Raw genomic sequence first — 72,089 nt, forward strand, 5'->3', positions numbered from 1 at the left:
GAAACGGAAATCGGACTTTTTCTCTCGTGTTTCGCAAATGGCGTGACGGAAGTAGTACTTCCGCCATCGAATTAAAACTTTTGCGGCTAGTAAAGACTTCATAAAATGAAGGCGTTAAATTACCGCTTTCAGTTAAGTAGTTCATGGAAACGGCTACCTAAGTTGGAAAAAACAATTTTCGCTTTTTACCTGTAAATGTATATTTACTGCTTTAAAGAAATATTATTATAGGGACATTCTTACACAAATTGACTAAGTCCCACGGTAAGCTCAAGAAGGCATGTGATGTGGGTATCAGACAACGATATATTTTAATATAATAATATGTTTTTGATACAAATACTTAATATATACTTGGAAAACATCCATGACTCAGGAATGGAATATCTGTGCTCATCACACAAATAAATGCCCTTACCGGGATCCGAACCCAGGACCATCGGCTTCACAGGCAGTGTCACTACCCACTAGGCCAGACCGATCGTGAAATAAAAATATATATAGGTACTTTAACAAAACTTGCTGGTTAAAATCACTTAGTTTTTATTGTGGTAATGAAAATATTCATTACAATATGGATTTTTAGAAGCCAAGCATTGGCAAGTTGGGCTATCTCCATCACTGGCACTCGTTGTTATATTCTTGCGAAGGAAATGAGGATAGCCGAGCATCGAAAAATTCATTTCACAGTTATTGATCTCACTAGTCAAACCGCCTACACATTTTAGGCCCATGAAATATTGAAATAACAATTTGATTCTATGTACATATTTTCTCTTTGGGGGAGGCCTATGTCCAGCAGTGGACGTCCTCTCGCTGATATGGTGATGAAGATATAATTTTTTTAAATTTTTGATTTATTCTTTTGGCCTCAAAGTAAAAATTATGTTTTAGACTTTCACATGGTGCTAGGTTCTTTTTATTGCTTCCAACATATTCATAAACGTTGTCAAATATAACACATCGTCGATATTCGTGGGTCCCTATCCGTCATTTTGCCATTTCTGTTTGCTAGAAAGAGACAGAATTGAACAGGGCTGAACTTACCTTAACACTGAGTTGGTGTTACAGTCCGTTAATATCTCGAAGCATGGCCACCGAGCCGGAAGTAGCGCCGGAACCGGCAGGTGTGTTCTGATTAAACGCCGAACTGGGCAGCAATTGTTCAAGTATACATAAGCGATCTTAGGCCATGTAACCTATAGGTATTAAGGAAAACTCTGCGTAGAGGGCGTCACTAGGGCAATCACATCGCCTACCGTGAAACATGACAATCGAAAGTTCGGTTTCTGCCTCTCTATCACTCTTGTCTATTCGATCGATAGAGAGGCAGATAAAGAAATTTCGATGTTCACGTTTCGCGGTAGGCCACGTGTAAATAAACCGCCTTGATGTATCAATGTCATAGTGAAAACATGTCAAAAACCTCTTTAAGGCCTAGTGTGTAAAGTTATTATATGGCTTACTAAACAAATTAGTGCTGCACTCTGGCGGCAATACATTTATTTTATGCTTCTGAGACTGAAATAGTGCCTATTTTGCTAAAAGTTCCATAAGACCATCCTCGTTCGGTCATCTCCCCTTTCCCCCTTGTCACCTCTATAGTACTGTAAATAAAAATAAATTAAACTCATATACGTAGTAACTATTTAGTAAACTGTTCTCATATTAAATAAAATTTATCATGAGTATGAGTATGAATAAGAGTTTACATTTATGGCAAATGTTGACTCCATAGCTTGCTATGTCTTACCATGCGACAAAAACTCCGATGCCTGGATATGACCTATAACGGCTTAACGTAACTACGTAGAATACCGTATATTTATATCCGATAGCTGAAGATCCCTAAATCTGGATCAGATGAAACCGGTTCGCTGCATTCGGTAATTAGCACCATGCTTGATTATGCTTGTTAGTCCAGTCCGAATTCCGATCATTATCTGCTTATCTGCTCCTCCTAATTTGGACGTACTTCATTACCATCCACATATCGGTCAAAAGACGTCTACTCCTGGCTGTCCGTAATCATCAATATCATCAAGTGCTTGACAATAATTAAAAAATAAAGATTCGGGGGACAAATATGTCCAATTTCTTTGTCAAATCTCAGTGCGTCTCACTCTCTCATAAAGCAAAATGTGAGACGCTATACACATTCGACAAATAAATTGGATAGTACCACCCCGACGAACAGTAGAAAAAGTTTTTTTTTCACATAAATAGCTTGGGCAGGGTACAACTCGGATCTGGGTATGTCCTTAAATTGGACCCGGGTATGTCCTTAAATGGACCCGGGTATGTCCTTAAGCTACATCCAAAAGAGAGGTATGGGTTGTGAATGTAATCTCGTTTTGTGTGGTAGGGCACAGCACAGCGGATGTCATTCCAGATCTAGAGCAGAGCCCAACTGGGGAAGTACCTTACAAAATAACACTAGACCCTACTCAGAGGGCATGATTCGGATTATGAAATAGACATCTAATAGATATCTTTTAGACATCACCAAGATACGATAACGATATGTTTAAGATCTAACCTGTCAAATTTGACATTTGCGCGATTCTGGAGATACTCTTGAACGATTTCTACAGGATATGACTTAGAGATCCAATTCACATCTAATAGATATCTTACTCTATCTAACGTAAAAGTGACATTGGTTGCCCGAATTGCGCTGCAAAAGAGAACTAGTTGATATCTAAACTATAACGTATCTAGAATGGATCTAGTACGTGATGTCGTCTCTTGTGAATATCTTCAAGTTCGAATACGGCAGATAGTGTTGTGTTCCTGCCGATGAGTAAGCGTGCCAGAGTTCAGTGAGGGTGCAGAGTGTTAAGGTCGGCAACGCGCATGTAGCACCTCTGGAGGTGCAGGCGTCCATAGGCTACGGCAGCTTTTAGCATCAGGCGGTCGTATGCTTGTTTGCAACCGACGTAGTATTAAAAAAAACTGAGTTCGCCATACAATTATTTATTATAACCTTTTTTAGGTGGGTTTAACCTGTCACTGATTTGAAATTTTTTATCAAACATTGTAGTAATTGTGGGGCGTAATACCTACAATCTATCAAAAAGTGCCCACCAAAAAACCTTACAGGTGGCGAGGTGGTGGCAGGTTACCTGTAAGGTTTTTTGGTGGGCACTTTTTGATGATGTCGAACCAAGAAAAGTCTGCAGCGGATTTGATAGCCTGAATGCAAGTGTTATTATAAACGTCCTAACTTTTATGAAAATATCTCGGTCCGACTCTGCCTACATGGGATCGTATTCTATCACCTCCACTCCACCTTCCATACTATAAACTTATAAAGTACTATAATCAGACCGTAAAAAGTTTGCAGCTATTTTGATAGCCCACGCAGTGCAAGTGTCATTTTAAACGTCAAGCTTCTATGAAATTATGACGTATGCATAACACTTACACTGCGTGGGCTATCAAATCCGCTGCAGACTTTTATTGGTGCGACTATACTGTAAAGTACTACGGCTTACAAACTTAATATTAGCGTGTAATAAACTTTGAATTACCTACGATATTTAAAACCTTCATGTACGGTTGACGTTTCAAACTCGTAATGACATTGATTTGTCAATTGGCATTGGCTAACGTCACCGTCAATCGCCACGTCGACTTTCATCCAAGTTTTGAGATTTAATTTACAGTAATTTGTTCGGAATGTATTGTTACTAAATTTTTAATATTTTGTACAGTATCTGTGAGTGTATACGGAGCGTTTTCAGTTTAATTTTAGATAGATCGTGTTATAAACAAAGGTAGGTGACTAGCAAAGATTAATTGTTTGTTAGGTATTCATTGTTTTAGTTCTTGCAATCAAACATTGTTTATTACTGGTTTATAATTTAAACTTATAGGCAAATGCAATAGCATTTGCCCATAAGTTCTCAATAGAGACTCATGGTTTTAGCAGTGAGCGATAAAAGGCTGTTACGATGAATTTGACTTCAACACCACAATTTTTGCTGTAAATGAACTGACGGGCTTAGTGTACTTTTAAAGATGTGTTGTCAGATATTTGTGCAAGATTCAGGTATCCTCATTCAGGACAAACCTGGGAATTGCCTTTTGTAAGTACCTACTTTCAGACTAGATTCGTAACTGGCGGTGATACTTTGCCATTTACAGCAAAATTATGGATAATTCTTCGTATTGCATAACTACGGTTATTGTGCTAAATGCCCGACGCTAAGGTTCCTCTGCCATATTTAATTTATTGCCTTAAGTAGGTACAAACGGTTAAACTATTGCGAACGGCGACGTCAATGTTAACCGTACCAATACCGGTTAACCGCATCGCAATCGCTGCTCCCGAATATGTGCGGTTACCCTGACCGGTATGCCCGTATAGTTCTCCGTAGCCAACTGCACCGATCAGCCGTAAAGCAATGCTATTGGTTAATCGCCTGGCTTTTGAGGGAATATATGAATAGTGCTGTATGGCAAAATATATTAGAAAGTGATGTAGGTGTGATTCAAATTTAGAATACGATTTATACTATGTACACACGTGGTTCATATCAGAATAGTCGTTATTCTGTACTTTATCCGTCGTTTCATGATTTTACCTTGCTTGCTTAAGTTTACTAGTTATGGTTTAGATGTCGCAAAAACTGTGACGCTGTTCCCACAAATATACTCAATTTTACTATGCCATTTTAAAAATCGTTTTCAGGGCAGAATAAATGCAAAAGCGAAATATTGGGGAGGCAATACCTATTGCCAACGGCAACTTTCACGTAACCGTACCGGTTAATCGCATGGCAGTCACTCGAATATGTGCGGTTGTTCGAATCGGTATGCCCGTTTGGTGCTGCAGCGATCAGCCGTAAAGCAAAACTATTGGTAAATCGCTTTGTAGGAAAATATTTGATCATAACAAAATCTATTCGAAAGTCATATGCGGGTGAAATTCAAATTTGGGATACTACTATACTATACTAATATGCCTATGTATACCTATAGGATTAAAATATCTTGAGTTCTTCTTCTATTGGTGCGCTATTTCATCTGTTATTATTGATGTTGACTGTACCACACTTCTTCAATTCATTCTTTAAAGTGGGGCAGGTAGAAGTATCTTACTAGAGTTTTAAGCAGCTAATGATAACAAATGAATTGTAGGTTTTTAATGTCGCAATAATTAACAATTTTCCTCAATTTATATATTTTATATGCGTATGTTATCTGATTTAATTTAAAATTGATGGTAAAATGCTATATTGTCAGGGTGCTGTAATCGCAAACGATACGAACAATCGGCCGGCGATACCTATTGATACGTAATGGTGGCACCACTGGTGCCGATACAACCTTACGTACCGGTTAACCGCGCCACAGTCAATGATCCTGTATATATCCGGATAGGTACCGGTTTAGTTCTATTATTTGCTGCAAAGATCAACTGCCCTGCTATGCTATTAATCACTCGAGCCATGATCTTGTAAATGTTTTGCTTTGGAAAAACAACTTTTCAAATATGGAATGTTTGTAACAAATAAATAATATCGTATAGGTATAGGCAGCAGCAGAAGTTACTAAGCGAGCCGACTGTATTGCGAATGCGAGTTTATTGTTAAGAGAATAAGAGCGTGTCAAGGTAATTTCGAATACCTCGCCCGCTTATCAACTCCTGCTGCTGACTGTACTCTTATACGTAATACTTAACCCAGTTCTACAGAGTAAGGTATACCTTTGCTATTTGAATCTGTTTTAATATCCGACTAAGGAAAACGTGATCCTATACGATCTCAAATTAAGTCATCTTATGGGCTAGCATTGTCCCGGCATTTTGCTACCAGCTTAAATTATGATTAAGAATAAATGTTTCATTTTGTTATTGGCGGGATGAGTTTAGAAGTAGTATGTTTGTTCTATTCTTTCGTGTGTTTTACCATAGTAAAAAAGTACGGGTCGTGGCCGAATCGCGAGGAACTACATTACGAAAATCAATAGGTAGTCGTTATCATTTTTAAAGTTACACATATACATATCACAAACCTGAGATGCTTTCAAAAACTGCAGAGTACGGACGCACTCTTTTACTTATAATGTTACTTAAACAAAAATGGCGCGATAAAGTACAGGATTCTTGTTTTTAAGACTTTAAGGTTTATAATTTTCTCGGATTCGCAAGGTAATAGTTTGAAGTTTTATATACTTGTCCCTAGCTTAACCATGGCGAAGATGACAGAAACCGAGATCCTAGCCAAGATGAAGGTGCTAGAGGACCGTATCAAAGCACCCTCCATATGGGGCCGCGTGCCGTGCGGCGTCCGCTTCGAAGATCTTCAGGACAAATACTATGAGGACGCTGTGAGACTATTGAAGAAACATTACTTGACCGAGGAAGTAAGTTAACTAACTATTTTGGCTCAGCGATCCAAAGAGAATCTTGGCCTCCGTAACGAGAGCATGCCGCCTGTCCCGATCCTGCGTAACTTCCTGCAAGTTACTGACGCGAAGCTGAAGCAGATCCGCCGTCACACACTGTCTTCCCAAGTGAGAATTGAAAGTGAGTGTGAGGATGTAAAAAAATATGATAGAATATATTTTTTTTCATAGCCTATGTTGTGTCCCACTGCTGGGCAAAGGTCTACCCTAACCTTTCTTCCGCCACTCATCACGGTTTGATGCAAGTTCCCGCCAGTCGCTGCGAAAAGCGTCGAGGTCATCCTACCATCTCTTTTTTGGTCTGCCTCTGCCCCGGCTAGTAGCATGTAATGAATATAATAATTCCGCCATACTATTACTACACCCACGTACAGTAGTGGTCTTCGAGCAACGCCGGCTCCCGACATGCCAGAAGGGAGGATCCCAAGCGATATCTTGCCGTACAAATCATTCTGCCATTTTTTGCGGGGGGAAACGTGCACACAGTCGCACGTTTCACTCACTACACAAATACTTACATAGAAAATTACACACGTCAAAGACAAATCTTGCAAACTTTGCTCTCTTTTTGTGTACAGGTGAGTCACTAAATACATCGCCATAGTACAGTTGTTCCTATGCTTTGGCAAAGGGGAAATAGTACGAATGCCATCTCCCTTCCCGGTGTTGCTCTAAGGTATTAGTAGTGACGTGGTGACGCTCCGTATGGGTATGATCCCCACTTTAATTTGCTCCATTCGTGACTTTCTGATCAAGTTATAGTTATTAAGCTAATTTGAACTCACGTTTTTTTTTTTCACTCGCGCAATATGTTTCGGATAGCCTAGTCCTAATTATTAATTAGCTCATTTTAGTATGTCTCACGACAGTTTGAATTCGATTTTATTGATATGTACCTACCTACGCTTTATGGATTACTGGTTCAATTTGTAATCCTTTAAATAAACCGTATTTATTGCAGTAACCGACCCTATTAATCTAATTTTCTTTGAGTTTTTTCCATAAGCATTTCATGCCAGCTCAACACAAGCTTCAAAGGAACAAAGAATTTGCATTTCCCTCTCGTTTCACGAGTACAAAAAGTCTTGCATCTGCTTCAGACATTGAGCACTTAATTAGCAAACTGACAGAGAGGGAAGATGAATTTTTAAATTTTAATTTAGTTAATTAAGATATCTTGCGCGATGGGAAACTGACCGGAAAGCAATCGCGTTGAGCTGCAGTTCACGGGTCTACTGTTAGCGATTTTTCAGTATTAGTTTTTTTAGTAACTTGAATTTTTTTAAGTATATTGCTACCTACGGAAAAATCCAATGGGATACAAAAATGTCTACCCAGAACTCCATCGTGGCGGCTTAATAATTATGTGCTCCAGGATATGGCGGCTAAATAATTATGAGCTCTAAGTTACCTATTTCACTATTGACAATAGCATTCTTAACATAATAATGCTATTTATTTTATGGGCTTAGTTCAAAAGTTAACTGACAGAGAAAGTTCTTTAGCAGTAAGTCCATCTTTTATATATGAGATTTTTTGTGTAATTAAAATAAAATAAATTTATAATTATATAAAAGTTTATATCTCCAACACATGTCCATTTAACATAAGCAGGAACTGCATTTAAATCGTTTCATTTGGACGAAAAATAGGACCAATGAACGTTGACATTTAATGTCCCAGCGCAAAGCAATCAGTGATTTTAGTTTTTGATGATTTCTCAAGATCCGCTGCTAGAGGCCCGCGCCTCAATCAGCACTCAAGAATTCTTTGGGATTCTTTTTTTAATAAACCTCTTTTGGAGTTTATCCAAGAGACATAGCTTTTCAATTCGCTTCCAATTCCCCAAGTTTCGTTTCACCCGGGTAATTAGATTAATTTACCAAAATTGCGTTTTCGTACAATGAGAAAATTTGAAGTCCGGTCATCGTTTCTGTTCTGTGGATACAGTAATATAATACTCGTAATCAGTATCTTGACTTCTTACAAAACTGTAATATAATTTAATATGGCTACGTTTAGTATTTTCAATCTAAAAGTTTCAAAATTAAGGATAATTATAGAGAAAAATCGTGTTAACACAAAAAACAGCGAGATGTTCAGTCTGATTAACTATTTACTAATGCGGTATTTACGGCATGTAATTAAATTTTTCTATATAATAACAGCCGTATTCATAAACAGTTAGAGCATTGATCATCAGTTGCTGATAACCGGATGTCACAAAACGTGATTCATAAACACTTTTTAGCGCTAAACAGTTGATCATCTCTTTATTAAATCCTCGGAAAGTTATGGAGCCGTGGACCCTTCTTTATCTGTTTATTATCCCTAAAATACAAGATGGCGGTCACAAAACAGCTGATTTTGACAAGACAGCATTTCACAAATTAGTGCAAACGTCGATGAGACTTGTATCGTAATTTAGTGATTTGGGTGTTCTTTTTGTTTAAAAAACGTCTAAATTTAATAAATGAGTGGTTTAATATGTGTAAATAAGGAGATAAACCATTACATACCTAGATATAGTGCGCAAATAGCGGGAAACCTAGATATTGTGCCTTTGCTAGGAGTTGTTTGCACGATTGTATGTCGCATTCATCAAGATGCAAGCAATTTATGCGATACGAACTGTTATACCATAAGACTAGACTTCTACGACTGGGGCACCGGCGTCGGATAAAGCACCTCACCAACCTATATACCTATCATAAAAGAATGAAAACTACTCCCGGAACTCCTACAGCGCAAAGAAGTGAGTATACCTACTTTTGTTTCATACTCATTACCTGCCATAAAACGTTGATTTATTATAAGATCACGGTATTCTCAAGCTCTAACTAAAAAGTATTAATTGCGCACATATTACATAGCAACCTGTAAGGGCACAGCAATACTGAAGATACTTAATTGAATAATATGGGCAGGTATATAGGTACCTTTGTTGTGGGACATATCATATTCCAATTTGTAGGTGTATTATCATTATCACTATAAAAAACATAAACTGTGGTTGGCCTACTTTGGTTGGATTTCTAGGCACTGTTAATGCTGCCGCTGCACTGAATGCTGTGTGGTGCTATTTGCTATGAAAGAAGGGTGTACTCGGTTAATTGGTATTAATGCTAGCATACTTGAGTTCTGTGTTGAAGTCCACACTGAGCAGAGTTAATTTTTTACATTGTGATAGATAAATAAAACAAGTTCATGAGTTTTTAACTGAGATTTTTATTATAACATATCAACATATTTCATGTGTTAATTTAGGGAAATCAAACAACCCACTTAAATAAAACAATTTTATTACATTTGACAATCATTAAACTAGTTAATATTTTTTCTTTATTTCAGTACAACCAACTTCATTTGATGGCGGTGTGCAGGCCGGTTAGATGCCAGAAGAGTGTGGCCTCCGGATTGTGTAGCCAGCTCCGGACAAATAGCTGATGATGGAATACTCACAACCTGAAAAGAACACAGTTTCAATTAATATACTCATTGAATCAACCTATATCATCTTTTATTTTAAGCTTAAGTATAACATCCTAATGGATATGGCAATATGGAATAATTTCCATATTGTTGTGGTAACTATATGGAATAATGGATCTCCATCCAGGCAGAGATTCTGTTGTTGTTTGTCAATACCATAGCTATCTCACAGCAAAACTAAAGAATTACATACATGTCTGTTTTGTTCATACATACTTCTACCTAGCGTACCTACAGACACTGTTTCTTACCGGTAATTGTAGTTTGATAAAATGAAATTATACAATAATAACAAAGTTATGAATTGAAACGCTAATATACTTTTAAACAAATAATTAACCTACAATGGTGTGTTATGATTGATAAGTACCTTATGTAAAAATCATATTGATATCTTTGTTGATTTAAAATTATATAACCTACCAACAGCGACACTCCTGTGAATAATGAACATTTCTGCCTCATTATGAATTGTGCAGTTTGCCTTTTAATGCGGCTATTGGCTGAGATGTTTCACTGCAAACATTGTCATTGTCAAGTTGCATATATAAGCGCTTATCTTTAACTCTGCGCCCTAGGCGAACAAAAAAGGTTTTTAAGATAAATCACCACTTCACTGATAAATTGGTTCCATCGTGTGGTTGGTTAAGTATGTTATTCACTAATTCTAATTATAAACAGCTCCTAACTAGCTTAGTTAGCTCTGCTCTTCTAAAAAACACCGATAGTACGTCAAATTAAAAATGAAGAGGCCATAATTTTTTGGGTGTCGAGGTATGTTCATAAAAATACTACAACATTTTACGTTAAGAAATGAATAACCAAATCTTGCTCACCTGATTTATCTTCACCGATCATTTGATATGAATAGTGTCAATATCGTTTGTGTTTCGCCACCAGAACAAAATGTGTTGGAATCCGTGGTATTACGGTGGCGATGGCGCGCAGGCAGAATTCTTGACTTGAGATGTGCAACTGCCCTCTTTCCCTCATTCCACAATATATTGAAACTATAAGCAATAACACATAGTTTTATCAATATTGCTTGCAAATCTTGCAATGAACTTTACTCGTAACATATCTGATTATCAGACTATGATATAGGTGGTTGCTTACCGAGTTTCGTAAAACTTCCGGCCGTGCAATATTATTTATTTGTTTTTGTGATGCAGAGGCTATTTTAATATATAATAACCCAGAAAACTGGTCAAAATTGTGCATCGTATTGTTCAGGATTTTATGATTTACCGCTAGTGCTGCTGTCAAACTTTTTTTTTTAATTAATGTTCAGCCATATTTTTGTCTATGATGTGCCAAGATGCCAACATAACGGGTCTAATCTGCTTATTAGTTAAGAAACCCCTAATAAACGTTTATAAATCATGGTTCTTATCAACGGCTTATTAAGCCTAAACAGTGGATTAGCTAATAAGCTGATCATTCCTCATTTAAGGATTTTTTATGAATACGGCTGTTAGAAGTTAAATTGCCTTAAAAATTATATTGTCATTTAACTTATTAAGTGGGAGGTTACTTACTCGTTCATACAAAAAGAGAAAATGTTTACCCACTTCTAAATATTTTCCATTCTCCACGATTTTTTCGTACGTTATTGATACAAACAAACACAAAACGTACCTATTGTCAGTAGTTAATCTTCCCTCTTAACTTTGGGCCCGATTCGGATTATGAAATAGATATCTATTAGACATCACCAAGATACGATAACGATATGTTTAAGATCTAATCTGTCAAATTTGACATTTGTGCGATTCTGGAGATACTCTTGGACGATTTCCACAGGATATGTCTTAGAGATCTAATTTATATCTAATAGATATCTTACTCTATCTAACGTAAAAATGACATTGGTTGCCCGAATGGCGCGGCAAAAGAGAACTAGTTGATATCTAAACTATAACGTATCTAGAATGGATCTAGTACGTGTCGTCTCTTGTGAATATATTGAAGTTCGAATACGGCAGTTTAGATTTGTTTGGACTAGTCAGACAAAGCACTATTCGTTCTTACAACGTTATCTGCTCAGACCAATGATGTATATTGTCTTAAAGGGCCCTGACACAGCAACACGACAACACTTTGATCTCAATTATCAAGAAGCTTAAGAATTTTTACGGAAAAATAACTTTTCTCAAACATGCAATGAAATATTGATGTTATGTTCCTTATAATAGGCTGCGAAGTATGACGTTTCAGGTGCGGCTAGGACAAAAGGTATTTAATGGAATTTCATACAAATCTTGCAGGCCTAGGCCGGCAAAGTCCTCTTTTTTAATTTTCATTTCACAGATATTTGTGACACAGCATCGTGGCATTCATCCATAAAAAAAACTAGAGGCAGTATTGGCTTTATGGTTCGTAATGACACTGCCGCCACTACGCCTATAAAAAAAAACAAAAAACAATGTTTGCTATAATTTGCAGTTTTATTTGTATAAAATCAACATGAACTTAATAAGTAATACATTATTAACCAAATTTTATAATTTTAAATTATAAATTTAACTACACAAATAAAAACATTTAAAATATTTCATCTAAACGTTAGCGGTAAAAAGGTCTACTCAAACACGCGTAGTTATTTTTTTTTATTGTTATGGAGGTAAAGTTGAAAAAATTTCATTCTGTTTTATTGGATTTATGGTGCGTTGTTGATTTTTTTACTTTAATATGAGTTCCGACGAAAAAATGAAATTAATTGTAATCGTAGGTGTTGGAATTGGCAGCGTAAGCAGAATTGATTTTAAATAACTTGCTGCCTCTGCCGCCAAGTCAAAGACGAAGTATGTATATGGTTGCTTATGGCAATTTTATTATTTGAGAAACTAAGAAAAATGGCTTACAGTTTATTAGAAACAGTTTTGTGGCATATTTTAAATGAATGTAACTACAAATTCATCAACACTGTGGAAATTATACTTATTTACTCCATGCATAAAGCAACGATGTATGTGAAACATGATATCAATATGAAAGACTATGTAAACTTATGTGACGAAAACGACAGCCAGACGGATACAAGGCGAAAAAATCAAAGATACATGAAAATATACGGGTAGTAAAAATACACGACTCGTGTAAAACATACGCGTGATAATGATATAGGTACGTGTTGGTGATATTTTGGGTGTAGTTTACTTTTAGTTTTTTCTATAAATAAAACTTGGGTTTAGTGGATTTTTTATTTTATTTATTTCATTGCATGTTTGAGAAAAACACTATACATACCTCGGCGGGAAATGGGGTTGCCCGCGCTCAGACCTATCCGGCCTCGCTTCGCTCGGCCGTCTATATGTCTTCGGCCGGCAACCCCTTTTGTCCCGGCCTCTGTAGTAATGTACTATTGTTATCGTGTAACCTTCTCTTTTAGCTGACGTACAGATCGGTAAAGATAAGCGAGGACAAAGAGGGCGTGGACGAGTTCGTGCACAACTTGCGGATATGGATGAAGGACAAGATGTCGATCGCGGCGGTGAAGGAGGGCACGGAGAAACTCGTCGGCTGTCTCATCATGCGGATACAGGAAAAAAGTGAGTTAGGGCGGTGTTCCACCTGTCCAATTTCTTTGTCTAATGTCATTGCGTCTCACTATCTTATTAAGCAAAATGTGGGACGTAATACATGCAATAACATATTGGACAGATGGAATACCATCCACCCTTACTGTTGTAAACTTTAACGATTCCTTGGCGTTTAATGTAACGTCTTACAACCAGCAAGGTACTTACTTACAAACTTAGATATTATACTAATTACTGTATTAATTCTCATGGGGATGAGATCCTAAAACCATCGCGCGTATCCCGATTTTTCGTCGTCCCGAACAATGTTTTTTGAATAGAAAACTTTTTTACATTAGGTATAACCGACGTTCCGGGTTTCAGGATTATGAAACTTGTTTCAGCGGGTTGTTTTTGATTCTGTAGAGGTAAAAGGTTATTAACGGTGCCTAATTCCTCCCTTCCAAAAACTAATCCTACCTAAATTCTACTTTTACCAGATTAAACACCACTACATAATAGGTACCATGTTTATTAGGTCTATTAGGTACCATCAAATTTTGATAATTGCCATTGGCAATACATATTACCTATTTGCTCAAATTAATTATTCTAGTTATATTTGGCAACCAACCAAAACCACGTTTTGACGTTTATCGAGGATTTTTGCATTTTATAGTTTATAGGAATTGCTGTATTTGAGAACAAGCGGACTAGTCAGCTTTTTATCCATGTAACGGCAAAGCCAACTGTATCGGAGCGAGCGTTAGCAAACATGAAAACTGCAGGATTCACGTAAACTAATCCCTGGATATAACTAACACCACTACTAGTTCACCTCAGAGTTTGCAATCCGTATCCAGCTTAATTGATGAATTTTTCTCACATTTTTGTGTCCACATAGCAAACTTCCTCAGTCGAATGCTCAACCTGAGGTCAGTATAAGTAAGCAATGAGAATATCGCCCAAGCTGTTATTACAACCACTTGCGATCGCCGGCGAATTGATTACTCGACAAACCAGTAGCAGGGCACTCACGCTTCTCGCATTACGTATGTTTTTTACGGATCTGGATGTCAAAGGTGCTCTGGAACTCGATCCAAATTCGCGCAACCAATAAGGATACAAGGTCTGGCCTCGGAACAGATAAATCAATCGCGATTCGTGCCAGCTGCTTGTTCGCACAATGCGCTGGATTTTGTGCGATGTAGGTCAACCCTTAATCGCTTATTTTCTCGCAACTCTCCCTTTTTATGGTTCCGTAGTCCAACGAGGATTATTATGGTTCATACCGTTGATTTATTGGTCGATCTATCGAAGAAAGTCAGATATAACGAGCTTAATATTTAAGAATCTTTGAAATCAAGGTCAGATAAGTATGGAAGTCAATGGCTTTTTAAAGCTTGCTTATAATGCTAACCATTTTTCAGTTCACAAAAATAATACTTACTTTGCTAAATTCCCATTTCCAATTTGCCATTCGAGAACTCCAGAACAAAAATACTCGACGTAGCTCGGAAAGCCGCCAAGCTAAAGTGAAACTGGGCTGGTCATGTCTGCCGTATGCCAAGAGACATGATCGCCACAGAGCGTTAGCCCAGCTCGAAACGAGGATTTGGCAGACCACGTCAGCGATGGCGAGACGAGTTAGACTCCTTTTTAAAGTAACGGCTAAAGACTGCACAGGATCGGGAACACTGGAAAAAGTGGGGGGAGGCAGTGGGACATTATGGGCTCCCAAGAATAATAATAATAAACTCTGACCGTTTAAATACTTTAAATCATTGGACTATTGGATATTTCCAGGATCTAGGGCAGAACTAGAATGCTATGACTTAGATTAGAAGACATCTAATCCGTTCGATTTTCCGTTGTGGACGAAGCCACATCTGTTCCGAAACCCGATTCTGATTTATCATTTTTTATGGTTTTAGTTCTTGTTTTAATACGACATTGAAGATCGTCATAAGGAAGGTATCTAACGCGCACCAACAAGTGTGAGCGACATGCCTATATCATTACGGCAAGACTTTCGTCGTATTTCAAACGCACCAATCAGTGTGAGTGTGATCAAACCGAGATCAAAACCGTAACACATTATTAATCAGAATCAGAATCATTTATTTGCTAGAACATTACACATATGGTACACTCTGTTATGTCAGTAGATGGGTTACATGAATGCATTTTCTGCCACACATATGGCATGCAAAACTTACGCTAAAATGGATCAGAATCGGTCATCGTGACGATTCACATCGAACTCTTCGAAGACACGGATACTGTTAAGAAGCTTTCGGTAACTGCAACTACCCGATCTGAGGATGCTTTTCCAGAGTTTGGTGTTCAACCCCGTAACTCTCCACTAACAATAACAGTTCTTACTGGATCTGTGGCTTCACATTTCGCTTTAAGTTTTCTAAGATAGACGCCGTCAGATATATAGACGCGATAACGTACTTTGAAATATACTTAAGAAGTACGTAAACATTTTGTTTATATTTTTTAAAGTAAGTATATTACTTCTAATTCGAAATATCGTTGTTTTGGCTTAGCCAAAATGTAATCGGATAAATCCATCATGTGAGCCAAGTTACGTCAAATTCAAAAGTCAATTACGGAATAGTCCCTATGACGGAATTAGCCACATCAACCTATTAACGTACATTAATTTTATTTGGAATTATTTTCGTTTCACCTATTTGACGAAATTTTGATAAGTGATCTCTACGCCACAATAATTACGGTTGTTATCAACTTATCACAAGATTTGCAGTTAAATGAAATATCCAAATGAAATGTGGATACTTTATATACGGAACCCGTCGGAAGCCAGGTTCGTATTTCAAAAGAGGTTTCAATTGGAAATCAGATATACAGGAAGGCGAGGAAAGAAACGTGGCTCAGGCGCTGACCTCCATTCTGCGACAAAAAATATCAGCTTATAAGGTGCTGCTACATCGATTATATCTACAACTAGCGACCAGCCCCGGCTTCGCACGGGTTACGAGCCCCGATGAATTATTTCGTCTAGTTCCACGCAACAATTTTGTTTATTTCAATAAATTTTACACATGAACATAAAATGACCCAGTAATGGTTCCCATAATAGTAATGTCTAATATAGTTTATTTTGATCATATAATAAAATTGCATGAGACTTTTATTGCTGAAAAATGGACTTTTCAAAAACGTTTTCCAAATCATATTGTCCTCTCCTACAGCTCTGCTGCATGCATGGGCTCGAAACCAAATTGTCAGTACATTGGCAGAGCCCTATTGCTTTCCCTAGTAATATCCCTTTTCACATATGTTGTAATCCTACCCGTCAATAAAAAAATAAAAAAAACATGATTTTTTCCTTTCAGTACAAACGGTATTTCTTGTGTTTGGATTTAGTTATTGCAGAGTATTATCAATATTATCATATAAAATTAAATTACATTAGTATAAGCATTAAATATTAGTAATTTTTAAACAAAAACATTATTTTTGAACAAACGCGAGAACCTCAAAAAATGGTCTCACTAGACGAAAACATATGCATCGGGGCTCGTAACACATTATACACCTAAACCTTCCTCAAGAATCACTCTGTTGATTGGTGAAAACCGCATGAAAATCCGTTCAGTCGTTTCCGTATGATATTAACGCGAAGCTGCCAGATGTCTTAAGACGAATAAAGGTTAGATTAGATACGAGTATGCCGCTCTTGTACAATAACGATTTTTTACGTACGTACTTTATCACATTTTCCTTTTTTAGGGTTCCGTACCTCAAAAGGAAAAAACGGAACCCTTATAGGATCACTCGTGCGTCTGTCTGTCCGTCCGTCTGTCACAGCCAATTTGCTCCAAAACTACTGGACCAATTAAGTTGAAATTTGGTACGCATATGTAAGTCTGTGACCCAAAGACGGATATGTAACGTCAACAAATAAATTTTAAACATAGGGGGTACTTTTGGGGGGTAAACCATAAAACTAAAAATCAAAGTTTTGCAAACTATATCGTGTTACATATCAAACGAAAGAGCTCATTGTGAGAATCTCAATTGTATTTTTTTTTAAATTTACGATAAAAATTTTAGAAGTTATTCAAGAAAATAGACAAAAAATGACCATTCCCCCCCCTCTATCTCCGAAACTACTAAGCCTAAAATTCTGAAAAAAATACACAAAATAGTCCTTTACCTAAAGATGACAGGAAAATCTATTAGAAATCTAGAGTAAAGCGTGAGTCGGATTTAAGAACAAAAATGCGGTCTAGGTTTTTTTAGGGACACAGCCGCAATGGTTTAAGTGAAACGTGATGTAGACAGCTATTGCGAAGGCCCTAGGCCGATATCCGCATAAGGCCGAAGATCCGGAGCTTCCCGAAGAGGCGTGCCTTTAGCTTCAAGCGTGAGTCGGACTGAAGATAAAAAATGCGACTAGGCTGTATCTGGCACACAGCCGCAATGGTACTTGTAGTACTGATTGATTGGGTTACTACTTACTAGATATTGTCACGTGTTTTAAAAAGCACTATACAGGATGGCCAAAAAATAAAGTAAGTGAATTCCCGTTGCCGACGTGCAACCTCGAAATAGCGAAGAAAAATTTGGCTGTTTCATACGTTTTGGCTGGTCCGTTTTCTATGGGAGAATACATTTTTTTCGCGATTTTGGGTCCCATAGTAAATGTAGCTCAGTAGGTACGAGTATAATCCCAAACCCTCCCTGGCTACGGGAATGCACGTATTTTAGGCCACCCTGTAGGTATTAACTCTCTTCGGCCTTCGATTTTAAAACACTTGCGGAAGTTGTAGGAAGCGCGACCCGTCGGACGCTCCGAGTTTTCAGCTCTACGCGGAGCTCGGTCTTCAGTCTTCGCATTTAGACACTTGTACTCTTGTTCGGCATTTAATTTCCTATCTAAGCTACTTTGCATATTTGCAGAGATATAAGCCACCACGCCAGAAAACTTCATCTTACATGTGTTGAAAACTTGATCGACTCATTCGGGTTTTTCAAGACGTTTCACTCACGTCATGTTACACGTACAAAAAAAAATTGTCGAAAATTGTGAGATGTACGGAACCCTTGAAACGCGAGTCCGACTCGCACTTGACCAGTTTTTATTTTCACTTAGAGCCGAGTATACGCGAAATCCAGACGGATCGTGATCGGCCGCTTGGGACTAATTTGAGAGTTGTGAGCAATGAGCATCGTTTCCTTGACAATTGCCTCTCTGCGACGTTATATTGTAGGCTGCGTTTAACGTAATATGAGCCTCCTGTACGTTAATTTTGCCCTTCACGAGACAGCGCAGATGGTACATGACGTCACAAACAATGTCTCCACCAATATTGAGAAACTGAGGCAGAAACACCGAGACGAGCCTGTGTTACAGGCTAATATCCCTTTTTCACGCATCTTTAGTGTAGTAAGTAATTTATATTTCAAGACGAATTGCGTCGCTCCGCAGATGTGCCCGACTTAATTCACTTTTCGATTGAAAGAAATTTAATTTCGCACGAATTGTTGGGAAATTATTTTAAATTTATGTAAATTATTCAGCAACTTGGTTTATATTCCGAAGGGCAAAATATATGAATAGGTTGGTATTACCCTCATTATCGGAATTAAAGCCACACATTCTGTTGTATGTGAAATAAAAGTGGGTGTATGTCTTTTCATGCTCCCACTCGAGTTTTCTGCACAAAATGCTTTATTGGGGCGAATGGGACGTCCTTACACGTGTAAGATAGGTACCTCAAAATCGTGACCCAATACGCATTTAGGTTTCCATTGTTATTAATAAATACGCTATTTAAAAATTAATATAGGTATGAATTTTTGGAATGAACTATAAATACGGCGATAACCAATACCGGCTTATTACTTGTTATTTTATTGTTTAGAATGTTAGAGTCTGTCATTTTCTGTATAAAACATTTTGCAGATTTTTGCGGGGGAGGGGCACGTCAAATGTATGGCTATTTGTACGTAACGTAGCCATGTCAGATAAACGTCAGTCCATACAAAAGTTTGTACAATTGCGCAAGGTTTTCGGAAGAGGGGTAACCTCTTAAAGGTGACTCCAATTATTAAATGCTCTAAGTTTAGGCAGTACCTAGGTAAGCGATTTACAATAACTATGTTGTGCTTTTTTACAATATGTTACAGTTTTGTTAAAAAAAATTAAGTTCTAAGAAAACAAATCATTTGTTGTATTAACGCAAAATTAATATAAAATACTCATTTCACATCTTTTTTAATCACACAATTAATCCGTACCTAGTATGTATCCTCGTGCCGCCCAAGAAAAAAAACGCAAGATCAGCTAAACGCCCAGTGTGCAATATATGAGCCATAATATTTTGAAGTCGTAACTGCCCACGCACTTCAAACATTTTTTTTTACACAAAACTCGAGCAGGATTTTTTTTTATTTTTTTCTGGGTATATGTGAATAAAAATGAATACAGTAAACTGAATTCCACCTTCGTATCTTTTGTTAAATTTAAATGCACATTGGGTTTTTGACTGATGTTATAAAGTAATAAAATATATTTTTTTAAATCAACTTTATGGCACGTAATCGCGATATCGTAGCCTCTGACTATTATTATTCTGCTTAAATAGTTACATAATAAGTCACGTAAGTCAAAAATAATTAGAAAACATTTTTTTTTGTGTTGAGCTACTTTTTTATGTATGTTAACATTCATATTTGACACTGAAATGCTTTATAACAAGGTCTGAAAAATAGTTCATAAACTTCCTTAACATACAACTTAATATCCTTTTTAATTATATATAAGTTATTGTATGTTTGCTGTGTTTCAGTATCACATCCTTCGAAACTTTATTTTTCACTAAGACTGTAAATATTTGGTTCATCGCCAGAAAGTTGGTATTCAGGATCACAAATTTTATTGTGTGATTGCAAAAAGTCTTCCAGCTCGTATTCAACAAGTAAATCATCATGCAGACCTAAAATAAACTATCAAAAAAGAACCTTCAGTTGTAGGTTATATTATGTATTTTTATAACAGTAGCGCCCAGTGTGCAATATGATGAACATAATCTTACGATTAAGAAAAAAAATTTTTATTTGTGTCTTTGTAAAAAAATAACAGTATATTTCAATAAAGCAAACATTTAGGATAATTTTTATGTCATTCTCTAAACGATAAAAGCCATGATTCATTTAATAAATCAAGATTATATACCCATGTGTCGCGCGTCTTTGAATAATTGCGGAAGTACAATACTTGTCTATGAATATCTGTCAAACGTCAGCTGTCAAAATGGTCGCCACTGAACCGACCATTCACGACCTCTAGGTAAATTCCAATTATGCGCGAAAATTTTAAACTTACATCTGATAAACTTTTATGTACAGCGTATTGTACACTGGGCGTTTAGCTCTGATTTTAATTTCTAAAGTCTGGGCAGTTATGCTGAGTGTCACTTTGTACAATGTATTGCACATTGGGCGGCACGAGGGTATACGTATTTCGCGTGTAGAACGATGAACGTGTCAAGGTTGAACGCAATTTCGCCTTTTAGTTCTAAAGAAGTGGCCACACCCTCGCAAAAACTTCTAAATTTGCGAACACTCGTGAATGCTCGGTGAATCTCTAAGTCTAAATTATCTCGAATAACGCTAAAGAAGAATTACAAGGTCCCTAAGTGGATTCCCTCACCTCTCGGCTCCTTATTGACGGAGCATCACGGCGCCCTACCGGCGTAACCCGAAGCGCACTACTTGGAATCCAATTTACGTACAGGATCGTCTGTTCTAAGTGTTGAAATTTTGGCGAGTTAAGAAACTTGTCAGACTTCGTAGTTACAATAGGACGCGCGTACACATAGACTTTCGGCTTATGCACGATGTCGGGTCGAGTCAACTGACGGATCCATAAGTCAGTTCAGTGCCAGAGAATGCGGTAACACCCTAATACTTATTTTAACCAGTTTATGTCTAATTGTTCGAACCAAATCTTAGCTTGTCGCTGTTTTATGTTTAGAGCTGGTAACACCGCGCAGAAGCGTTGAATTATAGGAATTACTAAGGCTATTATAGCATAGATAAATGTATAAGTAAATTTTAACATCTGGTATTCTAATAGCAATCGGTTTGGGTTGAAGTGTGCTGGATACATGTCAGATAAGTTTCCGAAAAAGTACGTCAAAGCACTCAAAACTATCCGACTTACTTTTGTATTTACTGCTTTACACTATCCAAGCCAGTAGAAGATAATCATGGCCTACTTTTAATAGGTCTTTCCATTTTATTAAATTATAAATTGTGTCAATAAATAACTAAGGCCTAAGTTGATCTAATGTTTCGTTTCGTGCATGGTGTGAAATAATTTATTTTAAACACAGTTAACATTCGTGCATTCAGTTGTTGTTGGTCGTTGAGTTGAATTTATTCAATGAATCCCTTATCACTGTGAAGGTTTCCGAAATCACTGGCTTACAACAAAGGGAAATTGAAACAGTATTTGGTTATTCAGGGGTTAACGAACCAAAAAGAAGTAAGTAAGACTACGTAGTTAATAATATATCTGTATCTGCCCATGCCTTATTCTTTTTTTAAACATCGCTCCGATATTGGACCATCAACCAAATCCTAAAGCTGAATCGGAATTCTTTTTACGGTGTGCACTAAAAATTTAGGCTCGAAGCATTCACGGGATCCTCCCCTAATGTTACTACCATCGATACAGCCCAAATCGAGTTTTACTCCGTACTGTACGCAAATAGATTCCGAATAGTGAGATTTGCCGATCGATTGTCGAAACGAGCGAAATATTTACACGGGCCTTTGGGAGTTTAGGGAATTGTTTTAAATTTTATTTCTAGTTATTTGACGTTTATTGGTCTGTGGTAAGGTGGACGTTAAATGCTCTAGTTTTTGAGGTCTCAAGCTTGTATGTAATATAATATAGCATAGATATTGTATAGAAAATTTAAAGAAAAGGTAGGTAAACGGCCGTATCGTATGTGTAATTCGCTCAGAGATTTCACCGATGACGTTGACGTGCTGTTCCAACGCTCTTTGAGCGACAATTGGCTGTTTGAATATATTAGAACATTATCTTGTTAGTTTGCACACGAATATAAAAGAAGCGAATAAAAACCTTAGTGTCCGGCTGCAGCACGCAGATTCTTGCTTCCTCAGTCGCCATATCCACGGTTTGCATGTTCGAACTATCAGTTTCCTTCGAACAATTCGATAGACAAAAAATAATACAGTTTTATATTTGTATTTTTTTATTTCAGATGCATTTTCCCGGACATTCAGCCGCGTAAAGCTAACATACAACCCGCTTTACAGCACCGTTATGAAGTTTTACAACGAGGTTGAGAAGCCTGTAAATTTATTTGAGAAGCTTGGCGTGAGAAAATATCTGAAGGTGTACGTCATGGCTTTGAAGCACAGATACCGGCATAGAGGTAGGTTTGCATTTTTACTGTCAATTTTGTTCGACGCATCCTTGTTATTGGAGACGACACAACGAGTATGTTGCTTTATGATGATTAAGAACCTCATTAATCTTGACCACATCTCATACATCGCCTTAGCATAATGAGTCAAGGATGAAAATAATTTTCGTCGCTATAAGACAGAACATACTACAACAAATTGTTGTGTGGCATCTTACAAATTTTCTCTGTGTCTCTTCGCGAGCGACCGTTCTACGGGTCGCAGGCGTAGGATTACCTACAGGGCGGTTGAAACGCTTTTGACCACAGAGGGTCAGGAGCAGGAGGCCTACCGCGAACCACGTTCGAAGTGTTGCCTCCCTGTCACACTTACGTACGAATTTACTAGTTCGACTGAGAGGCAACACGTCGAACGTGGTTCGCGGGGGCCCTCAGGCTTATACGTTTCGTCAAAGCTTCGATTTAAATATAAATACCGAACGGTCTTACAGTCATACAGGTGTGGGTACCCACTCGTAACACACGGTAACGCCATTATGATAAAAATGTATGACGATAAGTACAGTCAACATCTATAGTAGCAGATGAAGCAATCCAAAAGTATCTGCCACTCAGGAATACTTTACAGGAGTATCCCTACATTTTGAGTTCAAAAGTAACAGTTTAATTGTTTTAATAATCTACATTATAGAGGACAAATCTCTTTAATTTAATAGAGAATGGTAAGTAGATACTTTTGACGTGTAGTCTGATCCATTGTGCTACTTAAAATTAAACCACTTCTGGTAAAAGAGGAATTTTATACTCAAGGGAATCAAACAGCTCATATTGTTTTTGATAAAAAGTATAAATGATAAGAATTTAATATACAAGAACTTACAGGCCTTTTCATTCACCAATCTATCAAAAACAATTCAATTTGTCTAAATCAGCTTCAAAAATCGGTTTCTTTTGTGAAAATACTGCCTCTTTATTTCAATCGTGACCTAACTCCTGTTCGCTCGACAGACTTCGATAAGATTTAGAGTATAATAATTTAAGGTATTTTTACAGTAAATTTTTCTGTTTGTCTTTCCTTTTTGCACGCATCAGTTGTTTCAAATTTAACCCTCTGATGAAATATTTTTTTTACACCATTGCACAAATATCATGTGCGAAATGGTGTTTGTTTTTACTTGAAAAAATGTGTAAAACATGAATCTACTCGTTTGATTACACATTGAATGCCGTATTCAATATTTTTTAGGGTTGAACTCTCTTTTTCAAAATATTGCAATATTCACTTATTTAGCAATACATGTTTTAATAATATTTCATCCAAATAAAATTATTTATTTGATTGGCTTATTCCCCGTTCATCACCACACCGCCGCCGCGTGTCTGTTTGTGAGGTTGTTTGTTCGCGATAAACTCAAAAACTAGAACGGGTTTTCATGCGGTTTTCACATATCAAGATTCTTGAGGAAGGTTTAGGTGTATAATTTGTTAACCCGCGCGAAGCCGGGGCGGGTCGCTAGTATATCATATGACATTGACGCCTAAGCCTGCCAGAAAGTATTCGCAGACTATACCAACAAATAATCGGCCTAATTCGAACGATGATTATAAGATGTCACAGCGATACGATACCGACCTGTCAGTTGAATGTGTTTATCTGTGAGTTGTCGTATCGCTCTGACATCTTCAAAACATTGTTCAAATTAGGCCGGATATTTATGTAAACCAATGAAATTTATTTCTATATTATGAAGTTTATTGGGGAACACATATAGGTACCTACTACTATACAGGGTGATTCAGGAGACGTGAGCAGGACTAACACTGCGCATTTTGTAAATTATAAGCAACTGTTTCGTATCAGTATTTAGTGAGATTAACGTTAATTTTCTAGTCGTGTTGAAAAAAAAATTAATAAACTTATTTACGACATGCATGGTCACCCTAAAATTAGAATACTAAGCTACCGATATTCTGTGTCAAATTGAATGTCATCACTGTCATCACGGTCTGGTTACTTTTGAAAACTCGTATCTCACTCAAGTTTGACAGTTTATTTTCTTCGTAATCAAAATGCTGTCATTACGGTTAAAGAGGTTTTATGTTAATTAATTAGGTCTTGTAGGGTAACCATGATTGTAGAGAGTTAAATTTGCCCTCACCAAAAAGTTAAAAATAGGAAAATGTGTCGTTGTTTCACCTAAATACGACGGTGATCGATCAATTATCAGTTACTGAGTGTGCAAGATTAGTCCTGCTCACGTCTCATGAATCATCCTGTATATTTCCAGGTAGACACGATATGTATGACTTATTAAATAAATTCTACAGTAATATTACTAAATTGATATTTACGCTAGATAAGGTAGATTGCACACATTACCAATAAATTAATATGGCCGATCAGCATTATTATTATCATTAGGTAAGTAATTAATATAATTGAGCAATTAATAGAAATTAACATGAACGAAAATGGATCTACATTCGACCCAAATTCTGTTCAAACTGTTATTTGAATAATAAATTAATACGCCAATATGGCGATAGATTATTAATCACTTACAGTTCTAACTAAATACCTATATACTATAGGTACCTAGGTACTTCTACATCACTCAACACAGGTGGTTAATAAAGTGGTTCAGCTCATATTTTCTACTAGAAGGAGCTTTAGTTTTCTATTCAACCGCCGTGAGTTCAAGTTCTTTTCTCACTGTGAAAAAATAAAAATAAAAACCGGGCAAGTGCGAGTCGGACTCGCGCACGAAGGGTTCCGTACTTAATTTTACTACTTAATTTTACAGTGCATTGGCATTGGTTAGCTGTAATGCTGTAAAATTTAATTTCAATAAATATCAAATCAAATATCAATATAATTAAAAAAAAAAACACAAAAAAAGCAAAAAAAAAACGGTCACCCATCCAAGTACTGACCACTCCCGACGTTGCTTAACTTTGGTCAAAAATCACGTTTGTTGTATGGGACTATGGGAGCCCCATTTAAATCTTTATTTTATTCTGTTTTTAGTATTTGTTGTTATAGCGACAACAGAAATACATCATCTGTGAAAATTTCTATTGTCTAGCTATCACGGTTCGTGAGATACAGCCTGGTGACAGACGGACGGACGGACGGACGGACGGACAGCGAAGCCTTAGTAATAGGGTCCCGTTTTACCCTTTGGGTACGGAACCCTAAAAAGGTAATATGGCCGAGGTCAGAAGTGTGTTAATTTTACGGTGTCCTGCAAAATTGGCTCAAATACATTGGTGTCATGGAAGTCGGTCAAATACTGCGGCGGTGTCTTTCTTTCTGTTATTTATAAGCGCATACTTTTAGTGTGAAAAAGACTTATTCTCTTTGTCAAAATCTCAACAAGCACAATACCGCAGAGTAATTCTCAGCTTATAGTCCATTCCTCTCTGTATTCGGCGATCATAATATTCAGGCTATACTCGTAAGCATTGTCGGACGCTTCTTTATGTTTGACCATTCGTTTCTATTGCCTCGCTTTGCATACATCGATTCCCTTTCTGCCATAAAACTAGCATAATATTATGTCTTTATTTTATTTGTCGTGGGTTTCGTTGATTCGGCAGGTTTCTATGAAAATAGGTGTAAAGATATCTAGTTTATTTGCTGCGTGTAGTGACTTTGAGTTGCTGGCTGGTGAAATTTTTAGACCTGACAGAATCGGAACCTTTCATTACACATACTATTTGTTTGTGATCGATTAACCATCATCAAGATTGTCGCGCAAATAAATTCATAAGATAAGATAAAGATGAAAGAAATTTATTCGTGACGATCACAAAACATGTACGAACATGTATAGCAATAAAAGAAGAAATCATAAGTGTGCATCACGAAACTGACCCAACTCAGCATAATGCCAGCGCTTGTTTTCCGTAGGGCCCATTCAGTTGGACTTTTTTCCGTACCTTTAATTAGATAATGTTGAGCTGATGTAAAATTCTGCTGACTTGATTTCTCTGCTTTTCTTTCCTATCCTTTTCCAACCTTCCTGTCCCTCTAAGCTCCTAAACCTTTCCAGGTATAGGAGCCGAGCTGCTCAAAGCTGCGTTCCCTTTAGCGGCCAGCGGCTTCATACCAGCTGTGGCCGGCATTATCACAACCGGACACATGCAGAAGGAGGCAGAAAAGCTGGGCTTTGAAAAATTCAATGAGATATATTATGTTAGGTATCTTATTAATCATGAGGTAAGTCTGAATTTATTTTCTTCTACAATTTAATAATTTTTACTTTGGTTCATAAAATAGGTAATAAGATAGAATTGGATGCATTTGGATAGTTTGTCTATAAACTAGAATTTGGTGCAGCTAACACTGTGCTAGTGAAATCTTTAGACGCCATTTTCTCAAAATGGTGCTTATGTGGGTTAACACAATATTGCTTATCAGCATCCATGTGAAATCCATTAGTGTAACTATTTACAATTTTCATTAAAATGACTTGAAGGCTTTAATTATTTTAAAGGGATCGTTAATAAGATGCTAACGAAACGGAGTTTAAAATAGGTAGTAGTTAGGCTATGGATAGGGATTAAATTATTGAATAAAAAAAATAATCTCGCATTTTACCATTCGCAATTTTAGTCGTATATACCTCTGTCATAATGCAAACTGCAATAAAGTGGGATTTGCTCTAGTCTAGTCTAAATACGATCTCTTTGATACGTGAGTTAAGGCTATCATCAGTAATAAATGGCCCAGTGGATTGCATTGTCCTTAACGACCCGGCCGTAGGGCCATATGCCTGCCGCCCGCACCTTCCCCGCCACCCTTAGTCGTCCCACCCCGTCGCCCCCGTACCGCGCAGGCGAGGACTCATTTAAGCGGTCGGTCTATAGGGTCAATTGTTGCTCAATTTATAGAAATACTTTACAGCTTCCCTTCGTTTCGCATAGATCGTGTTCTGGGACACGGGCCTCGGTAACTACGGCGCTGCCTTAATGGGTTATCGTCTGCCGGACGTCGAGGAGATACCCGAGCTACAGCCGGCGCGCTCTTCCAGATTCCAAGTCATAGAGCCACAAGACGATGATGAGGAGGATGATTCTATTCAAAACTGAGGCTAAAATATTGGGACTATTTGTATAATTTATATATTCAAAACCTTGTAAAAAATAAGTTGTAGTCAGATAAAATGTATAAATTCTTAACCGTCTACTTATTTGGTACCAATACATAAGACTACCTATACAACTAGTAGTAGACCCCGCAGTCTAAATTGCCCCCCTTATTTGGGGGAGAGGGGCAATTTAGACTGCGGGATCATTTAAACTAATCGAAATATCTTCCATGTTTTATATTATTAACTATTAGCGGACGGTGCTGGAGCTAATAATATACGGCGTTGCATGAACAAGAGATTTCCTTTGGCAGGATTGGTCCTTAGGACCCAAGGATGGATTCAAGAAGTGGAGCCACCGAATTTTTGATGTAAATTTTTAGGGGGGGGGGGGGCTCTCAACTTGATCTTGAATTCTTGATATCTGTATCATTTAAGCTACTAGGTCAAGTTTGGTATCGTTTCCGTATAAATCGGGGGTGCCGAATTCATTTCTGATATCATAATGACACCATTCCGAAGTAAAAACACATAAAATATGAAAAAAAAAACACTTTTTTTTAAATTCCTCTTCACGCTTAGACTGCTGAAACAATTTAGTTAAAATTTGCTACAGAGATAGTTTGAGTCCCAGGGAATAACATAGCATACTTTTAATCTCAATAATCATCCCTTAAGGGTGTGAAAAGGGAGGAGGAAATTTGTATGGGGATTCAATAACCGCTGAACCGATTTAGATAAAATTTGGTATAGAGATAGTTTGAGTGCCGGGGAAGAACATAGGATAGCTTTTATTCCAAAAAAAAACCTTAAAAATGAAAGGTAAGATGTAGGATTGTATAGGAAATCAATAAACGCTGAACCGATTTCGATGAAATCTATGTCTACATCTTTGATTTAGTTGAAAATGATACTAAACTTGACTTAGAACCTAAACTTAAAAAATTGTTAACCTCAAACGTCGCAGACGCTTAAAACCCCCCCCACCCCCCACCTGCATCAAAAATGTGGGTGGCTCCACTTCTTAAATCCATCTTTGGGTCATAAGGACCAATCCTGCTAAAGGAAATCTCTTGTTCATGCAACGCCGTGGTTGACCTTTTTTTGCTCTGAGCAAACACAACTATATTAGAGTCATACGAGAATGTCCAGATTGCTAAAAATGTGTTGTGTGTGGTTTTAGTGAATAATGTAAAACATGGAAGATATTTTGATTAATTTAAATTACCTCGCACTCTAATTTGCCCCCTGCACCTTTATACCTTTATTTTGGCCAAGCTATGACGATTTCACCTAAAGTGCAGTGATTTACCTATACACTGCAGTAGGCCGGCTAGTTTTCGGGTTCTTCGATACTGTGTCTACTGGTCAGTTATAAATTAAATAGTGGTGAAATTATCTCACAAATAAACATTATTTACAGCTAGTATACATCATTCAATAGGTACATTTGTTACACATCTAATGTAATAAATTTTATGCGATTATTATAGGATTATCACAATTGTTACATAGTAGCTACTAAATAGCTCTTCAAAAACCGCACGAGGATTTTTGGTCGTGACTGTTATAATACCTTGGTAAATACGTGCCAGTATATCAGTAATCTGAGTAATCTCTATCGCAATAGCTCTTCAAAAACCGCACGAGGATTTTTGGTCGTGACTGTTATAATACCTTGGTAAATACGTGCCAGTATATCAGTAATCTGAGTAATCTCTATCGCAATACTCCTCTGCAAAGTGAGCTCAAACTAACCAAGTTTGAGCTCAGAACTCTGCCAGCTGCGGGTACCGACTCGACTGGTATATTAAATCTGTGTAAAAGTTCAACGGACCACCTAAGAACGTACACGTATAGGACAAACGGTCTGTCTTAGAAAGGTTATTTAAATATGATAAAAAATGTCAAAAACTAGCTACACATCTTACACCTTGATCGCAGTCTCATGAGTTTGTTTCGTCGTAAGTAAAGATGAGTTTGTTTTTGAGGCTTCGTTTTTGTTGTAAGTCTTGTCAAGGTATCTAATTGAAATTAAGCGATTTGGTATCTTATATTATTAAAAGTGGTAGCTTGTTTTTTGCTGTAACAGTGGACTTCATTGTACGAAGAAACTGTACCGATGTACCTATTCTCAGAAAGTGCCATAGTGTATACCGTGCGATTTACGAGTAGGTAGGTACCTACATCCTGGGAATTGTAGTATAAGAACAAATTTGCTTGTTGGTACTACATCCTTGCACTTGCGTAGTCAGTAACCTAAAAGTTCCAAGTTTTGTAAATCACTTACTGATACAAACATGTTTAACAAATTGAAATCAAAACTGAACTATGCAAAACGCGATATTTTCACTTTAAGCTCGGATGTGGAGTCGGTAAAATGAGTTTGGATAGTGCAGTAACTAATTTATTACTTGTGGCTTGTTTCCTGCATCAGTGCATCTTGTTCATTTTCAGGGTTTATGAAAGAGATGCTGACAGCGGCTATAGATTTATGCGCGAACGCCCACATTCCTGCCATCACCGGGATCTTCACCACCATCCGTTTGCACCAGGTCGCCGAGGAATTAGGTTTTCGCAAGTATCATGAGATATACTACAAGGACTATAAAGTAGATGATAAGGTGAGTGCTTAGAGCATTTAGTATTAACTGGAGACGCCTCGGCTGTCATTTTTGGAAAAAACAGTTTAACAGTACATTTTGCGGGGGAGGGGCACATCAAATGTATGGCTATTTGTACCGTAACATTCGGGTACTTTGTCCCAAAATCAAGATACTTTTTACTTTTCGTTTGAGCACTTCAATTTTAATCGCATTATGACACTTTTATACTCATAGGTATTTAATTGTGGGTATAATCAACTCATGCACATACGTAAAACTTAATAAATCAACCTCTAAATATTTTTTAAATTTTCGCAAAGTTTGAGCCAAAGTTACGCTTTCAAGCGGGTTTCTTTGGCCATCGATTTTTCATTGAGTACAACGCAACGGTTTGCAATAAAAGCGCAAAGAAAGATGTTTAAATTTATTACACAATACACATGTATATCAAATAAGGACATAGTAGTAAGATACATTTGTTTTTATTACACTAAAAAAGCAAACTAATCAACACAAAGTAATAAATCTATTAAACATGATTTTTTAATAAAAACTTTGCCAAAATAATCAGAAAAACCTTCTAAACTTATCGATCATAATCATAATCATTAGAAATAGTTAACGTGTATAACTATAATTATCATATGAAAAATTAGTTTTCCTATAGAATTATTTTACTAGGTAGGCACCTAGTTAACAGTCGACTGTAACTAATCAGTCTTAAAAATTGATAATCATTTTATAAGATATTAAACTTATGCGGCAGATGTTCTTTATCTTTGTTTTCATTAATTCCATTACAATCTAGAGAATCTGTCTTTGAAACCTGAGCCTGTGGTTCATCCAGTGCTCCAGCACAGGACGAACCACTGGCTGCTGTTCCTGGGATCGCGATTTATAACCTGCGTCAATAGTAAATTGTCTTCTTAGTTAGCAGATTGATCTCGTGCCGTTATGAGAGCTTCAGTAGATGAAGCGAGACTATATCTGCGTCGCTGTTCTCTCTGAAGGAAATGTTTTCCCATGGGTCAAAGAAACCCGAAAACGATAGCCAAAGAATACTTTGATTTTCAATAACATATACTTCTCACAATAATGTCTTAAATTCTATGATTTATATCACATTAGGATCCTAGATACATATCTGTTACGATTAATAACAATCAAACACTTAAACTTATTTGCTTTCTTTGTTTCGAGAAAAAGTTTGCACATTATAGAATCGCGTAGTTTATAGGTAACAACTTGTGACCGAAATTATGGACTGACCAATCAGCGTTGTTAACGTGAAACTGTTTCTACCCACCGCCCCATACGGTCATCTATCGATGAATAGCGCAAAATACATCGATAGGTCCTGACGTGCAGCGTGACAGGAAGTTCAATCTTTTTTTCGTTTTGGGACAAAGTAACCCCCATGAGCTAAAGTACCCCGATGTTACGGTACATGATTTGTAAGTAATGTACAAATAGCCATGTCAGATAAACGTCGGTCACATATGTAACTTCGTATAAGATGAATGAAGTCTAAAGAAAAAAATTGCCTCGGAAATCAAGAAATAGTCATTCTCGCATAGATGGCGTACACACCTTTGGCCTACGCTCGGCTAGATGGCGTGACGACATCGTTTCATATTTCACAATTTTAACACATAGATATCAGTGAATGAGCATAGGTCAAAACAATATAAAAATAATAAAATAATTTATCCATATATATATAATTTTTTTTGATAATTTTATACGTGTTTATTTTGAGTTTTAGTCGAGTGTAGATGGCAGTACATTTACAGAGACTACAAAATTTACTATGACAGGACCCCTCTATACTATCTATTCTCTTTGGCATATATGTATATACCAGCCACGCACGTTGTTGTTGGACGAAACGTGTGACGTATGATGATTGATGACACAATTAACTCTGCATAAATTTAACTTCTTTTCACGCAATGCTCGTAAAAGTTGTAAATATTCTTACTAGGTACTTAATAAGTAGGAAGTGCCTGTCTTATGCCTTGGCTACAGAAAAAAAAAGCCAATTCCTATCTTTATATTTAAGCATTATTTCAAGCAAGTAAAAGTAAGTTGATACCTTGTTAAAAATGAAGATTGTTTTTTCTCTCCCGCGTTTTTCTTAAAAACCAGTGTTCTTGGTGTTTTTCTTTGTCAATTTTATGTATGGCAATAGATATTTTATTTTATTGTATTCATATAGACACTATTTGTTCTACCAGGTAGCATTTGAAGACGTTGGCATTGGCAACCATGGGTCGGCATTAATGGCATATCGCATCCCTAATGTGGAGGAACTACAAGAGGTGGAGGTACAGCACTCGTCGCGCTTCAATATCCAGACCCTCGACGAGGGGTCCGAACCCACGCCAATCACACAAAAGGTGTAGGAGGTTGTCTGAAATTAAGCCAAATTCTACTACCTACTGATGCCTACTCCACCTAGTCTAAAGGGGCCCACAGATTACCAGTTCGCCGGACGATATCAGCCGGTCAGTTGTTCGGAACTGTCACCTTTTGCGTTTAACTGACAGGCTGATATCGTCCACGGAACTGGTAATGTGTGGGCCCCTTTACGTGCCTTAATTGGCCGCTGAAGACGAGACGTAACATAAAACTGTACAGTAATGTATAAGTGTTGACTAAAATTTATAAATAATTTGTCGTTACATAATTTTTAGGGTTCCGTACCCAAAGGGTAAAACGGGACCCTATTACTAAGACTTCGCTGTCCGTCCGTCCGTCCGTCCGTCTGTCCGTCTGTCTGTCACCAGGCTGTATCTCACGAACCGTGATAGCTAGACAGTTGAAATTTTCACAGATGATGTATTTCTGTTGCCGCTATAACAACAAATACTAAAAACAGAATAAAATAAAGATTTAAGTGGGGCTCCCATACAGCAAACGTGATTTTTGACCAAAGTTAAGCAACGTCGGGCGTGGTCAGTACTTGGATGGGTGACCGTTTTTTTTTGCTTTTTTTTCCGTTTTTTTTTGCTTTATGGTACGGAACCCTTCGTGCGCGAGTCCGACTCGCACTTGCCCTGTTTTTTGTAAGGTTGTTGACGACGCGATAAAATGACGACTGTTTTGCAACTCAGAATTCATGCCGAATGGTAACAGGTAACGTTAAAAGACATCGAAAGTGGAAACCATGGGAAAGCATTAGGGCAGCACTAAAGGCGTATCGCATACCAAAGGGGGAAAACTGCAAGATCTCGAAATGGCCGTGGTTTAGCTTCTCGGCTGTGTAACGAGGGGTCGGAGTCAGGTTGTACTATCGCATACACTGTTAACTGACAGTTCCTAAACCTTATTACAAAAGGCATAAGGTCCACTGATGGATTATTAATAGTGTTGCTGTTTGTACAACCGACGTATAATAAGGGATGTGCTAGTTGTGCAAATGTAGTTTCCCATAGCAAATGGAGGGTCCTAGATTTGGCATTGTTAAAAGTTTCGCATTTTTAGAAACGACAGTACAGTGGTTTTCGTGATATAACTAGACTTTAGACCTAATTTTAAACAATAAATCTACGTTTTCTTCTACTTATAGATTGTTCGAAATCTGGTCACAGATCTTACCTTGTGCATTATTTGATTCTAATGGTTTTGAAATGATATTCTACTGAAAAATATATATTGTGAAAGCCTGCCCAGGAATAATGATCACGCGCCATGTTGCAGAATTTCACTGAAACTAATTTTATTATACTATACTGAACTGGCGTGCAATAGGAGAGGCCTATGTCAAGCAGTGGACGAGAGTAGGCTGATAATGATGATGATGATGATACTGATACTGAACTGTCACCATTTACATGAGAATAACAGCGCCCACTTGACAATGATCATATATTACTGGTCAGGCTTTATATTATGTTGTGATGATAAAAACTGTTATGCGAGTCGCGTTGCTTGGCTTTGATTGTTTGTTTAATTGGAATAACAAACGCTTTGCCGGCACTCGTCACGTGTACACAAAATGCGGAATATTCTCGTTTCATGTTAAATTATATCCGGTATTTATTTTGGTTTGTTTTTGAATAAATATGAATGAAAGTGGCGTGACATTTTGTCGTTTTACTGATCGACCTATAAACTAGTTATGTTCATATTTTTAGTACCTTTTAAGGAGAAAGGTCTTTATATCCTATCCTGCTACTCTGTTGTGTTGTGTTGGTATAGAGACACGGCACTTCACAGCAAGTAAGAAAACGTTACATGGAGAAGGATTGAGTCGCTTAACTTCAAACTCGGGTAAATTCATTAGCCAGATTAGGTATGTGATTTTGGTATTAAGAAAAGGTAACAGGGTAGATATTTTCTGAGTGGGTCGAATGGATTTACCCGGGTTTGAAGTTAAGCTCACAATTTTATTATGAATTTACAGGATAATCTCATTTCACGATCTTGCTTAAAATAACATGAGAAACCCCTACTCCCAATTAGGCCTGGTTGCCCTTTTATGTTGGAAGGACGGATGACAGGCATTTTCGTAAAGTGCCTGTGCCAATTCTTGGGATTAGGTGTCCGTGCGGATCCAAGAGACTAAGTGCGCCGTGGAAAAATGTCAGGACAGCGCTAGAACGATGACGTATTATATCTTAAGATTGGTCGTCAGAGAATGTACCTATTACCAACACCAACACCACCACCAACCAACAACCAACACCAACAACACCAACCTCAACACCAACACCAACACCACCAGGACCAACACCAACAGGTGGCATCCAGTTTACTCTAGGACCCCACTGGACCACAGTTCTGTTGCCCTGGACAGGCAGCATTGGAGAGAGTTGGAAGAAGCCTAATGCCGACAGGCACACTATACTAAGAGACATTCTATAATATAAACAACGTACATCTCACAAACTAAATGTCGAATCTGTATTTACAATGTAAGTATTTTATATGGATTAAAGGCTTATTTAATTTAATTTACTTTAATTTAATGTTGGTAGATTGGCAAAACCTGCCGAAGGTCTCCAATCTCTCAGGTGTCCCACTGCCCCTGTTTGTCCCCAACTTCCGCTCCGTAACTTTGTTTAACATCGAATTAGACCTTTTTATTATTACTACAAATTTTACGACCCAACTGGACAACTCGCGTGTCCTTAAAAAGAATTTTACGATATGGCAGTAAAACTGTAATCGTAGGACGTCGAATGGTAGCAATTTGGATCGTTCTATCTTCGGCAGTTAAACGCTACAGGTGTTGCGCGTTGGCAGGGAATTAAATTTTAAATTGCTAATTTGGGTGGCTATCGCTTTGCTCTGTAATTTGGTTCGTGCATTGAGTTAGTGAAAAGGGAGTTCCGTATCGCGAGGTTTCTAACATTTGACGGGGCTAGTTTCAGATTGGTAGAAAAGCAACTGGCTACAGTTCCGGAGGCGCATTCTGATTGTAACAACAGGTTATAAATATGATCTGTCAGTGTTACAGTAGTTATATTTCGGGCTGATGAAATGTAATTTTGACACACCTCATCCTGCACAAATCTAGGTCAAATTAATCTGTATCTATTATAATTAGAAATCCCAGGTCAAAATTATCCCGTACCTATGTGTCATAGGGATATCATTCTCTAAGAACGATTGGTTGGCGGTGAACAAGGATCACATATTTAATTACACAAAGGGGTCTACCGCGATATAATTTCATTGTTTTCACCTTAAATTCCGGCGTTTCAGCTAAGTTGCACCAGGGGCCAAATTCGACACGTACAACTGTCAGATTTCGCATCCATGTCAAATCAACAGTTGATTTTATTGCATACTGAGTGTTGATTCCATCAACGGTGGATAATATCATTTGGTACAACCAAAACCATCCAAAACTCAACTCTAAACTAAGGGTGGTTCGGTTTGGTTTGCTTGTCACCCTAACTGTGGATTGTTAATGTCAAATTTTGACATTGTACGTATTCGAGAACTTATGATTTTTCCCACATCAACGGGAGATCAACACGATACGTCAAACGTCGCTTGTCGAATACCACCCCAGCTGTGCACGACGTCCCAGCAAATGTCAACGGAGATATAAATAAAACACCACTAAACTACCCCAAAATTAGAACAACAGTAAGAATCACTTATTCCTTGTTTGAAGTCACCTGTATAATTTTATTATTCATTTAAGACTAGGAACAAAGTTGAGGTATTATATTACAACTCGTAAAGATAGTATCGTCTTAAATTGAAAAGCCTATCGTTGCAACGGCAACTTACTAAGTACCCTATTGCGATAGGCGCTTTGTAACAAAGTTTTTTAATGAAGCCTCAAAGTTCCTTTCATAAAAATAACTTATTAAATTTAACTTTGGCGTAGATTCGTATCTGGACCTCATTATAATTACTGCTAAGGCGATAGACTTGACACTTTGAATGAATCGGTATAAAAACGGTCTTGGGTCGTCCCATTAGTTTTTCGTCAAGTTCTTAAATTAGTCCTATTCTGCTTTCGTCACGCATTCTACATTGAAAGCCACCGACGATTTTGACGAATGTAGAATGGGTGACGAAAGCAGAATAGGACTAATTTAATTCTACATTGAAAGCCACCGACGATTGCGACGAATGTAGAATGGGTCACGAAAGCAGAATAGGACTAATTTAAGAACTTGACGAAACGAATGGGACGACCCAAGACGATACGACCCGAGACGACCAATTAAAACAGCATCTTATTATCATCATCAATGGGCATTGTGTCATTGATAGATGATAGTCGCCGTGTGTACATAAAGTCGCCGTCAGATATATTGGAGCTGCCGATGTGATCTAAAATACCTGAACACGCATTCTAGCCTTGACAATAGAGGCGTGTTCAGATATTTGTGATCAACTTAGCCGCTCCGTTATATCTGATGGCGACTGTACAATTTTGCTCTCTGGTTTTGAAGGGATATTAAGAAACAAACACCGAGTTTAGAGAAAACAATTATACACTACATCTGTACATTCTAATAGACCATACCATAACAATGTTAATCACAATTGTTTACATTACGAACATTTGACGAACATGTACGGACGTGTATTTAAGTAACATGGTAAAATTTAAAAGTTAAACCTAAAGCTTTTAATGCTGGTATTCGTGACGAAGGTCGGACAGGGTTGAACACAACGAATAAATAATTAGCACAGCCCTAACAAATGGAGTGACACTTAACAAAGTAAATACTCAATCGAAGAGTCGTCAAAGTGGTTGCGGCTGCTTTGAAAAGTAGCAACTTGAAGTTAGGGTTGGCAAATTATTAATAACATGATGAAATCATTATTAATAAATATAGTAAATTTTAAGTCATTTTCATGTTTCAGGTTTTATGGTCAAATCCATAAATCGATATGAAACCGAGTCCCAATTATAATTACCTGATCGTTGAAAGACCATCATTTTTTGGTATGTACGTATCAGGTTAAATGAGGAACATTTTTATGTCAATGTTCAACTATTGTTTTTGGAAAGTTAAAGTTGTTTTAGGACCTAAAGTTGTTTATGCAATCGGTATTACGGTATGGTTCCTATGAACTTGTAGTAGCCATATAATTTTATCTCATTCTTAGTTCTTAACCGATCCTCTTGTCATTTTAGTATAAATAAATATAGTCCCCTCATTGACAACCCTGAATAAGTGAGAGAAATGTTTTAAGTTTAATCGAAAACAGTCCATTTCAATATTATTAATAAGCCTCAAGCGTCGCATGATACTCCACATGTAAAGGATGGATGCGGTACTGTTTATTCCTAGAATTTATTCATTTAGTGGTGAATGAATGACTGATTTTATTTTTGCTTCAACATGGTAACTTGAAGTTGAGATACGTAATCAGTATAAGCAGTATCACATCATGTTTAGCTAATGGCAATAATTATTTAATTATACGGTTCTGCTCACTTATTTGTTACGGTAATTTTAGTAAATAAGGTAGTATTTTTCCCTATACATTTATGAAACTGCGGTTTACATTAAAACTTAAAAGAAATTGCATCAATTTTTACCGTTTAAAAGTGCTTGCAGATGCGAAAAAATTACATCCAATCATATATATATGCGTTCACTGGCTACAAATTATTTTCGGGATGGCACCTATACAATAAATTGCCGAAACATATTATGATAGATTTTGACAATATTATTCATGCCGTTCCTAAGGATACTTGACTATTTTGTAACTCTTAGGGCCACCCCACATCTAGCGTCTTTCGAGCGTCGGCGTCTACAACTCTATGGCCGCTGCTCGACGCAACGTCGACGCAACGTCGACGCAACGTCGACGCTACTGCGCAGCGACGTCATTTTCCATAGCGCTGACCAGACGTCGACGCTCGAAAGACGCTAGATGTGGGGTGGCCCTTCGCAATACTTCCAAAATCTACTCATAAAGCGCATTCAAATATAATATCATCAATGTTTCGGAATTGAAGTTGAAATTAATTTCTCAGTTATTTAAATTATTCTAATTTCGTTTTGTGCATAAAATATATCTATCGCATTAATAAATGTCAGTCATTACAACAAAATACAGGTCATTCGACTAGTCTGCGATGGACCTGTAATTGGATTTTACTTTAAATGAATATCTGTCTGTAATTATATTATTAATTAAACTTAAAATAGTAACACAATTATTGACAGTATAGTGATTGGAACGAAATACGTTAGGTATAAAAATTTGAATGAAACCACGTCTGTCTGTTTGTGTGGTTGTTCGCAATAAACTCAAAACTACTTAACGGTTTTTCATGCAGTCAATAGAATGATCCTTGAGGAAGGTTTAGGTGTATAATTTTTTAACCCTTGCGAAGCCGGGTCGGGTTGCTAGTACATTGTAAAATGTATAAAACTGGGATAATTATATGCCGTTTCATAAAGCCTTTTTGATCATGTTGCCAGTATACTTCAGTAGGTATCCCAATATGGTGCCGAAAGCATATCCAAATGTAGTATAAACCTGAAATTCAACCTATTCAAATAGACTTAAGCAAATTTGATTAAGGTTGATACGATTATAGAGTAGCGCTCATTTCGATGCATTTCGCTTATCGTTACATATACGAGCACAAATAGTGCTACCGTCATCGTGCAAAGTGAGATAGGCTACATAGAAGGGGAAAATTGAAAAGGGCTTTTAAATACATGTATTTAAAAGCCCTTTTTATTTAAATTTTTGAATATTATTATTATTCGGGTTTTATGGGCTTTTGAATGCCACGTCGACTAAGCAGTGATCTATTGTGACGGCCCTTTAAAGTTCATTACTAATGGCCGTTGAATCCAGAAAAAACCCAGAATCTTTGGGCTGTAATTTTAGTTGACTGCAACACAATTTTACCATGTTAGAGAAAACTTGATAGTCGACAGTGCATGGCATATAAAGGCCCGTAGGGGCCATGCGGGCTTGTGGTCGATCAAATTGGGACCAGGGCCCAATGGCCACGCTACAGTTACGCTATTGACAAACGAAATTATTAACACTAAGTATTTAACAAAAAAATACACACAGCTTCAAGCGTGTTATTCTAGCTACGGCCACACAGTAAAGTATCATCCTATGGGACTTGCTAATTATGTAAAGTCACTAGTAAATTTGTTTACATAGCAAGTTCCATAGAATGACACTTTAGATACATGAGCATTCATCGTCGTTGAAAATGGTGATAGCTACATTGACTAACCACTATCTCTCCGCACCAGTGCGCACGAGGTAATGGGTTCGGAATTATAACGTCATCCGATACTGCCTGCATCGCTGTCACAGCAGCAATAGCGGCTTTATTAGACATTCAAATAGCAAAATCACGGACTGAAACCCACCTGCAATGTGTATGGGAACTGCACGCGGACTGCAAGCCAACTGCAACGTCGGCGTGCAGTTTTTGTAAATATTATATATTTTTCAAAATTGTAAATACCCAACAATATACAGCAATAATTAGGATGGAGTCGAGTGGGTAAGTAATATAAGACATAAGAACTTATACTATAATATTCATATTATATACGCTCATATTGTATAAGTTTGTTTTGTATACCGTTCAAGGTGTATAACGAACGTTAAATATAACATCAAAATATATACTTTTGTTAAGTATACCGTTATTTAAGTATAATATCATTGTATATAATGATCATTATGTATAACGTTCATAATATCTCAGATTTATAATGTATATTACTCAAAACATCTAACACCAAAATGCATAATGCTCATATTGTATAACCTAACCTACTTTTCTGGCAGCAGTTTGTTTTCTATTGGGGTCGCAGTTCTAACCTAACCTAACCTACTTTTCTGGCAGCAGTTTGTTTTCTGTAGGGGTCGCAGTTCTAACCTAACCTAACCTACTTTTCTGGCAGCAATTTGTTTTATGTAGGGGTCGCAGTTCTAACCTAACCTAACCTACTTTTATGGCAGCAGTTTGTTTTCTGTAAGGGTCACAGTTCTAACCTAACCTAACCTACTTTTCTGGCAGCAGTTTGTTTTCTGTAGGGGTCGCAGTTCTAACCTAACCTAACCTACTTTTCTGGCAGCAGTTTGTTTTCTGTAGGGGTCGCAGTTCTAACCTAACCTAACCTACTTTTCTGGCAGCAGTTTGTTTTCTGTAGAGGTTGCAGTTCTAACCTAACCTAACCTACTTTTCTGGCAGCAGTTTGTTTTCTGTAAGGGTCGCAGTTCTAACCTAACCTAACCTACTTTTCTGGCAGCAGTTTGTTTTCTGTAGGGGTCGCAGTTCTAATCTAACCTAACCTACTTTTCTGGCAGCAGTTTGTTTTCTGTAGAGGTTGCAGTTCTAACCTAACCTACATTTCTGGCAGCAGTTTGGTTTCTGTAGAGGTCGCAGTTCTACCCTAACCTAACCTACTTTTCTGGTAGCAGTTTGTTTTCTGTAGGGGTCGCAGTTCTAACCTAACCTAACCTACTTTTCTGGCAGCAGTTTGTTTTCTGTAGGGGTCGCAGTTCTAACCTAACCTAACCTACTTTTCTGGCAGCAGTTTGTTTTCTGTAGGGGTAGGAGTTATAACCTATTTAGTATATCATACGCTATTATATTTTATACTCAGTATACTAAAAGATAGTATATACTATGATCGATATACGTTATGTATGTTATATAAACTGAATTTAGAGTATTTGAGTGTTATATAAAAAGTCATTATACAAAATGAGTATTATGTTAATTGACCGTTATTCCTAATAAAAATATTGATTTTGATGTTATAGCAGACGTTCATTATATCTTGTGAATGTTATTAATATGAAATTATATATTATGTAGTTATATCTCGTGGGACGCACCCGAGTCGAGTCCACCGATTCCTGCTTACAAATTGATGTAAATTCGGTCTCATATTGATATCATTGGCCCGTGTATTTTGCTGGTTTGTGTATATAGTTATTTACGTAGATGTGCGCCTTCGTTCATATGCATTGCGAGCAATAATAATTAATTATAATCGATTTGCTCTTAAAATGTTAATAAATGTACTTATTGGGATGTTGTTTAAATTTTCCAAATTTCTATTTTAGATGTAGTGATTTTAAAGGTGTATATATATATTTCGTAAAATTATATTTTACAGTGGTAGTGGAGCGCTGGTGGCCTAGCGGTAAGAGCGTGCGACTTGCAATCTGGAGGTCGCGGGTTCAAACCCCGACTCGTACCAATGAGTTTTTCGGAACTTATGTACGAAATATCATTTGATATTTACCAGTCGCTTTTCGGTGAAGGAAAACATCGTGAGGAAACCGGACTAATCCCAATAAGGCCTAGTTTACCCTCTGGGTTGGAAGGTCAGATGACAGTCGCTTTCGTAAAACTGGTGCCTACGTCAAATCATGGGATTAGTTGTCAAGCGGACCCCAGGCTCCCATGAGCCGTGGCAGAATGCCGGGATAACGCCAGGAAGAAGAAGATATTTTACAGTGGTAGTGGTGGGATTTTACAGAGTAAACTTAATTGAACAATACAAGTCAATACAACACAATACAATACAATATTAATCGGAGGAAAAATCTCACTATAATCAAGAAACTCTTGACACAACTTAGCGTTTTACGACCGGCCCAGAAAACAAATAAAACCGCCAAGTTGTTTCGACTCGATCCGGCAAACTTGGATACTATTGCCTTTAGTTTATATGGAAAGTTCCTTTGTTTATCGTCGGAGAGTTATATGCACAGACTACACAGACCGCATTACGAAGTGTTTACCAAGAGCACGATTTACTTGTAAAATGCTACGAATCTAGATGATGTATTCTACTCCATTTTATACTCCTGTACAAGAACACTCATTGAAGCTTAATAGGTACCTAATTATAAATAGTTTTAAAATACTGGAGTAGTGGTCCTAATTGTGGGCACAACTGAAATAAGCGGTCGTTCTGCCAGACTAAATTTGTACGGGAGAGTATAATATGTGTGGTGACTTCAATTGACTTATGTGCTCCGTCTAGTACTGAGTGTGAGGTGGTCTGTGGTTATATGGCAAATACGACCACTGTAAGGTGAGCTATTGGGTCATTTTACGCTAAGGCGTGAAATGGCTATTTTGGGGCTTAAATAGCAACTAGTAATTCTTTTCACTTATATGTACACTTACAGGCCTCTTTTCGGAAGCCTAATTAAACAGGTGTAAACAATTTTACACTTTACAATAAGTACAATATCACTTTCTACTTGTTCCTTATTAGGTTAAACTAATGTTAACTATTTCCGTAGGTACGTTTAACGTTGGTCAACACGCTAAAAAGGGGGAAGTAAAAAACAACTCCCACCCTTAATTTATAGTAGTAGGTTTTAGGTCAAGGTTTGTTATTTTCGTATAGTTTAAGGACAAGGAATATTTTTGTTTGGCTTCAATTCGTCTGCATCCGAACTTTGCCTCTGAGTGCTCTTGTTTCTGGGTATTCAGATATAAGTGAGCAAAATATGTATAGGTATAAAATCATAGTAAAAGTTCGTCCTTAAGACCCCTTCCATAGCCGGTTCAAAACAAACAAATTCAAAGCCAGATTAATCGCTGTCTCAGAAGCGACAGCAGAAAAGTGTCAAGACGCCGTCAAATTAATGTTTGCTGCTCCCTTTATTGGTCGAGTTAGACGTGTGACACCGATGGGGGAAAATAGGCTTTGTTACTTTACTACATTAATACCAATATGGAATGCTTGAACTTAATAACATATTTCTTACTCGCGTTTAATGTAACCTATTTACGGAAGTAAGTAGCTCGAAACGCAGCTGTCAAAATCTACATATTTATTTTAATCTTACCTATTATTTTCGAGGAAGAAATATAATGGATCATAATCAGTAGGCAGGCCAATTCGCCAGTAACTAGCCTGTTTGAGTAATTGGTCACCAAATGAATTCTATCCACCTACAAACAGAGTTCATTTTTTGTATAAGGATTATTCGCCAGTAAATGGCTGGTTTTAGTAACTGGCCGCCCTAAGGTAGTAGTGTCGTGTAAGTTAGTAGGTTCTGACGTTCATACGGCTAACAAAACTCAGATCCTTATTGAAGGATGGCTGTATAGGTAATAATATTACATACACAGTGATAATCATGTATTATTTAGTCTATCACACTAATATGGAAGTGATAGAGAGACACAAATATTTTCGATAGCGAAATGCAAGCCATCGTCACCTTGGCTAGGCCACTTGTTTCGTTCACTACGGCGCAAATGATGGGCATCTTGGCTAGGCTTTCTGAGCACGACACGAATGCATACTCAGCCAAACGCGTAACGAGCTTTGAACGCGGAACAACGATCGCATATTTACTGTTGGAAATGTACATTTGAACTCGTTGCGATCTCAAAGACGTGACTAGACTGATTCTTGAGAACCATCATATACACTCGGCCCAATTCGAATAATACTTATAAGATGTCACAGCGATATTATACCGTTTTGTCAGTGTCAAAAGTGATTATTATTGTCACTGACAGATCAGTCTCATATTGGAAACAGATCTAATAACTAACACTCGAATTGACCTGTTATATTTTGTAAGTACCAATTCTAATTAATACTCCAAAATGATAGAGAATAATTGTTTTATAATAGAAATTATTTTTATGTTAATATGTATGATTCAGTTGAAGTAGGTACATAATCAATTTTTATAAAGATATTTTATCTTTAAGTAGCTACTTATATTTCAATAAATATAGTAAAGTAAGGAAAACTTGGTAAATAAGTATATTTTTAGGACAAAGACATTTCACCCTTTTCTTAATATTTAACAAGACGGCAATGTTTGAATAACATCTGCAAATTCTCATTCACTTAAACTCATTTTTAGAAATAACAGTACCTAAGAATGTAGCATTAACAATCCAAAAGAGCAACTTAAATATTAACAAGGTTTTATTTAAAATTCCAAGGAAAAGAAATTGCTTATTTCCCTTTGTAAAAATACAGTTCTCATTCAGACATCGTTTACGTAAATTAGATTTCAATTGTACGAGTATACGGTCTGGTACAAAGTATACTGAGTATGATAACAGGAGGCCAATTCGAGCATACATATTTCGACATCAACATTTTTTTACATTCGTGAGTATTCGTGTATTTTGTCCGTATATGCAAAGAGAATAGACAGTATAGAGAGCTATTGGCAAAGTTAATTTTGTAGTCACGGTACATTTACTGCCATCTATCGACACACGATTAGAACTTAAAATAAATTGAAAATGTATAAATTAATCAAAATATGTTTACGAATAAACGATTTTTAATTTTTATTGTTCCATACTAACCCATGTTCTTTCACTGATATGTGTTAAAATTGTTAAATATCAAACGGTGACGTCAACGCCATCTAGGCAAGAATAGGCCAAAGCGTGCGCCATCTATACGAGAATGACTTTTTCTTGATTTCCGAGGCAAGTATTTTTCTTAGACTTTATTTATCTTATACGGAGTTATATATATCTCTAGTATATGTATTGGCGCGAGCGAGATGCACGGGCAAGTAATACCAAAATATCATGATTTAGTTTAAGGTGGTTCGCTTTTCATACAAAATTCAATCAAAGCTCATTACGTAACTACACACTATTAGTACACAAATATTTCCGCATTTATCTTCTTTCGAATATTCGTTTGCGCGAAATTAACAGGAAAACAATGTTTCATACAGAAATCATGCAAAAATCATAGTTAACTTTTCATCAATTTTACGTATGTGTGTGTCACAAATGTCGTGTACAGATACATTTGCGACGTTGCCATACCATTTCCGACGTTGCCGGGCTGACCACGGCTCGAATTTGGAGTGCCGTCATGTTTAGTGCAATTTTGTTGACACTGATATTTGACAGGTAGTTAATTGACCTAAGCGAGAAGTTCGTCAGCTTAGCTAAGAACTATCATGGCGTGTTATGCAAACAGTCGCTTTTTTGCTTGCAAACGGAAGATTCCCGGTTCGATCCCCAGTCATTGTATTCTGGAACATAACTTTTTGTATTTTTGTTACACCTAAATTTCGTATAGTTTTTTTATTTTTATTTAATTTTTCTTATTATCATAAATCGATTATTAAGTATGGGCTACACGTATTCTTTTATTTTTACAAAGATAATTAGAAATTATACTCTTCCTAATCTCTCTGATTTTTACAATCAGGACATCCTCACTGCAATAAAAACCGGGCAAGTGCGAGTCGGACTCGCGCACGAAGGGTTCCGTGCCATAATGCAAAAAAAAAAAAAAAAAAAGCAAAAAAAGACGGTCACCCATCCAAGTACTGACCACTCCCGACGTTGCTTAACTTTGGTCAAAAATCACGCTTGTTGTATGGGAGCCCCATTCAAATCTTTATGTTATTCTGTTTTTAGTATTTGTTGTTATAGCGGCAACAGAAATACATCATCTGTGAAAATTTCAACTGTCTAGCTATTACGGTTCGTGAGATACAGCCTGGTGACAGACGGACGGACGGACGGACGGACAGCGAAGTCTTAGTAATAGGGTCCCGTTTTACCCTTTGGGTACGGAACCCTAAAAAGAAGTGTATAAAATTTCCTGTGGTTAAAAATAATGGATTTTGTCTATGAATGAAAAACACAATTATTACTATAGTTTGTTTTTTTTAGCATTAGAAATAAGGTAAACAATCTTGACGTGTCTTTTAATTGAAAAACACATTTTAAAAATAAGTTACGGCAAATATGTAACTATTATAAATCTAATACGATCATTTATATTCTTCTGCTTTCATAAGTAATCGTTTTTGATTTTTAAAAAACCTGATAACACTGAGTATGTGGGGGAAGCGCTGCTGGCCTAGCGGAAAGCAATTCGGAGGTCGCGGGTTCTAACCCTAGTAGCATTTTCGTTGGGGCCCACGGTGCCAACGGTAGGGAAAACGTTGGGATGAGGTTCGTTCCGTAGCCAACGTTAATTTTGTATTGGCCCACCATCGCATTTACCAACATTCGCTGTGGCACAGATGCCCAACAATGGGCCTTTGTTTATTTGGTAACGTTGGCTAATCAACGATATCATCCGATGGCCCAATGACGACAAATATCGCATTTACCAACATTGACTGTAGCATTGATGCCCAACAATGGGCCTTTGTGTATTTTGGTAACGTTGGCTAGTCAACGATATCATCCGATGGCCCAATGATGACAAATATCGCATTTACCAACATTGGCTGTGGCACTGATGCCCAACAATGGGCCTTTGTTTATTTTAGTAACGTTGGCTAATCAACGATATCATACGATGGCCGAATGATGACAAATATCGCATTTACCAACATTGGCTGTAGCATTGAGGCCCAAAAATGGGCCTTTGTGTATTTTGCTACCGTTCGCTAAACAAGGATAACATTCGTTGGCCCAATGGTGACGAATACCGCATTTACCAACATTGGCTGTGGCACGGATGCCCAACAATGGGCCTTTGTGTATTTTGGTAACGTTGGCTAGTCAAAGATGTCATCCGATGGCCCAATGATGACAAATATCGTATTTACCAACATTGGCTGTGGCACTGACGCCTAACAATGGGCCTTTGTGTATTTTGGTACCGGTGGCTAAACAACGATAACATTCGTTGGCCCAGTGAGCACAAATATCGCATTTACCAACATTGGCTGTGGTACTGATGCCCAACAATACCAGTTGAGTATGCTTGTGGCGTCACTAGATGGCGTTACTGTCTCCAAACATCGAAGTTATAGTTATTTCCTCGATTATTCCGGATATAATCATAATATTTTTTAAAAGTAACTTATAAATCTAATAGCTGTAACTATAAAATTTATACATAAATTTAAAAAATTGTATTTTACCAACGTTTTCTCAATTTAAATCTCAAAAAACATAAATCTCGCTTACGAAGTTTCGAAGTGCGGTTAGTATATATACAAATTAGAGTGTATAGTAAGTGTACTTGCTTCGGCAGTACATATACTAAAATTGGAACGATACAGAGAAGATTAACAACAACTGCTGCCTAGGGCCTTCATGTGGATACAACCAATGCCTACCGTAGTGTAATTGTAATACATATTTATCAGCAAAGGCCCAACGTCGTATTACACAACCACTTACTTAACGTAGGGTAACTGTAGGACTCGTAAACAAAAACCCATTACATAATTAGACTGTAGGTAGGCACACTATAAATTACACAACTATTTACCTACGGTAATATTGTAAGAATCCTACACAAGGCCCAACGTTAAAGTTACAATGTTGGCCCTTTGTGGGACAAGCTGTGTTGGGCCTTCAATCTGGTGCACGACTACCTACCGACCTACCTGACTTGCCGTTGGGTAATTGTTGAATTTGCAAACAGAAGCACAACGAAAAAATTGCCCTTTTTTATTTTTTTGCAGTTGGCCCTACAGCAAGCCATACGGCCAAATGTAACAATTAACCAACCATCAAACAAATGAGTATAGGTCCAACCACGGCCCAACCAAAACCACCACCGTTGAATAATTGTATGATTTATTTAAATAGGCCCAACGAAAAAATTACTCTAATGGCCCTCTGTTGGGAATCTTCGGGAGGGCCTTTGTCGAGGGCCCTCCAGCAAATCGTACGGCCAAATGTAACAATTAACCAACCATCAAACAAATGTGTATAGGCCCAACCACGGCCCAACCAAAACCACCACCGTTGAATAATTGTATGATTTATTTAAATAGGCCCAACGAAAAAAATATTCTAATGGCCCTCTGTTGGGAATCTTCGGGAGGGCCTTTGTCGAGGGCCCTCCAGCAAATCGTACGGCCAAATATAACGGTTGCCCAACTAATACGTAAACAAAGGCCCAACAAAATCCCTACAAGAAAATGCTATTAGGGACCCCGGCTCGTACCAATGATTTTTCGAACTTTTGTACGAAATAGCATTTGATACCTACCTATTTATACACCGATACCTATTTTTCGGTGAAAGAAAACAATGTGAGGAAACCGGACTAATCCAAATAAGTTTACTCTCTGGGTTGGAAGGTCAGGGCAGTCGCTTTCGTAAAAACTAGTGCGCATGCCAATTCTGGGATTAGTTGCCAAGCGGAGATTGAATATCTGGGAGACCGACCAAAGCTTACAAAACATAAAAACTCAAAAATGCGCGTTTTCTCATAGACCTAGCTAAGAGATCAAACCCCTTATAGCAAATTTCATCGAAATCGTTAGAGCCGTTTCTGATACCATCCAAATATATAAATAAATAATTATATATCTAATAATTGCTCGTTTAAAGGTAAGATAATACAAAGGAGAAACAAAAAGAAATTACCTACTCGCACCAGTCTTGAACCCCAATCCTCTTGCACGTATTTCCACGAACATACCGTTACGCTATTGCAACATACTTACGTTGTGTGAAATTGTCTACTACAAGGATCACGGAAACACTGTTTGCATGTGTGAGTAATAGTAGGAAACAGCGTGACAGCAACACTCCGTCGAATTAAAAAGGTGGTTTTTGCACAATGAAGTACTCAATGTTTATTTTAATAGTTCAATATTTACTTAAAGAGTGCGCGAAACATACTTTTAAGTATACAAATACCAAGACCATTACACAAAAAAATAAAATCTGAAATTTTGCAAAAGTGGTGCCATCTAGCGAGAGTTAAGTTTTGAGTAACCTAGGCGAACCACCTTAAAGTTTTGTAAATGTAAGTAAATTTGTATTGGTCTTTACGAAAGCTGCCTCTTATTTAACTTCTATAAGAAGAAAGAAAGCCAGAAAACTTTATAGAAACTTTATAAAGGGACCCACAGATTACCAGTTCGCCGGACGATATAGTTGCACCAATAAAAGTCTGCAGCGGATTTGATAGCCCACGCAATGTAAGTGTTATTTATACGTCATCATTTCATAGAAGTTTAACGTTTAAAATGACACTTCCACTGCGTGGGCTATCAAAATAGCTGCAGACTTTTTACGGTCTAACTTTATCAACCTATCAGTTATTCGGAGCTGTCAAATTTTGCGTTTAACTGACGGGCCGATATCGTCCGGCGGCATGCGATCAGTGGGCCCCTTAAGAAGTAACGGCATCTAATCAATGTCAGTACGTAACGATTGTTCTGAGTGATACTGATATGTATGGTGTATTCTAATAAGTAAGTAAGTGCGTGCAGTCCACCGGTGTGCCTTTTTTAGACTCTCTAATATCGTTAGAAATCGTTCGATAATACACCAACGGCAAGACAAATACCTATAGAAAATATAGAAAATGATTTTACATTTTTGTAAGAACACACACCCCGTTGGCCTTTTATTTGAAGGATTAATGTGTGCCTTTTATTTGAAGGATTAATGTGTGCCTTGAAGGCAGATTCGTTTTTAATATAAAATAAATGAACTGCAAAAGTTGGTTCAAGAAAGAAATACATATTACGAAGAGTTCATCGTGATTATAATGAATGAATATTAAATACAGGAATTCTAGGACTGTCGTTGAGTGCAACGTTTCCTCGTTTCGTTTTGTCGAGAGACCGTTCTATAAAAGTGAGTCTATTTGATATTTCCTTTCATAACATTGGCTGAATTTCATACTGCGCTTCTCACATAATTTGTTTAATTCTTTTGTTGAATTGTGCACGCTTATTAGTAATATTTACACTGAGAAAATAACTCATAGCTGTTTCATAAATCATACAGACATAGAAAATGAAACATTGTTTTTTTTTTATTCCCAAAAGTTACAGATATGTTTTATGTATATACTTTAGTGTACGAAAATTGTGAGTTAAATCACAGAATTTTAGGAACTGAAAACAACTTTGAGAACCGATATTTCTTTATGTCTTATACTTAGTGAAAGTGTATACAACAACCTAAATGCCATCCTGAATATCAAGTCAACAACTTATCCTCGATGAAGTTTATTACTCAAACTCAACTCTAAGACAGACTGAATAAATATTTGGCAGACACGTAGGCCAATAAACAGGGCAAATTACCAATACAAACTCTTCCAGTTAGATCCCCTATTGTCAGAGCTTTGTTCGGTTAAGTTGGTCAACAAATATTTGTCAAAGAACGGAATCACCTCACCTGTTCCTTTCCTTTGATTCATTATCAACCTTAGATGTATTCTTATTTAAGTACATTTTTGCGTGTGTCTGTATTGATCACTCTGAGGATGCTCATTATTGTTGAGGTGCTTGCCCTGAAGCTCGCATTTTATTTATCTAGGATGGGTTCAATCACAGACAAAACATCCTCCAGACTGAGCATAGTCGCGCTATCCCCTCTGCCACGCATAAGGTAATTTTACTCCATGTTCGAGTCGAAAGTGTCTTTGTGTGACGTCCGTGTCTTTGAACGGACCAATCACGGCACGGGACTTCGCTCACCTCGTCCCGCGCACCCCCGAATTTTTGGCATCATCGGTTGCATGAAATAATTGCTCTAAACTCGGTCTAGAGGATCCCTAGTCTATGAGTTCAATGTATCACATTGGATGACATTTAATGATTTTCTGATTGGTAGAAGGTTTTTGTCGTATTGTGTCGGACGTGCGATAGTTCAATTCAGTGTCAATGCCCTGACACAGGGCAATAGTCGACAGGAAAACTAATAAAATATTATTTTATCTTATATTGCGAATCGGCAACCCATATAAGGGTCAGCCAACCCAATACCCATGCGGAAGCTTGAAAGTCAGAGACTTAGGTACTTACCTATCTATAAGTGTTGTTAACTATGATATGAGTAAGTATTCAAAGGTTATGTAACGTAAACTCATTGGCGGCGATTCGATGATCATCATACATATTTAACCTGATACCTGAAACCACCTGATAGTAAGCGGTCACTGTACGCTATGGACGCGTGTGGTGCTTAGCGTGCATTTCTTTTAATATTCTGCTTTAAGGCATGCAAGTTTATAAAAAAACAGAAGAAAGTGTACATTTTTCAAATACATACCTAATTACAAAATTCGATAAGTAATAATACGGTTTTATATCTAAGCTTACTTAGACAAAGATAATACCTACAGAAAATGTGACATTCACGTGTATCTCATATATATTTTCACCCAGCGAACTGTTATACATGGAAGTATTCTGTCCGCTCAGTTATGACCCAACGTAAACTATTCGATTGTAGGCGGTGCTTACAAACTATTCGATTCGCAACTTCAGTTCGTCCGAGATGACAGTCAGTGACGGATGGCTAAATTGATTTATAAAAACAACGTTTTTTGTAATTAAAAATGTCTTCATGTGTCGTGAAGTGGTGCAGAAGTTATTTTAGTTCATACCAAGGATAGTGGAATCACTTTTCACTTCTAGTAAACAGATAACTTCAGTAAAATTTGGAATAAACATGACGATTTGTTTTCAATACTACCGTGCTAAGCTAAAACGTAACAACTGCATACGACTTTCATAACAACATATGACTTTTTAAATTGCGAGGATAATAGGGATGGTGTTATGCCAAATGAAGTAACTATTTTATTAACTTGTGCTTGGTTTAGGTATTTTCTATATAATTATAAATGTAGTAATGAATTCTTTCATACAGATTTGGATTTTCCTTTTTATTTCATGAGATGGAGCTGTAAAAAAACTACCTAATTATTTCAAATTAATAATCAAATTTGATATTATCATTTTACATGACTTTCCATTCAGATTCCCACAAGATGCTATTCGCAGAGAACTATGGAAAAAAGCCGTCCAATTAGAGAGACATGAAATTAAGTGGATGCCTGGAAAGATATCTAGAATATGTTCTATTCATGAGATATAACTCGTGAGATAATCATATACCCGGTCTCCTATATGTAGATACACTTCCACTGAATTAATTTAACAAATAGGTACAGACATTATCTGAAAATGTTGATCATTCGAATCCACCCTCTACCGTCACATATATGTAGGTTCTCTCTCAAGCCATTTCCGTCAGTAGAAAAGAGCAGCAAATTTAGAAAATGTAAGCGCGCGAACGGGTGTGGTCCCATACAAAATTTTAATTTTGCACCTTTTTCTACTGACAAACTTGCTTGACCGGCTTTATACATATAAAATAATTCCATTGGAACTGAAAGTGGGGATTTATTGTGACTCCGCCTATTCAAATATTTTTGACCCGATTCGTGTATAGCCAGTCCGAATTCTAAGATCAAGTTTACGATACATTTACAATGGCGTACTTGATCTTAGAAAAACGGACAGACTATACCTGAACGTGACTTCGCAGTGCCATACAAATTAATAATAAAATATACAAAGTACTTATTATAGCGGAATACATTTATACAACAATGATATATTTACTTATATTGAGTTAGTCTGTCATTTCATAACAACATTTTAACTAGTTATCTTTTAATCTTCATTAAATTATTATACGTGAATTATTTGACTGGTTCTTCAATGTATGGCATAAACCTATCCCTGTCCAAGTCATATTCTAATCAAATATGAACCGCAAACTCTCAGCGGCCAGTACGTACTCGTACAGCAAGAAGGTTATTAGCGGATTAATGTCGCTGATTGGTAGTTATTGACATTATAAGCATTTCATCTACACTTAGCTATGTACCATTAGTGTAATAAAGATGACTATTATTTTGTATACCAGCTTTGATTACAGGCTCTGTAAACTCGTCGTCTTATTTAAATGTAGGCGTAATTTTGTATGTGTGCTAATTTGGCCCGATAATTTGAACGGTAATGTTCCTAAAGGCGGTTTCCATACTAAATATATGCGTTCACTGATTTTCACCCAATTTGGACTGCTCTCTTCTTTAACATTATATGTAACAAAGAAACTTTATTTGCTGACTGTACCTCGGAATAAAAACTTCCTATTACCGCAAGCCGTTCGTGCGTCAACAGCCGTCCGTTGCAGGCTCCTTGTTAACTTGCTGACCCTACGCTGTTGCGATGTATAATACGTATAATAAGATGTACTGTAGCTAACTAAGATGGATGTTATGTAGACTCAATTCATGAAATAGATTACGACAGGTCAAATTATTTTATTCAACTTGTATCATGCATTTATTAAATTAGGAAAACACGTGGAAAAATACAATCTTTAACGATTTCAATCTTTTTAGGGTTCCGTACCCAAAGGGTAAAACGGGACCCTATTACTAAGACTCCGCTGTCCGTCCGACCGTCCGTCCGTCCGTCTGTCACCAGGCTGTATCTCACGAACCGTGATAGCTAGACAGTTGAAATTTTCACAGATGATGTATTTCTGTTGCCGCTATAACAACAAATACTAAAAACAGAATAAAATAAAGATTTAAATAGGGCTCCCATACAACAAACGTGATTTTTGACCAAAGTTAAGCAACGTCGGGAGTGGCCAGTACTTGGATGGGTGACCGTTTTTTTTTGCTTTTTTTTTCCTTTTTTTTTAATTATGGTACGGAACCCTTCGTGCGCGAGTCCGACTCGCACTTGCCCGGTTTTTTACTAATAATATAAATAAATAGGTCAATTTGACACAGATAGACGTATTTCCACAGTAAGCTCAGTAAGGTTTGTATTGTGGGTGCTAAACGACGATATATAATAGTACCTAAATAGTTATATATAAACACTTATATACATAGAAAAACTGCATAACTCGGGAACAAATATTTGTAATAAACACACAAGTAAATGCCCTTACCAAGATGGGCAGGATGGATACGGGACCTCTTTCTTTGTAGGTAGGTATGGTTATCATTATTATTATTACCGACTAGGCCAACAAGTTGTTACAAGCGACTTTGACACAATTTATTTGGAAGATATAGATATTTGTGCAACAAAGTTGGATATTTTTTCGAGTGCTTATTTTCAGTCCTGTGCAAACGAAAGCTTCAATAATATTATTTTTAATACAGTTGCTCAAAAAGTGCTACTTTACGTAGCTGTTTAGCGTGCGGAAAGTTGGTTATCTCGAACTAGTGCTTTTTACTTTTCCAATTTTTTAAAATTTATACTTGTTCCAATTCACGACTACTTATTGATGAGTGTTAATATTAGTTTCCTTTAAACGTCGTAATCAGCATAAAAACCTACCGTTAATGTAAGAATACGAAAAATATTACATATTTCATATTTAATTATTTAGCTCTTCATCATTATAACACGTTTAGTTTTTAATATTCAATATTGAAAATTCCGTTCTTAATAAGTTGACTGAATGGAACGGAATAGCTGCCAAACGCCCATAGATATAATATACTTAAAGGCGACGTTTAACCGAGCTGTCACTGTTACCACTTTTGTTTAGTGTACGATTAACAATGTTTTTCTTATTTTTTCGCAACTGTATTAAAAAACGTCGTTCGATACACGTGCGGAAATGTCATTCTTCACTCGTCCCGAGTCTTGCCACTCGCCTGCGGCTCGTGGCAAGATATCTCGGTACTCGTGAAGTAATGACATACCTTCCGCACTAGCATCGAAATGTACTATTATTGTATAAATTATACACGCTCGTGATTTTATTTTTCCAAGGGAATCACAAGCACGAGATGTAAATGTCTTTGATCTCGTCTAGAACTTATAACTTTTCATCTCAGTAGTGAGAACTGATTAGAGGAAAAAAAGCAATCTAACAGATATTAAATTTCTCTTCATCACTTTTTCACTCGAGTATTATTACAAACGAGTTCAAGGACTACAAGCGTAAAGAATCGTCGAAAAGAGTGTTTTAAGGCACTAGAGCCGAAAAAACTTGTTACCAAATGGAACGTATACTTTCTTTCACCAATCCCACGCGAGGAAAATGTTAGCTGTAGGTTGTTATCCAAATTAATATTATTAAATACTAGCTTTTGCCCGTGACTTCGTCTGCATTGAATCAGTAACAGCAGCTACTAGCATACCGGGTGTGGCCTGTAATACGAGCAAAAAATTAAACTGTAGGCTGTACTCCTCATAATGACCAACATTTGTTCAGCAACTTTCAAAAATAACTTGTGGTTTGATTTTAAATACACTTTAAAGTTTATTCTAAGACGCAATTAGTTTATACTTAATTTTAATAATAGTTTGTATAAGTTTTGTTATTGAATAAACTACATCTATAAATTTTTTTGCTCCCATACAGACGCAATGTATTGTACGTTTAAGGCGTGACAAGCAAACGTCAATCACAATGATATGGCGTGGCGATGGCGTCCATTGAAGGTAATATTTATTTTGTATGAAAAATAGGGAGTCTAAATACTTCATAATTTTTAAAAGTTGTACAAAAGTGTCACCGTTTGAGGAGCACAATTTATGCTTTAATTATTTGTTCATGTTACAGACCACACCCGGTATATGCACAGATGCTAGCATAGCTCCTGAATAAAGTGTAATAGCAATCATTCAATTTGAGCATAAGTTTCAATTAATGATCAGGCAATTCATTAACTCTCAATTCCACCCCTTCTTTTCACTCTCTTTTGGGATGATTCCCAAAATAAAAAGTATCCTATGTCCTTCCCCGTGACTCAAAATCCCAAATGGCTCTATGCCAAATTACAACTAAATCGGTTCAGCGGTTTAAGCGTGAAGAGGTAACAGACAGACAGACAGACACACTTTTGCATTTATAATATAAATAATTTATAATATTAGTATGGATTTATCATTAAAAATCATCACACCTGTACTTCAATAGTTTTTCTCAATAGGTGCCTTATTCTTGCCGAGCTGCAGTGGATGTAGAGACTTCTTTATCGAATGCCACGGGTGCCGCGGCAATGCTGAAAAATCAGGCGGCTTTCGCAAGTAAGGCTTATGTGACACACAGACCGTCGAAACTAGTAAATGAATAGGTATTGGTTCAAAAGCCATTTAAAGATGTGCCTTTCTCGAAGTGTAGTTAAAGGGGCCCACTGATCAATAGTCAGCCGGACGGTATCGGCCTGTCAGTTGTTCGTAACTGTCAAAATTTTGTTCTAACTGACAGGCCGTCACCGTCCGTGACGTGACCGTCCGGCGGACTGTTAATTAGTGGGTCCCTTTATATGCAAAAATACAGAAGGTTCAATTGAATAAGTGTTTTGAATAATTTTTAGTCTAGTTTCAGTCCGTGAAAGAATGATAATCGGGTTTTGAATAGAATCTGACGTAATCGTGTAATAGAAAATGACAATTACGAAATATACTTCGCTTTATTTGATTACAAACATAATAAAGATTCCATTACAATATAATATTTAGAGGTACTTAAAAACATTACATTAAAAATACATTAAGATTAAAGTATAAACTAAATTAAAACTAAACTAAACAAAGCCACAACTTAGCCAACTCATCCCGCGCCCTTCCAGACGCAAAGGTGCCCATCACGCTCAAAACAAAAACACATCGTAACTAAATCTTAGTCATTACAAAATGACTAAATCTTAGTCATTACAAAATGACTAAGATTTAGTTGTTCTGACAGAAACAATAGATATGATATGAATGTCTGGCTAAAATACTGCACAGCAACGCTGCAGCAGTAACGCTGGTTCAGTCTCAATTCCAACGCAATCTTAAAACAGAAGCACTTTCGAAACTTCAGAGCTAAACCGATCCGAAACGCTCCTTAAAAACAAGTAGAAGTTACTTCACAAACTCAGTGACCATGATTCGATCGGTCGGATTTCCTCCGGGACACCAAACTCCCGGCGCCGGCTGCGGATCGTACCGAAATGTTGTAGAATGGTTGTACTGTAATTTATTGGCTTCGTTTTTAAAGGAATGCGCGATAAGTGGGTAAAAGTGGAATAGATTTTTCCATTCGCATTTCATTCGAGATTTTATTTTACTAAGATATCGTTTTTGTTCGAATCAGTTAACTTTCCATGTTATACCCTATTACGCCATAATGATTTATTTTTCTGCAATATCGTTCAATATTGTGTTAGCCTTGTAGTAATTGAATAAAAAGTTTAATCGTTCCAGAAAAAAAACAGTGAATCTCGTTTTATCTTAGTTAATGGATCAAAGTATAGGTATTTCAAACGATAAACGATGAAAGTAATTAGAAGGGTCTCTGGGATTCAATTCAATTTAATTTAATTTTATAGAAAGGTAAGGCAAAGTTATTGTTGAATATTTTAGAGATTGCAATTGTAACAATTTTTAATGAATCAGTTGGAACACTTAGCAACTAATAATCTATTAAGTACATTAACTTTGTTGTACAATAGATGTGAAGTATCAATGAGAAAAATATTCATAATAACTCATTATTTTCTGCCTCCGAATTCTTTCTCAATCTGCTCCACAGTCTTCCCTTTAGTTTCTGGCATTGTTATATACACCAAAACAGCTCCTATGAAGTTAACGCAGGCAAAACCGAAGAATAAAGTATGTCTCCCGAAATATTCGGATATTGGCGTAAACGTGATAGCCTGCAACGCGCAGAACAGCCAACCGGAAGTCACGATAACACCAAGCACTTTTGTTCTCAGCTGAAACAAAATTATACATTATTAACTGGGATATTATCAAACCCCAACCTCCCAACCCCAAGGCAGACCAAAAGCGATGGCTTGATGTCGTGAAAGCAGATATGAGCGTGAACGGGCTCACACGAGACGACGCCCAAGATGGCGCAAAGTAGAGGAAAGGAAGTAGGAAAGCGGACCCAGGCAAAGGCCGGGATAACGCTAGGTAGAAGAAGATTAACTGGGACATTATCAGCAGTATTGAAGCGGTACAAATTGTAATATCTGAAGAAAGGAAGTTTATTGAACCAAATTTTAAGAGGGTGTGTAAAGGAAAGAAAATTAGAAAGGAACATCGCCCGAAACTTGCGAGGGAAGATTTGGCGATCGCGCGATTCTGTTTAGTCTAATCTAAAGTATTTGGGTTAGAGTATAATCCCTCGGCTATTACACTAGCTATTTTATTCTAAAATGGTATATACATAGCTGTAATATGTAGTTATTGGTGCGAGAATATTTAGTTGGCTTGGGACTTTCTCATTTCCGGCTGAGCAGGCGCAATGGTCGCCCGATGTAGCATCTTTAATGTAAGTATATGATAATGATGTTGAAATGAGTAATTACAGCATAGTCATACTGGTCTGAAGATTTAGCCTCAAAACATTAATAGAAAAACGATGATTCTTTTCGTCGTGTACATTACTAAATAGTTATGAACGTTACGGTTATGAAATCTTCAAAATATTTGTCATCATCATTGTAGATGCTTGTTGCGGCGCTTGTGGGTTTATGGGGTCCCGCATCGCCGTTGATAGCTAGCTATAAAGTCCGATAGCAGCGCGGCATTTTTTGCCACATCGATAGCACACAAAGCGCGACCCCGCAGGAGGTGGTAGAGCACGACGAAAACTTTTCTCCAGCCATTCATTGTTATGATTTGATGTTAGTAAAGTAATATCAACATAAAATAGTTACCTCTATGCTGAAAATTTCCGACATTACCACGTATGGTAAAGGATATAGCAGTCCGCTCGCATACAAGCATGCGCTTATACAAACTACTGATAACCAAGATGGAAAGGAACCTCCATTCTGTTGTATGAGAAGCAGTGCTCCTAATATCGCCAACGGTACTCCGATTAAAATTGCACTTGTTATCATTAAAGGCTGGAAAAAAAACTTCGATCATGCACAAGGTTTTGTCATAAAAAAATGACTCACGCTGGACCGGGCCGTGTCCGGGCCGGGGCGTCCGGCATGTCATTTTCTATGACGGCTGAGGGTGATCACGTTCTATAGAAAATGAAGCTTCGGCCAGGGCCCGGTCTAACGTGAGTCATCCTTAAGATTAGTAATGTGATAATGATAACTTAAGGTGTGATTCGGGTGGCAACTTCAGCAGCATTAGTGATGAGGCATTTTCTGGACGTTAGTTTATAAAAATTCGTAGCCGCATTAATGCCGTCAACGTTCAATCCGTCATTCATTTTGTGAAGGAAATTGACAGTATCAGCGCAGCGCTCACGGCGAGGTCGTAGCAGTGATACCACAACAGTAATGCAGCTGCAGTGTCAAAGTAATACCTTTCTTCCAAATTTTTCCACAGTGAATACAGATGACAAGCATCCTAGTGCCAAAAGGGCAGGGAAAGACAATGCTTGCAATTCTGGAGAAATTTTGCACAAGTTATCGAGACAGGTGGTGACTCGCCACTCGTTAGATGGGCACCTGATGCGCCATCGTAAAGACGGCCAGGTGCAACACCGACGTGAGCGGCTCAGGGGTGTCGAGAGGTGGTGCTGCGCTTTCTCCGAAGTTACTCGCGGCGTTATGCCCTTTAACACTTCCACCCCTGGAGCATATAGCTCTAACGACTCCTCTCTGGACGGCCAATGAAGGCAAGCCAGAGCTGAGAGTCCTGCGGGTCCCCTTGGGGTCCACTCCGGCCGACGTAGACACGCCGGAGACGGAGACCCTGACCGACTCTCGGGAGCACTCGGGTCCGTGGGGTCGTTACTCCCCAACAGCTCGCCACAAGCTGCCCTGCGGCCTTTTTATTATTATTATTATGGGATTATGTTGTTATTATGAGGTTTAGGTAAAAGTACGGTCGCTTATATACTCGTATATAAGCGACCGTACTTTTCTTTAGACAGTCATCTACTAATCAAGCTCAAGTTTACTTACATTGTATTGTTTATATATCCACTTTCATGCTTGTACGTATGTTTAAGGACATAATCATTTGAAGTTAAATAAAATCCTATTATTTATTTGAAATTACTTTAGTTATAATAATGAAATTGCTGAGCATCTTTTGGAGTATTACCTCAACTTTTCCTTTTTTAATTAAGAATGCTGGTGATTCGGGTATTTTAAATAGCGCGATTAAATTTAGAATAGGTAGCCACACTACTATCCAGACTACTGTGTAATAGTTCATGTATCCTCCCATTGCATACATTATCAGCTGTCCGAGAATCTGAAAAAATTAAAAAAGTTAACGTGTTGCATACGGAATAAAAATTACTTACTTAAGAGCTTAGAGGATATAACCAACGGAGACGCCATGTCTAAAATTTTCGGTACAAAATAGTCTGCCGTTTTTCAAATGTATAGGTACGTCATGTCAGATAAACGTCAGTCCATACATATGGTTGACATGTGGTTGACCATTGGCCGCCTATTTTCGACAGAGGGGAACGCCTGTTAATGGCGGCTCCATTGTTAATTACTCCGAGCTTAAGAGCAAAGGACTCAAAGGAGCAATGGTCTTAAAAATAAAAGATTATAATTGACCAGCGTGAATAAAAAAAATGTAGGTGCACTGTATGGTTCGGGGCAACTAGCAGATACTTTGCTCCCATGCGAAAATAATTTCACTAAATAGTTCATCACTAACAAATCTGCTGTCTTTTATTACGACAAGTTTACAGATTTTTGTAAAATCTTGTAATAAAGAATTAGGCTTTATAGCTCTTTTATCATTTTGAATATGTCCACAGGAAAACACAAAAAAGGGTATGTTGGCTCCAAATGGTTCCAAAAAAGCATAAGGTCACATTTTAGAGCCGCTGTGTCAAATGTTGAAATACTTAGGCATAAAGATTGCCCAACTGTGATAGTTGAATACAGGAGATGATTATGTGAACCTTATTAATATGTATGAACCAAAAATGTACAACATAAAAGTGAGTTTACCCCTAAAAACATTCCGGAGGATCCCAGAACGCCCCTCAAGGAGTCCTGAGCTATTTCCTTAATGTATATAGGTGCGACTGTGAACACGCCTCCTCCGGCAACGCCCGCCAAGGCCTGGGACACCATGAGGCAGATAGGGTGAGCTGACACTAGCTTCAATGCAAAACATAACTGAAAAAAATGGGAAAATCGATGTTACGCTCTCATTTTAAAACGACATGCTTAAACTAGTAGTAGGTTTACCTAGTTTGCCCCTAACTGATGAGAACTGAGATTGAGAGAAACGTGCAATAGAAAGTCTTAATACCACAGCATGCACAGCAGATAGGGCAAGCCCCTTAATTGTTAGAATAGCATTGTTTATGACTTTGGTTTTTTTTGACAAAGTACATACTTATGTTGTGGATACTAGTTAAAATGAATATAAAACTAAAATTAACTACAACTAAAAAATAAAGCTACAAAATTAAAATTACCTATCAAAAGTTTGCACCCTTTTTATGTGGGTTGTTGTATATTCTACGGGATAATTGAACATTGTGTAGGTAAACGTACGTCACAATATACCGGTAGGGTTAATAATTTAACAATACCTGACATTTGTCTGTCACAATATCGTTGTACAAAGTTTGAAGTTCCTCACTATACCAAAACAATAATATTTCTCGATGTAAAGCAATAAAGTTTTGTATTTGCTCTAACTTAATAATTCAGTATTTCATAGACAATGGGTAAAAGGTATCGGATATTGAGTTGACCTTTATCAAACTGTAATTTTGAATATAATTGTTCATGTCAGGAAATTTAAAATCTATGTTGAGTGTAATGATCATAAAATTGTACTTACAATCTGTGGAATGACTATAACGACCAATGTCCAGCGTCGACCAATAGAGTCCGATATGTATCCATATATTACCGCTGTGCATGTGGCTAGGACACTAATGCCACTGGCGATTAAGGAGATGTCGTAATCGGTCAGGGGGTAGCCAGCTGGGCTGCTCTCTGACTGCAACACGGTGATGGCAGGCGACACCCAGCCGCTTTGCATCCCGTATGTTAGCATGGTTGTCGTTGCTGAACATACAAAGTGGTCTTCTTAAGCTCCCTTGCACCATCCCACTAAAGCATCCCAGCTGTTAAACCGTTAACTCAGTGTCAAATTGTACTGGTAAACATGGTAACTCTAGGTTTAACCGGTTAACCCCGGGTTAGTGGGATAGTGCAGTGGCCCTTAAAAGATTTAAGATGCCGCAGCAAGCTCGGCCGAGTTTCGTTCTTATTTTTAAACTACTTACGCGTCGGATTGTAATGAAACTTTGCACATACAATGACATGAGGTGTAACTATATCTGTAATTAGTTTATACATATAGCTCTAGCTAATAAAACAAACGAACAAGAGTAAAATTTAATTTTAAATGAAAAACTTAATTTCGCTGTATTTTTTTACTATGGTACCTGAACTAATGACAGGGATAGATTTACCTTATCCTATTGTAAGTACAGTTTCAGAGCAATCTAAGATTCATAATTGTTACATATTTGCCGTAACCTATTTTTAAAATGTGTTTTTCAATTAAAAGACACATCAATATTGTTTACCTAATTTCTAATGCTAAAAAAAACAAAGTAGCTAGATTATCTAGCTAATCGTTTTAAAATAAGAGAATAACTACCTACGTTTATACTTTGTTTTTTTAGCATTAGAAATTAGGTAAACAATATTGATGTGTCTTTTAATTGAAAAACACATTTTAAAAATAAGTTACGGCAAATATGTAACAATTATGAATCTAATACGGTCATTTTTATTCTTCTGCTTTCATAAGTAATAGTTATTGATTTTTAAAAAGCGTTTTTCAATTAAAAGACTTGCTAAGATCGCTTACCTTCTTTCAAGTTCTTTCTAATGCTAAAAAAAACGAACTATATATGGAGAACCGAGTTTGTTGCGGACTCTTAAGTAAACTAATCTTCAGTCATTAGTTTTAAATTAATTTTACAAGCCTGTGTTGAAGAAATATTTATTTTATGGTACGTGCTAGATCTCCATCCTATGACGGTTTATTGGTACAGTCGGGCTCGGGGTAACCACTACACCACTAGAAAAATATTATCGGTAATATTTATGTTGTTGTTAAAAACAAAAACAAAAGACACATCCCACCAAAAACATTCTGTAAAAAACTAGCCAAGTCTCGATGGAGCTGCTTGTTTATCTCTAAAAAGTAATGAAATCTAGACAAAGTCGTGCCAAGTCTAAGGTTCCTTACTGCGATTTCTTTATTATTATAGTTAATGTTGTGTGACTTGGCCGTTGAAGGGTACACAAGGGTACAAAACCAGGTGCTCCATGACACCATTGCACCAATCTGTCGCCAGAACCGCTACCCATTGACGATGGAAAATTGCCACTTGGAAAACGTTGATTCAATAACCAGTCAATTGTAGGCTTGATAAAGCTGCGTATTTCAATAATACTTATGTATGGGCGAGCCTGAAACAAACACTTCTTTTTGGTGCAATGGCAGATTGGTGCAATGGTGTCATGGAGCACTGGTGAAGCGCTGGTGGCCTAGCGGTAAGAGCGTGTGACTTGCAATCTGGAGGTCGCGGGTTCAAACCCCAGCTCGTACCAATGAGTTTTTCGAAACTTATGTACGAAATATCATTTGATATTTGCCAGTCGCTTTTCGGTGAAGGAAAACATCGTGAGGAAACCGGACTTAATCCCAGTAAGGCCTAGTTTCCCCTCTGGGTTGGAAGGTCAGATGGCAGTCGCTTTCGTAAAAACTAGTGTCTACGTCAAATCATGGGATTAGTTGTCAAGCGGACCCCAGGCTCCCATGAGCCGTGGAAAAATGCCGGGATAACGCGAGGAAGAACAGGTGTCATGGAGCACCTGGTTTTGTACCCTTGTGTACCCTTCAACGGCCAAGTCACACAACATTAACTATAATAATAAAGAAATCGCAGTAAGGAACCTTAGACTTGGCACGACTTTGTCTAGATTTCATTACTTTTTAGAGATAAACAAGCAGCTCCATCGAGACTTGGCTAGTTTTTTACAGAATGTTTTTGGTGGGATTTCACTTGTTTTTGTAGAAACGTGGGCATATTGATTTATTTTATTAGATTTTCTTATTTAACACGTTTTTTTTCTTTTTAGGAGTAGTTTTTTTATTATTACAAATCTTTCTTTTCTTTTTTTCCGGTTCTGATTCTTGTACAGTAGCAACAGTTTTTCGTATTGCCCATTCATTAAATCTAATAATTAAATAATAATCAGTAATCCGTCACTAATCATCATATAATGACTTGGCAATCGCACATAATGCTTTACTCGTACCGTACTCGTAAATATGTGTAATGCTCAAACTGAAATTAGCGCTAGCGTTATGTTCAATTAGAATTATTTTTAATAGGTGACGATGATCCTTTTGTCATTACGCAGCCGTGCGATGGCCAAGTCATTATACGTATTACAAATTAAAGATATCTTATTGATAAAGTTTTAACACCCCCTGGCACTGATTAAAATAACCGACTTGGTTTCACATTACATCTCAAAACTTTTTTGTAGTAAAAGCGTTGCGAGACTTGCACCTTTTTACATGTAATGTTTTTGATGGGATCTCATCTCTTTTTGTAGGCAGTCCTTCTTTTCGGGTACTCATACCCATACTATGTATACACATATCATAACTAAACATATCTTCATTCATACTCACATCGTACATCGTAGTGTACCTTTACTTTACCTACTATTTGTAGGAAGTGCAACAGTAACTTTGTAATATCATATATTTATATGGGATTACAAACTTACTTATGCAGTTCTTAGATCTTTAAAACGTGACTGATATTGCAATATTTTTAGGTTTTCCCTTTATGTGGCCTTTAAACCCTAACTCTGTACCAAATTTCAGCTCTCTGAGTTTATGGGAAGTACTAGTTCTATTCTGATGATCATGAGTGAGTTTCATAAATGCGAAACTTTGCTTTCGCTTAACTTCGGAACTAAATGACCTACAGACTTGAAATTTTGGATTTTAAGTATGTGATTATAGCTTACTGGATGACCAAAATTTCTGCGTTCTGGTCTTATCCAGAGGTTCTCAAATAGGGGCCTGAAAATGCGGCGAAATGGTTCCAGTAAAGGATGGTACGGCAGTGTTTGCTTCGCGCTCGACTTGGCGGGGGCACTGCCGTGCCCCCCGATCCGAGGGATGGGTGGTCAAACCCGATCAATCGAGATATTTTGTCAATTAAATAGGAACTCTACGCACGTCACATAAAGTTCTAATTTCAACAACCCATTTGCACGACTTATCGGGTTTACCGCACACCCCTCGCATCGGCCTCCAGTGGCTGAGGTTGGATTTAAACCAAAGTCTTTCGGACTCTTTTCTGTGTAAACAACAACAAGACAAAATGGGGAGAAGTATTTCAACGGCAAAGCTTAGTCGGATTTAAGGTATAATCAATGAAGTTATATCGCGGTAGACCTGTTAATATCTTTCAATAAGGGTGAACTTAATAGTATTTAAAATTTTTAAGGAAAAATGGAACAACTTTTTGATTAAGTACCTAATTAAGTGTTCCAAAAACAGTCGCAAGTGCAAATCTTGCTCGAAGCGGTGAGTTTTTCTATTTTCCCTTTAATTTAAAAAATAGTTATATAATGTAACCTTTCAGGAAACCTCAGTGCGTGAGTCAGAAACTTACCAATAAAACCCACTATCCATTGCTTGTACACAGAACACTTTTCGGAACTATTATCGTTAGCTGTCATATTATATAGAATTCTAAGTTGTCACTTTCCATAAAAATATTGTTTAGGTATTTGTTACACTTCCCACGTCACGTCATTGTACTCAGTGCTTACTATATAGAAGGCGAAAAGTTGTTATTATGTGGAACCAACTGAACACACAAACACTTAATTGCGTTCCTTGATCCGGTTATTAAATTATCTTTCTAACTACTTGATTAATTAAAATAAAATTATTAGAATACATTGATAATGGTCTTAAGACTTCTGTTTAAGGCGACATTTTTCGACGAAATGATTTAGTAACGGTACTAATGTAATGTTACAACTATTTTTAGCCTAGATACTGTTGTTTGTGTTCACCTTCAAGGTCTGTAACTGTGTTTAATTATTTGATTTAAATGTAATAAAGATAAGGAACACAACGAAACAATAAACCTGACGCAATCAGGGGATTTGCATTCGTAATGGAAGCCACTCATATTTGACCTTTTGTAGCTAAGGCATATACAGTCACCACACGGGATTGTTATGCCATTTAGGGTTCTATAGGGCTGATTTAGGCGGCGCGCAAACCTCGTTTGCGATTTTAGTTACATTGAGGACTATTGTAGGGCTACCGCGAAAACCGAAATTCGCAAATTGCGGGGATCTTTCTCTTTTACTCCATAAAAGAGAAAGATCCCCGCAATTTGCGAATTTCGGTTTTCGCGGTAGCCGCTTTGGTTACATCCAATTCAGCCGACCAATCAAATACCGCAATGTAATGAAACTCGCATGCGAGTTCTTGCGCCGTCTAAATGAGTCTTAAGTATTGAACATCCAATTTAGCTAGGACACCAGAAATGCTGTTACAATCGCGAAGCGTGGTGGTACCAGCAGGTAGTACGTATACTACACGTACAGATATCTCGAACTTAGCTGATTTAAATGTAAGGATCGATGTCTTCAAACGCAAATTAGGGCCTTATAAATCTAATGGTTTTCTTCATTAGAGCGCCTATAAGTATTATCATGCCGCGATCAGAAAGGGAATAGAAATAACAGATTTCCACACACTTACGTCTAAATCAATATGGATTGACAGCTATCTCAATCCCTTTTTAATTGCGATTCAGTAATAGTACCAACGCTTATATATATTTGTTACGACGAACCCTGTAAAAGTAATTTTTTATCCTGTTGTTTTGCGATTTTGGCGTGTGTGTGACAATTTTTGTTTTGACAAATGGCGATGCACAGTTTAACCAGGTAAACTAATCGGTCTAGGAGCAATTTATTTCTCTAATACCATTCTGAAGGCGAAATATGTTGTCCATTAGTGTTTTCACGCACGATTGTTTTTATGTTACTCAGGCCGCTAAACGAGCGACCATCAATCGAAATGAGTGCTTGCGTATTCTGCGGTGAATTGGTTACCATACCTACCTTCCACTCATATACATAGCCATTACCTTCAAGTAACTAATAAGAGCCCTCACGTAATGACTGATAAGATTTTATAATTACCTTCCAAAAGATATAACTAAAGAGCAAACTTACACATAATTCGATAACAAGCTGAAAACCTACCTAATAGACCACAGTTTTTATTATCTGCAAGAGTTTTTCAATGCAAATAAATAAGTACTTATTTTTAATATATCAATTGTAACTATTGTACTTAGAATAAGACAGAGTTGGTGTAAAGAACAATAACACACTTTAAAGATATTCTGTTCTATTTTAATACTTATTAAGTTTAGATTGCGTTTGCAGCAGCATTGATGCAGTAAATGTCACTCTTGACAAGCTGCAATGCAGCATAGCAGTAATCCTACTGCTGTCTAAATCCGAATGTTATCTTTATAAAATGTACAATACTGACTTCAATATTACAGGCGCAGAAGTAGGTATACCTATATTTTTATACGGTGTATTATCATTTGTTTATACTTATGAATTACCATTATTTAACTTACCTAAATGTATTGATGTTGGGAATTGTATACGTAACAGGATTAAAATATAGTAAATATAAAACGTTTCTATATTTAACTGTAAATAAGTTACGCATTTGTCTAAAAATGACTTACCTACCTAAATATATTGATGTTGGGAATTGTATACGTAACAGGATTAAAATATAGTAAATATAAAACGTTTCTAAGGCCTGATTCGAAACAAATTTGACAAATTCAGAGTGATTTTTCTTGGATATTTTTTAGCTTACTTTATATATACACTACGATATTATAATTATCAGAATCACAAAATTATTATACCAAAAAAATTTTTTTTTTATCAATTCTAAGATGATCAAAAAAATCAAATAAACGCCGCCGTCTTTTTAATTAGGCGCCAAATTGCCGTCAAAAACTTGATAAGTATGGAAGAAACTTGCACATAACTAATTTCCAACATAACCTGTTACCTAATATTATACCAATACTGAAAGGTAATTTCATTGCAATATCCATGAAACAATGAGGATCTAGACATATCTTCAAATATCTGGCGTATCAGGAATTTCGTCGATGTGGTGTCAGTTACCGGGCATTGGTTACTTTTCGACAGAGAAATCGACACCAACATCACTAAAAGAAACGGTTCGCAGCTTTAGTTTAATAATGCGGATTTCCAATATTACTTTGATACTATTTGGAGATGATCCACGATGTTTATGAGGCAATCAGCATGCTTAAGCCAGTACCCTCGAAATCGGACCAAAAAACTTGATTCAACAAAGTCCCACAGTATTGACCTATTGAACGGTATGGAGTGGAGTGTCCAAGGAATTAGTTCGTTAAAACAACAAAAACTATATGCAATATAATATTTCAAAATAAACATTGTTCTTGATAGGACTCAAACTAAGAAACTGTCAAAAAACACTGTCGGATGTATGATGGAGGGCATACAACAAAACTAACGACAGGAGCGGGAAGAAATGGAAAATGATGAATTTACTTATAAATAACAATTTTTAAACAAATTTTCAATAAATTATGGAAAAACAAATCTTGATTCAGCTAGCTTCAGTACCATTAATAGGGTTTTCAATTTGGCAGATTGAATTCGAATCAGGCCTTATATTTAACTGTAAATAAGTTACGCATTTGTCTAAAAATAAACCTTTACTATTCGTGAAAATTTAATAAAAAATATCCTAGAATCCTTTCAATTAATAGAAAGAACTTGTTGCTTTTCTAGACTTTAATAATATTAGCATTTATGATTGAAGATGGAAGAAATATTTCAAAGTGTTCTATTCGATTTGACGAGAGTATTAAATTTGATCAAAATGTTTAATTGATTCATTAATTTCGTTCTATTATTCAGATTTCAGTAAGAAACGTTTTTGCTATATTAAGCTTTAGTACCTACAATATCTATGTAGGGTACCGAATTTAACGACGCGCAAAAAATCTTCTATATGACGGTACGGTATTGCATTATAAATTAAGCCTTTGATTTAATAATATTTTTTTGAAAGATGGCTGAGAGATTCTGATAGTCTCCTTCTATCTACTTAGAGTTATAAAATTGGTCACTTATGTTTCAATAGTATTTCTCAATTCAACGCTCACACTAATAGACAATTCTTTTCCAGAAAAGAACATAAAAATTCAAATGGCTTGTAAATTTTACTTTAGGATCGAACTAAATGGCTGAACTGTTCCACCTTATTTGATTTATAGCACATTGGAGCAGGTTCATAAATTATTTTTATGAGAACAAACACTCAGGATCAAACGAACTGGCTTCAAATTATCAAAATAGGTTTCAAATTTTAAGGTGCTTTCGCACTTTACCCTCCCGAGGTAGGAGCCATTTTTGGTGCTTTAATACGTGAAAAATAATTTTCTAATCCATTAATGTTTCTCAATACGCAAATTGCTTTTTTTGTGCCCAAAGTAAGACTGAAGATGTTTTCCACATTAACTACCTCATTTCGCCTTCTAAAAAATGAATCAGTGTTCCTTAGAGTATCTAGCACATGTATAGGTATAATGGGTATAATGACTTTACAAATGTCATTTGCGCGGGTAATTTTGAAGGATAACGACTAGTAATGCAGTAATCTGCAGATCCTAAACGGCCACAGATGGTACGGCGCTCCTGAACGTACATATCACGGGTACACCGAGTTTTTAAATAACAGGACTTTGCTGCCATTAGTAGCGTTAGGATCCGTGTAAGAAAACATATTTAAAAAAAAGTTTTCGTAAAATGCCATTCCGAATGTTGATTATAAAATTTATAGTATTATCCTGTTTCCCACTGAGGGCAGTAACCGCACGATCCGCTGTGCATAAAATTTAACCCTTATAGTAGTTAATACCCTTAAAGTGGCATCAACATCAACGGCGAATACATCACTCACCTTCGGTTTGCCGACGATATCGTAGTCATGGCAAAGTCGATGGAGGAACTCAGCATGATGCTCGATGACCTCAACCGAGTTTCACAACGGGTGGGCTTGAAAATGAACATGGACAAGACGAAACTTATGTCAAATGCCAATGTTGTGCCCATCCCAGTCTCTGTTGGGAACTCGGTACTCGAAGTTGTTGACTCGTACATCTACCTAGGACAAGTAGTCCAATTAGGTAGGTCCAACTTCGAGAAAGAGGTCAACCGCCGAATCCAACTCGGTTGGGCAGCGTTCGGGAAACTACGTAATGTCTTTTCGTCCGACATACCTCAGTGCCTCAAGACGAAAGTCTTTAATCAATGTGTGTTACCAGTGATGACTTACGGCTCCGAAACGTGGTCTATCACTATCGGCCTCATCTCAAAACTCAAAGTCGCTCAACGAGCTATGGAGAGGGCTATGCTCGGAGTTTCTCTACGTGATCGAATCAGAAATGAGGAGATCCGTAGACGAACTAAAGTCACCGACATAGCCCACCGGATTAGCAAGCTGAAGTGGCAATGGGCAGGCCACATTGCACGCAGAGAAGATAGCCGATGGGGTCGAAAAGTGCTCGAGTGGAGACCACGGACTAGCAAGCGCAGCGTAGGACGTCCACCCACAAGATGGACAGACGATCTTGTTAAGGTCGCCGGAAGACGCTGGATGCGGGTCGCTTCCAACCGGCACGTATGGAGGTCCAAGGGGGAGGCCTATGTTCAGCAGTGGACGTCTTATGGCTGAGATGATGATGAGTAGTTAAGGCAAAAGGATCGGAAATGACAGTAAAAATTACCCAACCGCGCGGCGACATTATCATATCAACCTACTAATGTAATAATATGTACCCGAAAACCCGCTGTTATTAGTAAAATAGCGTTTTCCTTAGGAGACTCTTTAAACGCCAAGGTAAAACTAGTTTTAACTGAGATTTTTGAGTCTCAACTAGTTTTTGCAATACGATTTTAGTGAAGTTTTGTCAGTTTCTTAGTTATTAGTAGTTAGATTAGTTAGCGCTAGTTTTCGCAGTTTTTAAAAAAATACGCGTATTGTACGCTCATTCTGTAATAGTATTATGCAATAAAGTGGTTCAGAACCGACCCTGCATTATTTAACCCTCGTGGGCAACACACATTACTTTAATAGCGCCTTTATAACACCCATATAATATAAAAACATTTAAAGCACATAATATTTGCTATAACGCGAAAGTCTTAATTATGAAGGTCGGAT

At 37.1% G+C, this 72,089-nt stretch overlaps 2 protein-coding genes and 2 long non-coding RNA genes across 7 annotated transcripts; 2 read left to right on the plus strand and 2 right to left on the minus strand.

Moving 5' to 3' along the window:
• The first annotated feature begins 3,687 nt into the window (after positions 1-3,687).
• LOC134679678 (uncharacterized) lies at positions 3,688-33,073 on the plus strand. 3 transcript variants are annotated; one of them, XM_063538626.1, is made up of 6 exons: positions 3,688-3,779; positions 6,192-6,372; positions 13,298-13,457; positions 22,706-22,879; positions 30,421-30,587; positions 32,807-33,064. In XM_063538626.1, the coding sequence occupies exons 2-6, from the start codon at positions 6,199-6,201 to the stop codon at positions 32,972-32,974; spliced, it is 843 nt and encodes a 280-aa protein (XP_063394696.1). In that variant the 5' UTR covers positions 3,688-3,779; positions 6,192-6,198; the 3' UTR covers positions 32,975-33,064. The 3 variants fall into 3 exon arrangements, with proteins under 3 accessions (XP_063394696.1, XP_063394697.1, XP_063394698.1); XM_063538627.1 differs by lacking the exon at positions 32,807-33,064 and adding an exon at positions 26,926-27,092 and having other exon boundaries at positions 30,421-30,563; XM_063538628.1 differs by lacking the exon at positions 22,706-22,879 and having other exon boundaries at positions 32,807-33,073.
• Positions 8,583-9,921, plus strand: LOC134679676 (uncharacterized). Its single transcript, XR_010100375.1, has 2 exons — positions 8,583-9,169; positions 9,766-9,921. It is a non-coding gene; the product is annotated as an uncharacterized LOC134679676 (long non-coding RNA).
• LOC134679677 (uncharacterized) lies at positions 9,623-11,377 on the minus strand. Of its 2 annotated transcripts, XR_010100377.1 has the most exons (3): positions 11,023-11,377; positions 10,330-10,916; positions 9,623-9,879 (listed from the first exon to the last, which is right to left on the minus strand). It is a non-coding gene; the product is annotated as an uncharacterized LOC134679677 (long non-coding RNA). The 2 variants fall into 2 exon arrangements; XR_010100376.1 differs by having other exon boundaries at positions 10,743-11,377.
• Positions 33,074-57,216: 24,143 nt separating the features above from the next.
• Positions 57,217-66,480, minus strand: LOC134672023 (facilitated trehalose transporter Tret1-2 homolog). The gene is made up of 7 exons (XM_063529927.1): positions 66,415-66,480; positions 62,532-62,761; positions 61,685-61,855; positions 60,768-60,965; positions 60,067-60,195; positions 59,459-59,650; positions 57,217-58,507 (listed from the first exon to the last, which is right to left on the minus strand). Exons 2-7 carry the CDS (start codon positions 62,748-62,750, stop codon positions 58,283-58,285), a joined length of 1,134 nt encoding a protein of 377 aa, XP_063385997.1. The 5' UTR covers positions 62,751-62,761; positions 66,415-66,480; the 3' UTR covers positions 57,217-58,282.
• Positions 66,481-72,089: the final 5,609 nt, after the last annotated feature.

This window comes from Cydia fagiglandana, chromosome 2 (assembly GCF_963556715.1).
Source record: "Cydia fagiglandana chromosome 2, ilCydFagi1.1, whole genome shotgun sequence".
NCBI lineage: Eukaryota > Metazoa > Arthropoda > Insecta > Lepidoptera > Tortricidae > Cydia > Cydia fagiglandana.

What these genes read in the sequence shown, in the direction of transcription:
- LOC134679678 (XM_063538626.1), top strand. Translation starts at nt 6,199, where the DNA reads ATGGCGAAGATGACAGAAACCGAGATCCTAGCCAAGATGAAGGTGCTA. An exon ending in AACATTACTTGACCGAGGAA is followed by an intron (nt 6,373 to 13,297) that starts GTAAGTTAACTA and finishes CTTCTCTTTTAG; the next exon opens with CTGACGTACAGATCGGTAAA. An exon ending in ACTATAAAGTAGATGATAAG is followed by an intron (nt 30,588 to 32,806) that starts GTGAGTGCTTAG and finishes TTGTTCTACCAG; the next exon opens with GTAGCATTTGAAGACGTTGG.
- LOC134672023 (XM_063529927.1), bottom strand. Translation starts at nt 62,750, where the DNA reads ATGCTAACATACGGGATGCAAAGCGGCTGGGTGTCGCCTGCCATCACC. An exon ending in CCTCCGGAATGTTTTTAGGG is followed by an intron (nt 60,966 to 61,684) that starts GTAAACTCACTT and finishes TAATTTTTTCAG; the next exon opens with ATTCTCGGACAGCTGATAAT. An exon ending in CGGAAATTTTCAGCATAGAG is followed by an intron (nt 58,508 to 59,458) that starts GTAACTATTTTA and finishes ATTTTGTTTCAG; the next exon opens with CTGAGAACAAAAGTGCTTGG.